Source organism: Peromyscus eremicus, chromosome 4 (genome assembly GCF_949786415.1).
Source record: "Peromyscus eremicus chromosome 4, PerEre_H2_v1, whole genome shotgun sequence".
Lineage (NCBI taxonomy): Eukaryota > Metazoa > Chordata > Mammalia > Rodentia > Cricetidae > Peromyscus > Peromyscus eremicus.
Genome location: NC_081419.1, coordinates 105,397,226 through 105,466,778, shown reverse-complemented (window position 1 = coordinate 105,466,778; position 69,553 = coordinate 105,397,226). Strand labels below are relative to the sequence as shown.

At 48.6% G+C, this 69,553-nt stretch overlaps 1 protein-coding gene across 4 annotated transcripts; it reads right to left on the bottom strand.

Moving 5' to 3' along the window:
- Positions 1-12,686: 12,686 nt before the first annotated feature.
- On the bottom strand, positions 12,687-46,997 carry Smox (spermine oxidase). Of its 4 annotated transcripts, none has more exons than XM_059261466.1 (8): positions 46,856-46,996; positions 26,466-26,699; positions 21,856-22,082; positions 18,001-18,174; positions 17,094-17,853; positions 15,631-15,791; positions 13,541-13,630; positions 12,688-13,145 (listed from the first exon to the last, which is right to left on the bottom strand). In XM_059261466.1, exons 2-8 carry the CDS (start codon positions 26,671-26,673, stop codon positions 13,008-13,010), a joined length of 1,758 nt encoding a protein of 585 aa, XP_059117449.1. In that variant the 5' UTR covers positions 26,674-26,699; positions 46,856-46,996; the 3' UTR covers positions 12,688-13,007. The 4 variants fall into 4 exon arrangements, with proteins under 4 accessions (XP_059117448.1, XP_059117449.1, XP_059117446.1 ...); XM_059261463.1 differs by lacking the exon at positions 13,541-13,630 and adding an exon at positions 14,644-14,687 and having other exon boundaries at positions 12,689-13,145; XM_059261465.1 differs by lacking the exons at positions 13,541-13,630; positions 18,001-18,174 and adding an exon at positions 14,644-14,687 and having other exon boundaries at positions 12,687-13,145; positions 46,856-46,997.
- Between the last annotated feature and the right edge of the window lie 22,556 nt (positions 46,998-69,553).

Here is a 69,553-nt window from a genome sequence, read left to right as displayed (position 1 = left end):
GTCAGTACTGGGCTGGAGAGATGGCTCAGAGGTTAAGAGCACTGACCGCTCTTCTAGACGTCCTGAGTTCAATTCCCAGCAACCACATGGTGGCTCATAACCATCTGTAATGAGATCTGGTGCCCTCTTCTGGCCTACAGGGATACATGCAGGCAGAACATTGTATACACAATAAATAAATCTTTAAAAAAAAAAAAAAAAGAATGTCAGTACTAGGGAGATAATGGAATGCTGTAGATCCAAAAGGCTAGTTACCTTCTTGGGCTAATTCTAGCCCTCTGGAACAGCCATTCTCTGCCCATCTCAGTGTCTGAGCTAACGTCCTGTGACTAACAGATAAAGATCCTTTTAGAAGCTATTAACTTAGCAGATCACTAGCTTGCACCAACCCAAAAGCTAAGAATGTCATCAGAGAGCATCTTGGGACTATAGAAAAGCTCCCCCCATCTTGCTGTACCTGCCTCTCTGATGTACCCATCAATGTATTTTAAATTTGCCTTAATTTATTACTTTCTTTGTTCTGTAAAACTATAAAAAGTTCGTGAAACTGCTTCCACTTTGGAGCATGGAATTTGGGGGTAATCCAGCCATGTTACTCAAAATGGTCCTAGAACAAACTATCTCTTGTTCCCTTTAAGATGAAAGCTATTGTTTTGTGTCAGCATAATAGAAGAAAACAATCTTAAAAAGCAATGATTCTTAAGCTGGCCATGGTGGCTCACAGCTTCAGTTCCAGCACTAAGGAGGCAGAGGCAGGCAAGACCTCTGTGAGGCCAGCCTGGTCTACATAGTGAGTTAGAAGTTTGAAAAAAATTGTTAAGATTCAGGTTGGAGAAGGAGCCTGAGATGTCTGGCTTTCTGGCTGTGGTTCTAAGGACCAGGATATGGGCAGAAAACAAAGAGGAGAATTTACAAGATGTTCTAAGTAACACTCATAAAATACAAGCAAGAATTGAAAGAGAGAGGAGGAAGAGGGGGATGGGGAGGAGGGGAGTCAGCAAGTTTTCTCTACAAAAAGGACGCAGAGGTATAAATTCAGGAGCCTAGAGCCACTACACTTTGAACTTCTACAGCTAAACCTATTCATACCCTGTTACCATCAGTTCTTCCCCTAGATACATACATACATAGAAATACATTTGTATTCATGAGAAGACATATACTAGAATGCTCACGGTCACTCTGGTCAAGCAGTTAAACACTTGAAACAAATCTAATGTCTTGTCCATCACCAGAGTGCATCTATAAATCATACCCATCACACAACAGACTGTGATCTACAGTGAGAACAAATAAATGCTTGCTGCACAGAACCACAAAGACAAATACAGAGATACGATTATAAGCTCAAGTTTATGTTGTCACCTTGACAAAATCTCGAATCACCTGGGAGATGGGCCTCAGAGCACGTTTGTGGGGCCCAACTTGCTTCCATTATTGATGTGGGAAGACCTATCTTAATTGTGGGTGGGTCCTGGGCTGTATAATAGAGAACCAGAGCTGCACTCTGGCATGCAAGCATTAACCCATTGCTCACCTCAAGTTTCTGCTGCCTTGATTTCCCTTCTGAGATGGACTGTGCCCCTGAACTATGAGCCAGAATAAATCCTTTTTCCCCTTAAGTAGCTTTTGTCTGTGTATTTTATTACAGAAACAGGAAAAGAAACTAGGTAGGAAGATGTTAGAAAGAACTGGGGTGTCACTGAAAAGCCTGACTGGGTGGTTCTTTAGCCTTTGCAGCCGTTTTGTGGCGGAACTGTGGAAGAGTTTGGCACGTTTGGTTAGAAAAGCCATTGGATGCGGGAGGTAGGGCTTAATGGCCGCTCTGGTAGGGGCTGGGAAAGGAAGAATGCTGGGAGGAAAGGTGGGAAACGGAGGCCCAATTTATGAGGTTGCAGGGGTGAACAGGGACTCGGCTGGAGCTCGGATAAGGGCCATTGGTGTGATATTTTGGCCAAGAATTGGCTTCTTTTTGTCTTTGTCTTAGGAACCTGAGTAAAGTTGAATTTAAAGATAATGGATTGATTATTTTGTGGGGGAAAGGTGTGAGTAAACTTTGGACATGGGAACACAGTCAACAAGGCAGCTCTGTCCTTTAAGACTGGTGCCTTAACGAGAAGCCCCCTATACTGCACTAAACAACAACTAAAACAACAAGGCGTCCAGAGGGCAAAGCCCCATCTCTTGGGGGCGGGGCTTCATCTTACAAAGATCCAAATTCACTTAAAGAAAGAAAGCCTCAGCTGACAGAGCCCTGCTCCTTTAAAGCTCTGCCTAGGGCAGGGTCGGCACACACAGTTGTCATAGCTTGACGTAGCTGTGGTCCCAGGGGTCCCAGGGATCCCAGATCCACCCTGTGCTAGCCACAGGGCTTGGTGGAGTCATCCATGTGGTGCTGGTTTTGAAGATGTGAGAGAGTGTAATGTTGGGAGGGTCATGGAGAGCAGCCAAAAGCAGCCAGTGTGTGGCAGGGTCAGAGTCCCTCAAGAGAGGCCCTGAGAGGCCACTGTGTGAAACTGTGAAGAGGAATCCCTGGTAAAGAGTCCGGTATTTTGCAGATGCCAGGACCATAGGACATGCACCAAGGAGAGCTTTGGCATGCATGGAGCTGGCTCTGCAAAAAATCTGTCTGCTCAGTGTGTCAGAGCTTGAAGTCTGAGGCTGCGCAAACCTTTCCGAGCCCTGTTGATTACATCACAGTCAGAACCAAATCAGGGGCTAGCAAGATGGCTTGGCAGGTAAAAGCAAACCTAATGACCTAAGGTCAATCTCCAGAACCCACACAGTAAAAGAAACTCAACTTCACAAAGCTGTCCTCTGACCTCCACACACATACTTTCTTTGTAACCACAATATGCAGCCTGCCAACAAAAGAACTGGCCGAGAAAAATACCCTGCTTGCTCACACTCTGTTAATCTATAACAAGTTACTTAGATGTAAATGTATGTGAGTTCTTGGCATGACATTGTTTTAATCATGTAAAGGAAATGAAAAACTTGTTTTTACCTGTATTCATTATAACCATTCACTTGAAAAACAAAATGTAACCACATTGAAATTTTTATATTGCCTGGAAGATTTTGTTGGAATATATAAGCTGTAGAGGAAAAAATAAAGAAAAAAATAAAAGAGAATACAGAAGGAAACCATCAAGAGTGTGAGTGTCTTTTCCTTTACCCCCTTAGATAAAAAAAAAAAATCTTAGTATGCTAACTCTATGGATTCCCTTTGAGCCCTGTGCTGCTGGAGGCTAGCCCTCACGGCAGAGGTAGGACTGTTTACTGTGCACCATTATATGTTGGAAATAAACTGTTTCATATTTTAGGAGCTGACAAGTAAGAGACTTTGGACCTTACAGTGTCAGAACTGTTAGTGACTATGGAAACTTTAAAGTTGGACTAAATGCATTTCATAGTATAAGATGGTTATGAACTCCTTGAGACAAGAGGTAGAAGGTTATAGCTTAAAAGTGATGTTTTTGAGCCCAGTGTGGTGGCGCACACCTTTTAACCCCAGCACCTGGAGGCAGAGGCAGGCAGATCTCTGAGTTTGAGGCCAGCCTGATCTACAGAGTGAGTTCTAGCACAGCCAGTCTACACAGAAAAACTCTGTCTTGGAAAACCAGAAAAAAAAAACTGTTTTGGTGTCAAGCTAAGCAGGGGTAGAGTTCTAAGAGTTTAGGTGTCACGTTGATGAAGTCTGCAGTCACCTGGGCGATGGGCTGCTGAGCATGCGTGTGGGGGACTATCTTCTTATGTTAACTGATGTTGGAAGACCCACTTAATCATGAGTGGGACCAACACTTTTTCCTTAAATTGTTTTCATCAGTGCATTTTATCACAGCAACAGGAAAAGAAATTAAGACAGTGTGTTTACATTAAATTCAGGAATGAGCTGCTCTCAGAGGTTCAGTTCCTAGCACCCACATATAGCCCACAGCCATCTGTAACTCCCTTTCCTGGCCTCTGTGGGCACCAGGCATGCACACAGTGCACAGACATACATGCAGGCAAAAGACCCATACACATAAAATAAAACAAAAAAAAAAATTAATGGATTTTTTTTTAAAGAAATGAGCAAAATTAAAACTAAGATGTCAGGTGTCTTGAGAGTAGCAGCTCTTTGGTCTGATTAGGATCTAAAATGTTCCCCCAAAGTGCAAGGACCCCCATTCCCTCCCTCCCTCCCTCTCTCTCTTTTCCAGATACTTCCTGCCATAATGCTTCACCGCAGGCCTCAAAGCAGTGTGTCCGCAGGGCCCTGGGCAGAAACATCCTAGACTGGGACCCAAACTAAACCTTTCCTCTTTATGAACCAATCATCTCAGATATTTTCTCACAGTAGCGGAAAGCTGATGGACACATCCTTGCTAAGGTTAACGACTGGGAGAGACACAAAGACCACTTTCGTTTCTTGATGTAACACAATGAGGTCTGAATTTTTTAAAGCACAGCACTCATGATCTGTGTATTGTAGTGCAATTTGTAGTGGTTTTGAAGTAGAATAAGGTAGGAAAAAAGCAGTTATTAGATATGGACTTATCTAGTGATTTACTTAAGGTGCTTTTTGTACTGCCTATTTGCCAAGCATGACTTCATTTGCCACCTAAAACAGAATGACCTGGAGGAATAGCTGAAACAATAGGTCATTGTCCTTAACAACCTGCCAACTGCTTCCTATAGGTCCATAAAATCTTGCTTGCTTCCCAGCGCCACCTTGTGGGCTTAGAGTATAAAATGAGACAACAAACCGGACCCTGCATGTAAGCCTTTCAGGAGCTATCCTGGCCTGGGTCCACCAGCGCCATCTCCTCTCTTCCACTCACTGCTGCCAGAGTGCTTACTCCAGAAAGATTCCTGCAACAGTTTGAATGAGAACGCCCCCTACAGGCTCAGGTGTCTGAACACTCGGCCCCCAGTTGGTGGCGCTGTTTGGGGCGATTTCGGAGGTTGGAACGCCTTGGAGGAAGCGTGTCACTGGAGGCAGCTTTGAGAGACTCCAATTCCCTCTCCACTTCTTGCTTCTAGTTGGGGATGTGAGCCTTCAGCTCCAGCATCATGCCTGCCTGCTGCCACCCCACCTCCACCACAACCACCACCCCCCAAGATGGCGATGGACCCATCCCTCTGGAACAACCAATCAAGCCAAACCCTCTTCTGTAAGTCGCCTTTGTCGTGACGTTCTGTCACAGCAACAGAAAAGTAACTAATACACAGCTACATTCCAGTAAATAAGTTTATCCTTTTTAATGAAACCTTATTTTGTCCCCATGATGTAGCCAGATTTAATGGGACACAATAAATACAGTTATACCTAATACTTATTCCTCACACTGGCATCATTTGCACCAACACATACCAGTATTGTGTGTGCACAACTCTGACATTCAGCTTCACTTGAGGAGCAAACTAAAGCAGCACTTCTTACTTATTGATCTAGTAAATGCATTTTTTTCCTCCAGACAGGGTTTCGCTGGCTGTCCTGGAACCTGCTCTGTAGGCCAGGCTGGCCTCGAACCCAGAGATGTGCCTGCCTCTGCCTCCCAAGTGCTGGGATTAAAGGCATACATCACCACTGCTCAGTTGTAAATTAATTTCTTGAAGCATAATTAAACTTTCTCAGCTCAGAATCTGGCATAGTAAATGAAATAACTAAACATCTACTAATAACTAAACATCTACTCAAACAACAACAACAAATGATTGATTGAACAAATAAAAGAAAATCCCTCGTATTAGGGACCAACGGTGCCTCTTTTTATTGTTAATGAAAAGTCAATGGCAATGTAGGAAGAGATACAATTACAATATTATTATCTGTTCATTATTAATTAAAGGGCGGTCCCGTGACGACTTGTTTGGGTCATTCTTTTGAATTCAGAAAGGCTCAGAGAATCCCTCTCAATGCAGCAAGCGCCGTGTTCCCATATGGCCAGGAGGTGGTGCCAGAGGTCACGGCTTGTTCCATGGCTTGACCTTTCTTCCAGAGAACAGGCCTATTAACGTCCGCCCCTCCGGGCCTGCCTTGTGAGAAAGGGAGCCAGTCTGCCTTGTGTCTCCTTGCAAATGGAAGATGCCTACCACCAGCTGCTGGTGTGAGCGCAGTGGGGTGGAGGAAGCACCGGCGTAGACAATGGTATGTGAAGCTTGCCTGTGGAGAGGAGGAAAGGACAATCAGAGCACAGGGACACAGGTGATTGGAAACTCGGGACAAAGTCCCTGCATTAGAGCCTGGGGTACAGGGGTGGAGGGTCACCATAGCAGAGGCAGGGGCCAACCATCCCTCTCATTCTGTCATGAGGGAATTCCCCCAGGAGACTGGAGAGCTTGCAGTCTGGGTGAGGAAGTGACTTCTAGTCAGCGTTTATTGGTCTATGAGGCAGAAGGGCCTATGAGACAGTAAAGAGAACAGAGTTGTGGGAACGAGGGGAGTCTCCGAAATCTAAGCTGACAAGGGAGGCCCCAGAGGACTGTCACCAGCACTGGGGAGTGGGTCTCCAAGGTTGACGTCATTTTTGCATGGCATCCTCCTTCCCTTCCCAGCTCTGTGAACTTTTTATGTTCAGCTGCTCTTCCATCAGGCACTGTTTTAGATGCACTGGGTACACCGCAGTGAACCTGGAGCTTCCACAGGAGTGCGAGGATGGACAGGAACTTCATAAATAAGCAGACACCAAATAACAAAAGAGGGGAAGAGGAGCCGTGAAGAGTGGCCAAGGAAGGGAACAGAGTAGGAACCATGGGAAACGGAAGCTCAGGGGAGTGTCCCCAAAAAGTGTCTGAGTGGAAATCTTAAAGCAGCAAGGTGGGATGGGGGGGGGGGGGGGGGGGGAGAGTTCCAGACAGAGAGCAGCCAGGACTGAGGGGAGGAGGAGGTAGCAAGTGGATCTGGGGACATCTCACAGGGTGTCTGCAAGCAGCACCTTGGTTCTCCAGTGTGAGGGTGGCCACCGGAAACCAGGGAGGCTGGACTGGCCATCCTTGCTGTGTGGTCAACAGGCTGAAGGAGGAGGTTACAGAGGAACTGTTAGTTTTTCGGCTGCGTGTGTTCTTACCCTGCAAGGAAATGCCATGAAACACGACAGAATCCGCTAACAAGAGTTTTATTAAAGGTAAAGGGACAGAGAGTGAACAAGCCTGCAGGAAACACGTGTGTGGAGAAGAAGAAGGAACCGGGAACATGGCGCCAGATTTTAAAGGCTGGGCGTGGACAGATCAGCGTCACTACTACACGCAAGCGTGTAGATCACATGGCCACGTTGAGCACTTACGTGGCTAGTGGAACGTCACGGATCTTGGTCACACGAGACGCCCTGACCCAGAAATGGCTATCCTGACCTGGACCTGGCTAGGCGGAAGTGTCCGCCAGGCATATACGAACACGCCTGACCATGGGAGCTTGTTGTGTAAACCTTTTAAGAACACCATCTAGCAGGCTGTTGCAGCCTTTCAAAGCAGAAACGCAGGAACAGTGGGGGGTTTGAAAGGATTAGAGTCCAGATGTGTAAGGAGAGTTGATGAGACTCACCTATGGCAGTTCAGGTGATGAGGCGTGGATAGTGACCTGGGTGTTCTCCTGAAGCCAAAGGATGGCAGTAGCACTCACTCAGATGAGGAAGAGTGTGGCGGGATTACACTGTGGAGGGACGGGAGGGGGAGTTCTGCTTTGGCCCAGCTATGTCTGTGGAGAGATGGTGTAGGCGGCACTGTATGGCCTGTGTCGTTTGGTCCTCTGCTTTACTCTGGTCAGTGGGCGCAGCCCTCCTCCTCCAGGAGAGCCTGCTGGTATGGCTTGGTCCACGACTGAACCATGCTGACTGGCTTCAGGAGAAGAGCCCAGGTGAAGCAATAGACAAAGGTAAAAGCCCAACCCCCGTTTACAACTAGTCAGGACACACACACACACACACACACACACACACACACACACACACACACACGAGACGCCCAACCCAAACTCATAAGCAAAGGACCGCTCCCTGCCTGTGCAGCTAGAGAGGACACTGAAGTCCCTCACAAATGAGAAGACAGTGTGGTGACATGGCCCTGAGCTGGGGTGTCTAGATGGCTGTGTGACCCCATGTGGCACCACATACTGAGATAGGGGTAGTAGTAGATGCAAGACAAAAAGTAGAGGGTGGGATGAAGGGTGAACCCCGAAACCAACAGGCCCAAGTCACATGTGCCCCAAATCTGTAAAATAAGATGCCCAACACTCCGCATCCTTGAGAGTAGGTGTGGGGTGTTCTTTACTATCAGCAACAACAACCACTAGAATAGAGGGACATGATCATGGCTTTATCCACCTACCTCCACTTCAGCTGTATGGGACAGGCAGTGACCAAGCCCTTTGTCTAGTAGTAAATATCTAGCATGAGGTTAGGTGTCATGGTCACCTTAGCAGGACACTTCCTGCCTGCTCCCCTATACACATGGGAAATGGGCTCAATACACTGGCTGACCCAGAGAGAAGTCCAGCCTCCTGCCACTGTCTGCAGCCTAGCCAGCAGCCTGCCTCATACGACACCTCGGAGCTTCCCTATTTCCCATCCCGACGAGCCCAAGCAAAATGCAGTTACTGCTACCGTCTGGATCTAGACTGTCCTCCAAAGGCCAATGGGTTAAGACTTGGTCTGTGGCACTACTGAGACATGATGGAACCTTTAAGAGACAGGGCCTTCCGGGGTTGGGAGAGGGGGGTTTACCCAAGTCATTTTAGGCATGCCCTTGAAGGGCACATTAGGACCCTGGCCCCTTCCTTTGTTTCCCAGTCACCGTAGACAGGCAGTCCTCCACCACACGCTCTTATCATGACCTACTAGTCAAACACAACAGAGCCAACCAACCACAGGCTGAAACCATGAGCCAAGACAAACGGCTCCTTATTTTAAGTTGATAACCTCAAGCAGTTTGTCTCAGCAATGAGAGCAGACTAACGCAGAGACTTCAATCCGAGATGCCTCACTCCTACCCTAGGCTCTCGGCAGCTGCCATCACGTGAAAAGTAACCGTCATTCATAAGCGACACAATGGCAATGGTAGAGACAATGACTGCCCAGTACCCCTGTGGGATGTGTCTGAGACGCCCACCAAGTGACAGCTGAAAACCTTAACTCTGGAGTCCCCAGTGCCTACGACACAAGACTCCAGGATACACACTTTTCTTTGCAAGCGAACTTCCAGGCCATGGAAATGACATGGCAGCCCTGGTGTGTGTTCACAGAAGTGTCACACACTTGACAGAGCCCAGACAACACACTTGCTTTCAGAAACTTCGTCAGCATGAAGGAAGCATGTTAGAGGTAGTGTCTCCTTCTGAAGGGCTTTTTTTTTCCTTGTCCATCTGCCTCGAATCTGTTTGGGGGACTGTGTCATGCACACTACTCACAGGACACAGCTATTTGATGGAAGGCAACATCCTGGAGACATCCTAGAGGGCTGACCACTTCGGCAGACTCTCCAGAGCCACTGTCCTGCATCTGTCCCCATCTGCATCTCCCAAGGGTCCCTTGGCTTCCTCCTTTGGTTGATCCCTCCCTCCATAAGACAGCATGTTCCCTAAGCTGTGTGGCCCAGGAGAGCCCCAAAGAAGTCCTTCTGAGAACTTTGGTTTCCTCTGCTATGAAACCCTCACACAGTTGCAGATACAAAGGATGAGGAATCCCAGGCAACAGACCTAATACAATAATAACCTATTGTATGAACTCAAGGTCAGTCCTTATCACCAAGCCACTGATGGGCTATAAGATAGTTTGAATAAGAAATATCGCTGGGCAGTGGTGGCACACGCCTTTAATCCCAGCACTCTGGGAGGCTGAGGCAGGCAGATCTCAGTGAGTTCGAGGCCAGCCTGGTCTACAAAGTGAGTTCCAGGACAGTCAGGGCTACTACAGAGAAAAACCCTGTCTCGAAAAACCAAAAAAAAAAAAAAAAAGGAAAAGAAGAGAGAGAGAGAGAGAGAGAGAGAGAGAGAGAGAGAGAGAGAGAGGAAAGGAAAGAAGGAAGAAAGGAAGACCCCCTACAGACTCAAGCATTTAGTTCCTGTTGGGTTATCTGGGGAAGCTTGGGAGGTGTGGCCTTGCTGGGGAAGTCTGTCACTGGGGTCCAACTTTGAGGTTTCTTTTCTTTTAATTATTTTATGTGTGGGTGTTTTGCCTGCATGTATGTCCATATACCATGTGCATGCAGTGCCTGCAGAGGCCAGAAGAGGGTGTTGGATCCCCTGGAACTGCAGTAGTTACAGATGGTTGTGAGCCACCATGTAGACACTGGAAACTGAACTGAGTCGTCTGGAAGAGCAGCCAGTACTCTTAACCGCTGACCATCTCTCTAGCCACCCAAAACCCAGGCTTTGAAGTTTGGAAGCTATTCACCACCCCCAGTTCACTCTCTCTGCTTCAAGCTTGCCGTTTAAGATGGAGCCCTCAGCTTCTGCTCCCCATGCCAGGCCTGACGTCTGCTGCCTCCACTCCACCATCAACCACCCTTTCCCCTCTAGAACTGTTGAACCCTTCCTCCTACAATTTGCTTTGATCATGATGTTTTTGCAGAGTGATGGAAAAGTAACTAATACAGGATGTGAGTCCTTCCTCGCTTTATCTGTCAGCCCTCTCTGCTGCGTGAAAGAAATGAGCTGGGCCAACATGACCATGTTTGCAGTTGGGAGGGCAAAAAAGCCATCTTCAAATACAGCTTGTTTTAAATCGAGGCACACACGAAGTACAGAAATCTTCAGTGCACAGCTTGATGTGTTTTTTTTTTTTACCTACATATAAATCTATCAGCTCCCGACAACTATTGCCACCTCTCACTGCTGATACTGTAGATTCCTTTTGCAGATTCTTGAACTTGTAATAAAAAGAAAGCACCCAGTGCAGGCCTTGTGCCTACATTCTTTCACTAGCTTTGTTGAGACCGACCCACTATGTTGCACACAGCCATCTGCTCTGTTCCACCACTGTACAACACTCTATTATATTTACATAGCACGCACTAGTTCATTCTTTCTTCTGTTGGAGTGCACAGGCTGTTTCCAATTTCTAGCAATTATGAATTCATCGCTTCAGTGGATATCTGTACTTTTATTTCTCTTGGGTAGAAACCAGGAGTAAAATGCTGGCAGGTATGTGGCCAACCTTAGTAGAATCCGCCATATAGACTTCAGGTATGGCTGTGCCTATGTCCACTATCTACAGCAACGGCTTCGGATTATTTTGGTGTAACAGTCTCATGTTCATGTACAACATGAAAGATGGTCTGGACTATGGTGTAGGCAGACTTCACTGCCTACCTGAGAGACAAGCGCACTAACTAACGTTAAAGCTTCACTTACCTGCAGAGATAAACCATCCTTTCCAACCAGGACTGGCATCCATTGTACCAAGAAACTGTGAGCAAGGCTGGAGAGATGGCTTAGAGATTAAAAGCACTACTGTTCTCTTCCAGAGGACTCAGGTTTGGTTCCCAGCACCCACATGGTAGCTCACAACCTTCTGTAACTCCAGTTGCAGAGATCTACACCCTCTTCTGGCCTGTGGGTACCAGGTATGCACAAGGTGCACATACATACATATAGGCAGAATATCTACACACATAGAAGTTTAAAAAACAAGCCCAGTGGTGGTGGCGCACACCTGTAATCCCAGCACTCAGGAGGCAGAGGCAGGTGGATCTCTGAGTTCGAGGCCAGTCTAGTCTACAGAGTGAGTTCCAGGATAGCCAGAGCTTTTACATAGAGAAACCCTGTCTCAAAAAATTAAAAAATAAATAAATAAATAAATAAATAAATAAATAAATAAATAAATAAATAAAGGGAAGAAAGAAAGAAAGAGAAAAGAGGTTTAAAAAACAGAAATGGTGGTTGTGTCTTGGTACCCTGCCAGCACGTGATTGGTGCTGGTGCTGAATGTTCTCTCTCTTCGTGTCTCTCTGTCTGTCTGTCTCTGACTGTCTGTCTGTCTGTCTGTCTCTCTCTCTCTCTCTCTCTCTCTCACACACACACACACACCCCTCTAAAGGTCCCCAATATGCAGTCACCAAAAAAACATTTTGAACCTCCTTCCTCCCCCCGTGGAGTTCTTCCCAACTCTGACACCTGGTAATTAATTACTTCCCTTCTACTTTATGTCTTCTGGCTGCTTTTGTCTAAGCTGCTGCAGCTGGTGAAGAAATCCAGGGACCAAGGAAGCTAGCCAGCCTCTCTCAACACAAGTTCATAGTGAGTAAAGGTGGCTTCCGACAAAGGAACCTGGGCCACAGAGAAGGCAGCCAGCAGTGGCCAAAGGAGGGCCCACATGACATTGTTTAAGTTCTGTTGTGTAAGACATCCAACACATATTGTTAGTTTAACTCAGACTCATTGCCCTGTGGCCAGCAGTGAACTCATCAGACTCCAGCATGGGGCCAAAATTGGGGCATCCGGCCATAGAATCTACCTTCATTCAACACAACCTGTCATCCAACCAAGCTTCAAGAAGGGCAAGTGGTCAGAACCAGGCCCATCCTTAGGGAGTGGGCCCTGGGCAGAGAGAAGTACATATTCCAGGGGAACTCACTGAGCGGGCACAAACAGCAGGGTTTGTAAAGGGATGGCTGGGTAAACTTAAGCACACTCCCTTTGAGGAGTACAGTCACAATTCTTGCACCAACCCCGAGTCAGAGATGTGATTAAACAAATGCACACACAGAGGCTATGAATGGAGAAGGGAAGCCAGGAGCATGGGAAGGGTCACTTCTTTTATTATCCCAAAATGCAAAGTATTGAAGGCACTTGCAATAACATGGAGGGAGCGGGGGAAGCAGGAAGCCAAATCCCACCTGGTCATAACCCAGCCTGGAGAAAAAGAAAAGCTATAGGGCCAGGTCTGAAGCCAGCCCAGTGTCCACTACAAAAGATAAAATTCCATTCTACAGACAATTAGGAAATTACGAGTACATGGGCAAGGGAACGGACCAGCAGTCACGAGTTAGTGGTTCTTTAAGGAACACATTTGGCAGTGAGGACACCCTCAGGGCCCCTGCTGGAAGAGGTCTCGGTACATCTCGATGAGACGAGCGGCCTCGCGCTGGCCAGAGAGCAGAGCACCATGGGTGGTGGAGTAGTACTTGCGGTGCGTGGCCTCCCCGGAGAACAGCACCTGCATGGGCTAAGTGGGAGGAAGTGGAAGTGAGGGTAGAGAAGCCGCGGAGGCAGTGGGCTCCCTGTCTGCCCTGGAACCCGATTCCTAAAGGCAGACACCAGGGAGCGGGATGCAGGTACTCTTCCACCCACCTACCTGACCACCTTCCCATCCCTTCCCTGTACACCACACCTCAGTTCCTTCTGTCCCAAGGTTGTTAGAAGTCCTGGCTTTACGGTCCCAAAGGCTCCATTCACCTCTTAATAATAGTCTAGCCCTCCTTAGCCTTTATTTTCTTATCAGCCGAACAGATTTATACCACCTATTCCTGAGGCCGGCTGTAAAGATTAAGTGAGACTGTGCGTGTGAGCACTGAGAATCTGGAAGAGCGTAAACAACCGTCAGGTGGTGACTTAACAAACCTTTATGGAGCCCCTGCTGGGGTCCAGGGACTGTTCTGGGCACTTGGATGACAAAAGGTGAGCTGGCTGCTGCTTTGTGGGGCTTCCATGCTGGTGGGGAAGCCAGACACGAAACCCAGTTACTAAACAGTGTCCTGTGTGGTGATGGGTGTTTGGGTGAGGTGCTGAAAGCCCAGAAAAGAGGGTCACGTCTGGGAGATCCCACAGGGCTTCCTGGAGGACAGGACCTTGGCACTGCGTCCCAAAGGATGCCGGGGTGAGTAAACAGGCAAAGGAATTCAGCCAGAGGCAAAGTCACCACACTGAAGACAGCGAGATCTCTGACTTAGCCGAGGCTCAACCTCAAGAACGCAGGTGTCTCGGTGAGTCCAAGGACGGTTCGGCTTCCTGCACACCGAACTCAAGCGAGGGCTTTCTCCAAGAATGCAATGTTGACTCCGAGTCTAGACTAAGAGCATGCGTCCCTAACAAGCTCCCAGGTGAGCTGCACCCACCAATAAGGAGCTCGGGGAGGTCGTTAATCAGAAAGAGGGATGGGGCTGTGGCCAGGCACAAGCTGCCCGCTCCCACGCTCACCCACTATTCCCTTCCCTCCTTAGTCAAGCCCTGGCTCTTTTTGTAACCGTTTGTTTTGAGACAGGGTCTCAAAATATGTAGCCTGTCTGGCCTGGAACTCACAGAGATCCTCCTGCCTCGACCTCCTGAGTGCTGGGATTAAAGGTGTGCACCACGACTCCCAGCTCAAGTCCTTCCAAAGTCATTCAAAACATAAATGACACAGCTTGGCCTCTCTGTCGGCAATGTGTAATCATGTGACTAAGTTCTAGATAATAGGCTTCAGGTGTACTGCTGTCTCAGCTCCAAGGAATCCCTTTCTGGTCCGTGTGCTTTTCTTCCTGCTATCAGTACAGAAGAGCCATTGTTCTTACAGCCCTCTTGGACCACACGGTGACTGAGCATGGAAGGCAGGTGTTAACAATATTTGGTCCTCCCACTATCCTGCAGATCGCTGTTGATTATTTCTGCTTTGCTTTGCTTCTGTCACAACCAGGGATCTCCTTTGTAGGAAGACACCCTCTCTGAGTAAAGCTAGACAGACATACCTTAGTTGACAGAAATCTCCTTCATCAGTGACTCCAAAGAATTCCTTTAAATATAATTGTTGCATTTTAACATTTAATGTATGTTCACACTTAGTGGACCAAATTTACTGTTGGGAGCATATTTCTATCAGTTTTTAACACTGTGTGTGTGTGTGTGTGTGTGTGTGTGTGTGTGTGTGTGTGTGACGCGCGCGCGCGCGCGCCACCATGTTAGAATGGAAATCAGCACAACGTGCAGGAATTAATTCTCTCCTTATCTTTTACATGAGCTCTAGGGATTGAACTGAAGTCAGCCATCAGGCTTGGCAGTGAGCTCCCTTACCCAATTTTTACTTTGCTTTAAGACAGGGTCTAGGTATCTCAGGCTCACCTTGAACTATGTAGCCAAGGATAACTTCAAGCTTCTGAGCTTCCCCACTCTGCCTCTGCAGTACTACAGAATTGTAGGGATGCACCACTACACAGGGTTTCTGAGGTGCTGAGGATTGTACCCAGGGCTTCAGGCATGATAGGCAAGTACTCTACCAGCTGAGCTACATCCCCAATTTTGTTCTCTAAACATACTGAGGAAATAATTGTATTGCTGTACAATGGACCATTTGTACTGCATAACCCAATGTGGGAACAATTAGGCACATGAGGCTGTTGAACTTGAAATGTAAGTAGTACAACCAAGGAACTAAAACTTTAATTCATTAATTTAAACTCTATTTAATTGATCCAATCTAACTGTGGCCAAAGGCTTATTGTCCAGCACAGCAGGCAATGATTCATGATGCTTCAGAAGCTCAAGAAAATGTTAAATTTCTATGTGATTCTAATTTCTTCTTCCAGATGTTAAGCATTGTCTTGTTTTCTCTTTCACTATGGGATTCACCCCCATTGCTCTTCACCCTTAGTGAACACTACCCCAAGATTCTCCCCTGGCCCAGACACACACAAAATACCCCCTCCAAGGCCTGTCCTCCCCACTCACAGCCCACTCACCGCTGTCTTGGAACTCTCTGTGTAGGGTAGGGGCTTGGCCAGCTTCTCCACATCTGCCCCACTGGAGCCCACCTGGGTGTACGAATAGGAACCTCGGAAGTATGGGTTGCTGCCCCAGGATGAGCGCAGGATTCGCCGAGGTTTTGGTATATTGGGGTTCCCTGTTGGGAAGTCAGAAGAACCAGGACGAGAGAGCATAAGAAATGGGTACATATGGAAGGCACCCCAAGACAGACAATCTACCTACCTCCTGGGCTCCAGGAGGTTCAGGAAGCCAGGAGGTAGGCATAACAGATTGAAATGAGGGGGACTGGGCTCAAGCTGTATTCCCACTCATCACTCCCTGGTGAACCCCAGAAAACAAACGTTACTTATCTCAAGGCCTTGATTTTCCTACTTTAAAGTATCATTGGAGGTGGGGAGGTGCTTCAGGGATAGATATCATGGTTAGCACTCATGAGGCCGTAGGATTGATTCCCAACAGCATTTAAAACAATTTCAGAGCCGGGCGGTGGTGGCCATGCCTTTAATCCCAGCACTCGGGAGGCAGAGGCCGGCGGATCTCTGTGAGTTCGAGGCCAGCCTGGTCTACAGAGTGAGTTCCAGGAAAGGCGCAAAGCTACACAGAGAAACCCTGTCTCAAAAAACAAACAAACAAAAAAAAAAAAACCAATTTCAGATAATCATGTTTTTCCTTTCTAATATCATGGGCTCCTGGGAAGTTCTCCGCAGTAGTGGGCAGAAAATAACCAACTAAAAAATCAAAGATGCTGGGTATGACAGCCTATGCCTGTAGTCCTGGCACTGGGAAGCTGAGACAAGAGGCTCTTGAGTTCAAAGTCCAACTAGCTGCAGTCCAGTGAGTTCCAGGCCAGCCTGGGCTATACAATGAAACCCTGTCTCAAAAAAAAAAAAAAAACTCTATCGAGTAAAACAAATCTACCTCTGAATAAGATGCCATGCAACGGCAAATGGCCAGCTCATGGTGATGGTGACATTGGAGTCCTTTCTACCATGAAGTCCTTAGTGCAAAGAGCCATCATTTTGAGTCATTCAGACTCCAAAATGTCAGCAACTGAGGTGACGGAGGCTAAACACGGCTCCCTGCAGGGGCCCTCCCGGAAGGACAGCCACCCCCGTGCCACAGTCTAGAAAGGGGAGGACTGTCACAGACCCAGGGGTGAAGAGAGCAGCTAGGCCCCAGGGAGCAGCCAGGCCCCAGGGAGCAGCCAGGCCCCAGGGAGCAGCCAGGCCCCAGGGAGCAGCATGGACCCAGGGAGTAGCCAGGCCCCAGGGAGTAGCCAGGCTCCAGGGAGCAGCCAGGCCCCACGGAGTAGCCAGGCTCCAGGGAGCAGCCAGGCCCCAGGGAGCAGCCAGGCTCCAGGGAGCAGCATGGCCCCAGGGAGCAGCCAGGCCCCAGGGAGCAACATGGACCCAGGGAGCAGCATGGACCCAGGGCCCACCTGTGAACTGCCGCAGCATCTCAGTGCAGATCTCAGCCACGGCTTCATCATCGCACCTCTCCATGACGAGAGCCTCCTCCCCACAGATCCAGCCACTCAGCACGTGGCCATAGCGCTCTGGTGGGTACAGGACATCGAAGCCACAGATCTTGCGGTACCAGAGCTCAGGTGGGTAGGTGAGGGTACAGCTCTCCGCCTCGTCTTCCCACACAAACTGCAGGCTGTTGCACTCAGGGCCCCAAAAGGGCTCCTCGAATTCAAGGAAGATCTTGTCGGTGGTACCAATGCCCAGGCGGTGGATGGCAGCCACCTTCTCCGTGGGCAGGCATGGCCTAAAGAAACTGGTGTACTGCCTCTTAAGCACTCCCAGCGAAACGGTCACGATCACGTGGTCCGCTGGGATCACCTCACAATCCTCGCACTCCACGACTACCGGCCACTGCTCATCCTCGTCCCACCTCCCCTGCTGGGGACTCTCTCCACTCTGGCCACCCTCCCCAGTGTCGTGATTGTGGTCACCCTCACCACATGGCTCAATCTCAGGACCCCGGGGGCGGGCCAAGGCCTGGTCCCAGTGGATGCAACGGACGGGTTTCCCCAGCTGGATGACATGTGGGGGAATGCCCTCAGCCAGCAGCTCCACAACGCGCATGAAGCCCGAGGGGATGATGTGGTGGGCGCCAGGGATCTCCGTCCATTCTCCGAAGGCGCTCAGGGACACCTCGTCTATGCTGTGAGAACTGCTCTCGCAGCTCTCCACCTGTGGGAAGACCCAGAGAGAAGGCAGGTGACGGCAGGGCTGGGCCAGAGAGGGAACAGCAGCTTGGAGCAGCACGGCCCTTAGGACCCAGACTCCCCCAGAACTGGTCTTTATTACTCTGGCATCTACACTCCACAGCAAAGATACCTTCAGGTACTGCTGGATCATGGCGAGCTTCAGGCGCTTGGTGGCCTCTGTGTCGTCAGGGTCATCCCTGATGCGATTGCGCACCTTCTCCCGGGTGAACACCCCGACGCTGTTCTGACTCTCAGCATTGACTGGTTTACCATGCCGGAAGAACTCCTGGGTCAAGTTATAGACCTGCCAGAGAAACCCCTGGAGACTGAGCGCTCAAATCGCCCTCCACAGCAAACAGAGGGCCCAGCTAGAAAGCCACCTGCTCCCAGGTATCCCTGGTGCAACTGTGACTTCTGCATGAAATTGAGCAGGGCACCTGCCCTGGTCAGCCAGCTCCTCACCTCCGAGACTGTAAGAGAGGTGCAATGGACCTAAAGCTCTCTTAGGGACAACTTCCTAGAGCAAACCGCAAACATCTCCAACCTGTAGAGCCTAGGAGAAGGAGCTGCCTCTTTGTGGGCTCTGTACATGTCTGCAAGGGCCCCACATTTCCCTGGAGAATTTGGTCTGCACACATTCACCTTTCCTAAGACCCAACGGTAGGAAGCTCACCCCCTGTAGACACCCTCCTTGCACTACTCCGATCCCTAAGAGCCCTGTCATTTGGTCTGAAGTTCACGGAAGGAAGAGGGAAGAGCACACAGAAGGGGGCGTCTCTGGGAGGCCCCAGCAGGCCGAGAAACGGAGACCACTTAGCAGACATCTTCAGCTATCACATCCACCCACTCCTTATCCACAGTGACCATCAGTCCCTTGAACAAGGTCCTTCGGCCTTCCTTCCCTGACAGCCTGTCCCATAACTCCCCCACTCCCACCCCCCTCAAACACTGAGCATGGCTACCCCTAGACAGGCCCCAGCATTCACTCAGCATGCATTTGTGGGCTCCACACCCAAGATGTAATGACACTGTGATAGCAAAGAACCCAGGGGTGGTGAGGTTAACCCGGGGAAGCCGGACTCACTAGGAGACACAACACTGGCGCTAAGAGGAGATGGTTACAGAGGAACTGCACAAAGATGGAGGGCGAGGCCGTCAAGAAACCTGCAGTGGGTTAGTTTGGTGGAGAGGCAACAAGGAGAACATGGTAAGAAATAAATGGCCTTGGAAAGGGAGGTAGATGCCAAGGCAGAAAAGCAGACACCATGCCAAGGCCCTGGGTCCCTGAAGCGCTGTAAGAAAGAGAGCAGCATGATTCCCACCCACCGCTGGCATTTCTGGGGCTATAGCAAATGCAGGCTTCTCAGCTGTGACTCCTGTGGCCAGGCTGATTAGTGGTTATCTTCCTCCTTGAAGAGCATCTGGATTTGGCCAGAATGCACTCATGGGAAAGACATCTGCTCTATACACTGCAGCCCCCGCATAAGCTGTGGGGCCGGAGTGGAGGGGGGCAGCGGCGTACCCTCCAATAACTACCGTTCCATGGGAGGAAGCCTCCACACGAGACAGGCGCATAAGGATGCCTCTACAGCATAAATTACAGGGAAGAGTACGAGTGAGCGTTCACTTGTCCTGCCTACAATCACACGACACTGGGTGGCCAGCAGAAGCTGGAGCCTCAGCAAATTCCTTCTGCAGGATCACTGCCAAGAACTCAAGCTGGGGACTCTCCTTCTCCTCCCTCAGTTTTCCCCTAAAAGATAAGCAACATGGTAACTACTATGCAGCTCACGGTCACTGGAGACCATAACGTCCAGCTGAGGACTAACAAATGTAGCCATTACCAACTAGGCCATAGGTCTATTATGTGGGTACACCATCCTCCCACACATGAAAGGAGGGTATGGGGGACAGCCCTGTGACCACTACACCAATTCTTCTTAAATCCTCTTCATTGGGATTACAGTCCCTGTAACGTTGGGAAGGAGGTACAACATTTTACAGGTGAGAAAGTTGGGGGTCTGAGAGGTCCACAGTCTACATCTAAGGCTGGGGATGGAGCTCAGTGGGACAGGACTTGCCTATCACAGACAAGACCCTCAATCCCAACACTGAGGGAGGAAAAAAAAAAAAAAAAAAAAAAAACAAACCAGGGCTAGGGAGATGGCTCCGTGAGTAAAGTGCTTACTGTTTAAGCATGAGGAACCGAGTTCAAATCCCCAGCATGCATCTGCAAACCTAGCCCTGACAGGTTAGGGTCGGGCAGATCCCGGAGCTTCACCCGCCAGCTGTTCCAGCTGTTCCAGGGAGCTTCAAGTTCACGGAGGGACTGTCTCAGAATGTAAGGTGGAGAGCAGTAGAGGAAGACACCCAACAACATTGACCTCTGACCTACACACACACACAAACACACACACACACACACTCACATACACACACACACACTCACATATACACACACATACACACACAACACACACACACATACACCCAACACACACACAACACACACACATACACACGACACACACACACATACACACACATACAACACACACACACACTCACACACGATTTAAATGTACCCATAAGAATGGTCCTTCAGAGTCATCATTGTTGGAAACACTTACTATAAAGCTGCCCTCAGGCACAGAGTCACATGCTTTGTTCAGAAAGGTCGCCAGCATTGACTAAAAGTCACACAAGGAAATCCTGACCTATACCTCTTCCTTCAGACCTAAGCAGCACTGCAGTTTGATAACCACCGTATCCATTTTATCTTCCACAGCCCCATTCTTGGCTTTCAAAAGTGACCAACAGGAAGGAGAACAAGTCATGACCCCTGAGGGTCATTCTCAGGAGGTATCCCATAGCCAGGCATGGTGGCACACATCTGTAACCCCAGTACTTGGAAGGTGGGAGAAAAAGAATCAGGACCCCAAAGCCAGCCTTAGCTGCATAGCAAGTTTAAGGCCAGGCTAAGCTGTATGAGATCTATCTAAGAAAATATAAAAACGTAAGTAATCATGCTTAAAGCACTTAGAATTCCAAGAATCAGTGTGTGGGCCAGCAAAGGCTATTTTGAAGAACAGCGGTTACTATCTCATCATTAGTAAGACTACACTTTGTATGTGAGTGAAAATAAACTAGGGAGCTGCACTCACACACACACACAAAACAGAGAGTGCACATCCTCCACAGACCAGGGCCTCCACAGAGCAAGAGCCTGGCAAGTGTACACTAAGTGCTTGGTGGTCCATGTGCTGACCTGGAGTGCGCTCGTGACATTACAATAAGAAAATAATCATGTATTTACCTCATTTGTTCAGTGCAGTTTAGAGCACGGCCGAGAGACGCCAAGAACAATGATGGTGTTTTAAAGCTTGGGTGCTTCAATAATAATGTACAGGATTGCTACTTCTAATACGGGATTGCGATACTAACCATTGTCATGAGAATAGGAAATACTCTGAGGCTGGACTCTTGATATAGTAACCACTAGATACCTGTAGCAATTTGGAATTTAATATTTTAATTCCTGCATAGTTTCATTCAGCGACATTTCAACTACTTAAAAGCCACAAGTAGCTAGAAACTACCGCACTCGGTAGTGCAGGTCTAAAACATTTTCATCTGCGCAAAAAGTTCTCCTGAATAATGCTGGTTACATATAATTCCAAAAATATTATTAGAATACTAATGACTATACTAATAGATATGTTATTTGAATTAAAATAGTAACCATCAGGGAATTGAGATCAAGGCACAAAAATCAGTTCTACTGCTATATATCTGGAACAACTAACTAGAAAATGCTTTTAAAAAATGCTGAGATCCATAAAAAACCACAGTGACAATTGCTACCACCCAAACACCTAGTAAAGTTAAACAAATGACATTCAAGGGCTTTTTGAGAAAAATCTATCAGTATCTTGCCTAGCTCACACTTCTGTTGTATCCCCAAACATCCCGATGTTCCTCTTACTTCGTTGTATAAATCGCTGAATTCCTCAACCACGTCCTTCGGGATCCGGCGGCCACGGTTGGTAAGGTAGCAGGCCACGCCATTCTTGGAGTAGTGGCTGATGCGGCCCACACTGCGCTCCCCGTCTGTTGTCTCTTCCAAAAGGCCATTAGCTTCTGCTAGATGGTAGACAGGATTCCCATGGGACCCATGGATCCAGGTGGCTCCCAGCTCAAACGTGGCGTGTCCTGGTGGGGACAACAGACCCTTAGAGTGAAGGTTTCTCAAAAGAGGTACAGGACTGCTTCCCTTCCTTCCCCTAAGAGGACCCCCACCCACAAACACTCAACAGGGCAGGAAGGGATTTGGGAGCTCGCTCTGAGAAACAGCTAAAGCCTATAGAGGAACATGACCTGATAGCAGATAAGGTGATCAGCAGGGAGAAGCACTGCCCAGAGTGACTCTTGGGTGTGCCCCAATGTTACCTCATGCCATCTGTTAGAAGCTTCTCCTAATCTCACCTTCTCAATACTACATGCCAGACCCCTGGACCCCGCCCACTCAAGAGGAATACTGTGGGTATCGCCCAACATTATTCTAGCTCCTTACTACCCCATGGCTCTGGAGTCTAAGCCCTTCTCTCAGATGGAAGACGCCCCCTTCCAAAACTTTTAGGACAGAAAAGAGAGGACAACTCCAATTGAGAACATTTTCCCAGGGCTGAGGAATACGAACCAGAGCTCCAAAGAACGTTAAGCCCTGAAATCATCTCACACAGGGGGACAGATCCTGAGAGTCTGTCGAGGAGGGTTGAGGAGCACTCCTGGATCCAAGACATAAGAGGCCTAGGAACCCATCCTACCTCCTCATCCCCAGCCAAAACAGCAGATCTAAGGTGAGCTGCCTGTCCTGAGCCTCACATCAGATGTCTCAAAGCCATGAGGTCCCGTTCCCTGCCTAGCTCCCCGAGAGGTTAAAATGGTGCAGAGGGCACAGAGAAACAACTTGTGGTGCTTGTTCCTACAGGCCAGGCTCGAGATCTGTGTGGTCAACTTCCTGTCAAGATAACAGTAATTTCTCCCACCCTTGTGTGCGCCCCCCCCCCTTAACAAAATGACTGTGCATGCCTTCCCATCCCACTCCCTAGAGGCAGGCAGGGTCTACCTCTTGAATTTGGGTTAGACTTGTGACATGCTCTGATTAGCAGAATGTGGTTTAAAAAAAAAAAAGAATTTCAGGGCCAAGGCCTCAAGGGGCCTGTCTTAGTTAGCCTTTCCATTGCTGTCATACAACACCATTACCAAACGCAACCCAGGCAGCAAAGGGTTGTTTCAGCCTACACTTCCACCTCACAGTTCATCACTGAGGGAAGTCAGGGCAGGAACTCAAACTGGGCAGGAACTCAAACTGGGCAGGAACTTGGAGGCAGGAGCTGATGCAGAGGCCATGGAGGGCGCTGCTCCTCACGCTTGCTCAGCCTGCTTTCTATGGAACCCAGGACCACCTGCTTGGGTTGGCACCACCTACAGAAACCTGGGCCCTTCCACATCAATCATCAATCAAGAAGACGCATCATAGGTCAATTTGGTGGGGTGGGGGTAGTTTCAAAATTGAGGTTCCCTCTTCCAAAATGACTCCAGCTTGTGTCAATTGACATAAAACTAGGCAGCACAGGCTTCTACCTTCAACCTCTAAAAGTTACAACTATGGGAAAAAACACGGGCTCACCTTGCTAGGAACGTAAGCCCAGCCCAAAGCCTACAACCCCCTACCAGACAAGAGTGTGAGGCCATCTTAGAGATCCTAACCAACTGACTGCGGACATGCAGGAATCAAGGCAAAGCCAGGAAAAGACCCACCTGCCTGAGTCCTGCCCACACTTCCAACCCACAGATTGTGAGTAAATAAAAAGGCGTGTTAAGCTGTTTCATCTGAGGTCGCTTGTTCTGGTACAGTCTAAAGATGGCAGCACTGTCCCTCACCCCAAGAACTGGGCATGCGCTCCTTATTTGCATGCCTTCCCTTTCTTGGGATGTTTCTAATTAAACCATCAGTTACTAAAAATAGCCCTCTAACATGAATGTGCCTAAAACAAGAAAAAGCACAACCCCATGCTGCAGCTAGCAGGGTGAGAACAGTCTGGTGTCTCTGAAACAGGCAGGCATGCACCAGCCCCCTGGTGTAGGAAAGTAGGCAGACTGAAGGCCACCAAAAACTCAGAGTCCAGGATCTTGCCTATAGAAGCTGCCTGGTGGCCACTGAGGGCACCTCAAGAGCCTCAGGCTTTGGGGCCCCCAAAGTGTCTGTTCCAGTTTGAGCTCCCAAAAGGAGCAGCGGGAGAACAGTGATATTATTGTTATCAGTATTATTAACAATTAAATGTGTTTTTAGACCATTCTGCACATGTACACAATGCAGTACCAACCACTCTCCCCTCCCCACAAACTCCTCTCTCACATTCATGACTGCTCATTTTGTTTTGTGACCCACTGAGACTAACCAAGACTCTGTTGTGTGACCATAGCTTCAGAGCCTGCTGGAGCCTGGCGGGCTTGGCAGTGGAAATGACTGGACACGGCAGTCTCCCTTTCCCAGAGACTTCATAGCCAGCAGTTCAGAGCAGGGAAAACAGCAACCAAAGGAGGAACTGAACCCCCCTCACCCCCCCCACACACACACAGTAGGGAGCTCCAAACCACACAGAGACTGGGCAAGTCAGAAGCAAGGAGATGCCTTTCCCGTCTCTAGAGGTTCATCAAACGTGAAAAGAGGTGAGGAGCAGGGTCAGGTCAGGGCTTGCCAGGAGCTGGGAGGACCAGAATAAGGCCGCCCCTAAGGATGCCCCTCCTACTTATACTGTATCTCTGCCACATCCGTACTTCCAAAGGGCACCCGGTGCCATCCCATGCCTACTCACCTCGTAGCATGTGGTGCCCTCAGAGCCTCTGGCTCTAGACCCCTGTACTCACTACTGACAGGTACACGGCCACTATGCCATGGTGCAGCATGTCAATCTACACACTGGGCTCTCGGGCCTGCCTCCCTGCACACAACACAGACACCCTGAGCAGCATGCTCTCCCCTATCTGCTTCACATTCCTCATTCCACACCACCTGTGCCTCCTTCCATCTCTGCCCAGCAAACCCTCCCATCTAGCCTTCTGCCGGCCCAGGCCTTCCCTGTGTGGCTTCCGCTGTCAGCTGCCTCCGGGACTGGGCCACCTATCTCCCCATCTTCTGTTTCTATATCAGACTCTGAACACACCCCAAGAATCATAAATGGGACTGCCCTGAGGCTGCCAGCCAGCCAATCAACAGTGAGCAAAGAACACTGAGGCTCCCTGGCTGCCCCAGCTTTATGGGCGCTTGGATGGCACTTTCATTCTTACTGCCAAGAGACAACACAGTTTGTGCATGAAAAGGGGAAACAAACCTCATATACGCCTTCCAGGAATGGCTCTAGGGGAAAACTAACGTGCTCCATAGCCCTACAAGAGGAGAAAAGGCCCGAGGGTGTCCCTGATGTCCCTTGAGTCCCAGCCTGACCACCCATCTAAACAAGTAAGACCATAGGCTCTGTGTGGCGAACACAAACCCCTCCAGCGGTGCGACTGTGGTGGTCACACCTCTTACTTCAGTACTTGGGAGACAGGGAACTGGAGAATGAAACCCCATCTCGACACAGAAGACAAAGCCGGAGAGAGGTCTCGGTTAGTAAAGGGCTTGCCACAAAAACATGAGGACCTCAGTTAGATCCCCCAAATCCATGTCAAAACTCCAGGCAAGGTGGTGCACACCTGGGATTGGCAGAAACAGGAGGACCCTGAGGGCATACTGGCCAGCCAGCCTAGCAGAATAGTTGAGTTCCAGGTTCAGTGAGAAACAGAGACCCTATCTGTTCAGAAAACAATTGAGGGAGACACCCAATGTCAGCCTCTAGCCTCTACACACACACACACACACACACACACACACACACACACACACACTAATCTAGAGTGTCCACGTCACTCACATACTCCAGGTCACTGCATGTGGTCTCACTGGGTCATCATCACGGTCTCAACCCACTCAACCCGTCACTGGCCAAAACACCCCACACAGGCTGTGGCTGTGGAAGCCCTGACTAGCAGCCCATTTCAGGAACTATTCCTACTCTCTAGAACCCTGGCAAAGTCTCCCTACCCCAGGAGCATGTCTCTTATCTGGCTGCTTTCTCCAGGGTCCTCATTATTTGCAACCTGGATCGAGACAACCCCAAGGCCACACAAGGAAGCCTAAACCCCGTTTCCCCTCTACCAACCTGTTGCCTGGACCTCAATCATGATACATTAATTCATACTAAAAGCTAATGACTAATCAGAAATTAGACAATCTCCCCTCCTGTGACATTAGAAATGAGTCCCCACAGTTCTCAGACAGTTTGACTCTGGGTATGTCCACCCCAAGCCAGCATTCTCCATAAATGGAATGTCAGTGCAAGGGACAAAGGAAGCTTCCGGAAAACACCCACACAGGTTGCATGATCAAACATGTATCCCAAGACCAAATTAGGAAGACTTCAGGCAGGACCAGGGGAGTGGGGGACAGAGGGTGGCCTAGAGAGGTGCCTAGGCCTGAGTGATGCTTACCAAGTCTCACACTCTGCACACGGCCCCCGATGTGTCTGGAAGCCTCAAGCACAGTGACATCGGTGAAGCCCTGCTCGAGAAGTGCTCTAGCTGCAGCCAGGCCAGCCAAGCCTGCACCGATCACCACCACACGAGGCTGTCCCCTTCTCCGTAGACCGCGACTGAGAGGGTCATCCGCACTGTCGCCACTGGGTTCACAACTTTGCATACCGTCCGTACTCACCTTCTAGGAGCCTGTGACGAGAGGGGGTGGGGGAGGGGTCAGCTCACCTGACCCAAGGGACAGTCACAGCTGCACCCCCTTCCCCAAAAACCTGATCGAGAAGAGACACCTCCCAAAAACACAAAAAGGGCAAAGAGAGATGAGAGCCAGGGAGGGAGATGTGTCTTAGGCCCCACCAACAGGCCAGAGGTAGAATCCATCAACCCCACCCTCAAATCTCTTAAGCTCTGCCTGTTCCCTGTCCACAGGTCCTGAAGTGGAGACAAGAGGTGACCTGAGGAGAGAGGACCAAAGAGGCCAAAGTCGGGACACTGACGGTTTGTTCAACTCAACATGGCTGCTCTCTGTGCCCACCCCAGGCTGCCCACACAGATATCGGGGCACTCATACCTACGAGGGACCCTTGCACCGTCCTCATACTGCCCACACCAGCCCAGAACACATGCACACACAGCACCGGGCTCTTCCCTAGGACTCTATCCCCTTATACCTTTCGCCTCCTTGCCTTTCTGTTGGCCTTCTGAGTCCTGGTGAGGTGGCGATGTGGTGGGAGAGACAGTCTTCACCTCCCCACTCCTCTAGAAAGCGCTGGTGTCCAACAAGCCTTGCTATTCTGGGTAGGTCCTTTTCCCCCTCCACCCAGCCCCCCAGTCACCACAAAAGAGCAATGAACCCAGGAAACACTGAACTGTGATGACCCACAGCACCAGAGGCCAGACATCAAATTGACAGTTATGCCCTGCCAGCTTACTTAAAGACGCCAGACTTCGGGCAGCTGGTAACACAGGGAAGGAAGGAGGTGCCCACGGGTGGAATACACGAGTCCTCTATTCCCAGAATGAGCGGGGTGGTTTGGAGGTATCTGAGGACCACCATGTAGGAGACACTCAGCTCATTTCCCATCTCTTACATTCCCTGACTCGAGCGACCTAAAGAGTCCCGTTGTCTGGGTTAAGGTTTGAGTCACAGATGTTGCAGAATTTAATAGTACCAAGACCCAGCAAGAAATAAATGCAGGTGGATGAAAGCTACTGGGCAACAACCAAGAAGCAAATAAAACCCTGCCACCCACACCCATGAAGCAAACATGACCTTTCCCAGACACAGTAATCCACTTTTAAGAATCCACCAGAGATGCAGGGCACATCCCACCACACAGACATGTCAAAGAAATTTATAGCTTTATCCCACTGACCAAATCCAGAAAGAACTCAAAGGCAATGGGAACGGATGCATGAGCTACGCACTGCCCTCGTCCCATTCCATACTCAGCAACTACAGAACCAAGCTGCTGTGCCCTCCACAGACATGAGACTGAGCCAGAGGCCAGAAGACATCAGACTGAGCCAGAGGCCAGATACCCAGCAGCAGCACATACTGTACAGGTCCATTTATATAAAGTTCAGGGAGAGGCAAGCAATCTGATGAGGACGGGGATTAAGGGAGAGGGGGAGGGAGAAAGAAGGGCAGGAGTGGGCTTCCTGCAGGGAGGGAACAGATCTACCTTGATCTGAATGGAGGTTACACAGCATGTCAAGACATGCCAACTTCCAGCTAAGGTTTCCATTTTTCTCGGGACACTGTTCTCTAACACTTGGAGGTTCAGCAAAGTAAGTATTGTTTGGTGTTTTGTTTTGTTTTTCCTAAATATGCTCAGGCTAAGAGGCTGCTTCTCCCCAACTTATTCCATATGATGCCTGGGCCCAGAAAGAAATGCTCCCTCCCCTGTGGTACCTCCTACCCCACTCCCAGACTCAGACTGGCCAAGTCAGGTAGACCAGGTTTCCTAGGCTGCAGCCAGGTGGCGCTCGAGGCCCAGACTCCCTCCCAGGCAATCCTAGCTTTGCCAGAGGATGAGGTGGGCGCAGGCCTTTCCTGCCTCCTCCTCCTCCCCTACCCTCTTCCCCTTCTCCTCGGTCCCCACCCTCCAGGGAACATGCCAAGCAGGGCTGGCTGGACTCTCTCCCTCCCTTCCCCTCTGCTCTCGCCCAGGTTCCTGAGCACTAAATTTAGAGGTGAGGATGTGGCAGATTGCACGCGCTGGCAGGGTCAGCTGCGATGCCACCGGAAGTCTGCCAGCCGCCGCCGCCGCCGTGACAAACTAGTAAATACACGGAGCGCTGCGGAGGGCCTGCGTCAGCTGTAATGACAGCAGGGTGTTCCGGCATCGGGTGAGACGTGACACTGCTCCGTGCCCCAACCTCCTCTCCAACAAGAGTGGGGATTCCCCTTTCCGGCACCCCTGCCCCAGGGGCACCCCAAGGGTGGGAAGGCGGCAGTGTTTGTAAAGCTTACTGGTGGAGCCACATCTTGAAATGCTACTGTGTTGAGCAGGTGTAACAGGGATTAAACTGGAGTTCCCACACTGACTATGGCCACACACACCTGTAATTCTAGTACCGCGAAGGCTAAGGCAGGAAGACCATGAGGTTCAAGCTAGCCTGGGCTATAAGGCAAAACATTACCAAAAAAAGAAAAAACAAAAACGGGAGTGTGTCCTGCTTATCGCTAAGGCACCATCTCAAAAAACCAGAGAAGTCCAGCTGACCTTTCTTCTCCTAGGCTTGGCTGGTCAGCATTTAAGGACCCCACACTGAAGGATCAGGTGCTATAGGTACATTATGAAAGGATTCTGGAATGGACCACAGGCCGTCTTAAAGATGACTACAGAAATAGTCCTCAGCCCCCAACACCAAATCTCAGAGACCTTGAGCATGGGCATCATCAGGTGGAAATGGCGCAGGAAAGCCAAGCCCCTGTGGGTCCCGAGCACCACTAACTGACCTTCACAGCTAACCCCACAGTCGTGGTTTTCCAGAAGTCTTGTCCCAGGTCAGTTCATCCACCCTTGTCACCCACAAGGAGCCAGAGGCACCACACACATAGCCACAGAAAGCAGAGTAACGTCGTCTACCACGGCCCCCTTGACACCCTGTGTCCATCCCCCAAGGTCTGGCTAAAAGCTACGAGACGGGACGGCATGTCCAGACAGCCTGCTGTGGCGGCCCAACGGAACAGGCTGCGGCTGTTGACTTGTTTCCTGTTAGTTCCTATCATTTTTCCCTCTGGGATTTTGGGGGGTTTTGTAGTTTTGAGAAAGAGAGAGACAGACAGAGAGACAGAGACAGACACCATCTTATTGGGGAAGAATCATTGAAATGGCCCTTGGTGCGTGCCTGCTGACCTCTCTCGCCTTGCTCTGTATGCACAGGAGAACAGAACGCCCTGTACTTGCCCACAGATAAAGGAATGAAGAAAAAGTGCTAGCTCAGCCAGGCGGTGAAGGAGGAGGAGGGAGCTGAGGGAGACACAGAACAATAGACACTTGCCTTCTTGCTCTGGCCTCCAAGTGGGGTGGGGGTCTAGGGCTTCCTGCCCAGCATCCATGTCCCCAAGCAGGCCAAGCCCCAAAGCTTCAAGAAATCAAGTCAGCCAGAGCATAAGTGCCCCCCTTCAAAACACCCCATGGCCTCCTGACACCACTTCCCTGGCCACAGGCCACAGCTTCCCACTGCTGCCCAGTGCCAGCACCACCTCCACACCATCCTGCTGAGCCCTCCCAGAAATGCCCAGAACTCAACGAAAGCAGCACACATCTTCCTGGACTCATCCCTCAACAGCCCAGGGTCAGAGCTGTAGGTGTCCTTGGAAGAAGACCCCCTTTATCCATTGTGTCAAGCCATGATCACTCCTACAACCCAAACACTATGGCCTCTACCCGCAACGTTCTCAGGGACCCTCCGGCTTCCTCCCTCTTGAGTCTCACCTGTACCCAGTCTCAATCTCTAAATCACCCTCTAAATCAGCGGTTCTCGACCTCCCTAATGCTGTGACCCTTTAATACAGTTCCTCACGTTGTAGTGACCCCCAATCATAAAATTATTTTCGTTGCTAATTCATAACTGTAATTTTACTACTGTTATGAATTGTAATGTAAATATCTGTATTTTCTGACAGTCTTAGGTGACCCCTGTGAAAGAGTCATTTGGCAACCCTGGGGTCACAACCCACAGGTTGAGAACCACTGCTTTAAAGGATAACTGGCTAGACCTCAGTAATATGATTAGAGAATACAATGAAGCAACTCATTTTGAGTGTCTACTCCACACCAAACACAGAAAGCCCTGTATCCGGCCCTGCTGGCCTCAGTTCTCCAAGATACTCCCCTCCACACACAACATAAATCCCAAACTACAAAGCCTTGGGCTTCCCCAGCCCACCTAATGGCCCAAGGGAAACTTTTTCCTTGCCAAACATCAGAACAGCTGCCTCTGGTTCTAACCCGCACAGTCCTCATTGGGACTTAGGAGCTGTGCCATCATTTCTCAAAGCGACTGTGAACTGCAGGCCCCACATACCGGCTCTTAAATACAACAGCCATCAAATGGCTCCCAGAGCACAAGTGTCTCACTAGGGACCTCTTACTGCCTGGTATCTCAGGACTGAGGCTGCAGCCTCCCTGTGGCTGAGCAAGGCCAGATTCCAGGCTGGACTGGTAGTTCTCCACCAAGTGAGCATGGTCAGCAGCCCAGCCAGTGTAGACACCCCTTGCTCCTCAACACGGGGCCAACTCTGCCTCTCACACTCATCCACAGGCCACTGCTCCCCAGCTGTAGTTACTGCTGAAAATACGATTCCACCAGCGATCACCTCCCAACCTTTCAAAGACACAAAAAAACACTCTACCCATCCTGAACCCTCTGAACACAAGTTACTCCCTAGGGTGCCTGGGATGCTGTTCTTCCCTCAGGTCACCTCAGTCTGGATTTCTTCATCTGCTGCCTGCAGAAGAGTAAGACTCCAAGGTCACCAGTCTCCTCCTCACTTCATCTCCTTTAGAGTCTAGGACCACACCAGCTGAAGCCCTCCAAACTAGGTCATTGCTTCTAACCAGCATTCCTCCTACCCAGGACTCAGGCTACCTTCCCTCAACTGCAGGAGACAGAGTACCCGGCCCCTCCTCAACCAGCCCTGGGGACCTCATGACTCTCTCCCAACAGGTAGGACTAGTGGCCTGGGGCAGTAACAGCTTCATCTTCCCTATAGGGATACTCTTTCCAAGCTTCTCTAGCAGGAAAAAAGGGAGAAGGAAGGAAGGGGGGGGCGGGGGGAGACAGACTGGTCCAGGAGAACATCTTTAGGCTGTCCCGCAGGTCTGCAGAGGGATTTGGAGTCTTGAGACCCCCTAGACAATGCAATTATTCTTCTAAGGTAAAAAAAGAAAGAAAGGGGGAAAAAAAAAAACCTCCCAGAAATCCCACACCAGCTGCCTTGCTGTGCAGGCAAACAAAGGGCTCTGTGTCTGTGCGAGCCTCCTCCCACCCTCCAGTCGGGGGCAGGCTGCCCCAGCCTCCCAGCCAGACCCTTCCCAGCCTTCTTGCCCAGGCCACAATGAGTACACTGCACAGCACCACCAAACCAGAAGGGCCAGGCCAATGGACAGAAATAGCAGGAACAGAGGTGTGAACATGGGCAGAACAGGGCAGTCCAACTCTGCAGCCTGCTTGCTTGCTAAGTAATCGCTAGGCTAGGGGCCCTGCCTTTCTCTAGGCCCCACTTGGCCAACACTTCTGAACTCACCCCAAGAGCATCACATACGCTCCCACCTCCTGGGGTCACGTGCGTGGCTCAGCCCTATGGGACACCTGCCCGTCTTCAAGCTTCTCTGTTGGGAATTGGGGGGGTGGGGGTCTACCTGCCTGTGGACTGCTGGGAGAAGGGCACAAGCACAGGAGAGACGTGTGGCCACCTGTAAGTGCTACCTCACAAGAAAGGTCAAGGGAGGAAGGTCCCCAAAGGACTGTTAGAGAGGGTGGAGTCACCCTCCAAGATCCCAAAGCTCCATTGCATGTAAAGGAACCCAAAGCTTTGTCTTAGCTCAGAGCCCAGCATCAGCCGTGACCCCAACCCAACAGAACCCTGACCCTGGTGTCAATCAAATGCCTACAACTTGACTCCCAGCCCAATCTCAACTGGGTCTGAGCCCCTCAACTCTGACTCTGCCTGACCACCCTTCCCCGATTCCATGGTCATTAGGCAACTCCAAGTCCACAACAGGGAAACTGTAGAGGTACCTCACTTCCCAGACCAGCAGCAGCCCTGATGACAACCACCACGGCCCTAGCTTCCTCCTGGTGCCCGGCTTCTCTCCAAGCACTGTGCCTTTGTTGTGTACCTCTCTTCCCTCAAAATGTAGTTCTGAAAAGGACAACTTCAAAAAGCTTCTTGTGACCCTGTTTCAGAATAGAGGGGAGTCAGCACTCTTGGCAGCCCCTGACTGGCGACACACACACACACACACACACACACACACACACACACACACACTGACACACCTCTCTCATGGAAGGAGTGGGTAGGAGTGGGCGGTACACTGGGAGGGGTGAGCACCCTGGGCTAGACTCAATTTCCTGCTACACTGCAAAGCAGAACAGACATAAGGTACTTTATAGCGCCCTGAACGGGCAGACCCAATAAGAAGCCTAGTTGGGGGATCGCCAAGCAAAGAGCTCTCTCTCTCACTTACAAGCACAAATAGTCCCCTCCTACAGGACAACTTTAGCACCACAGTCTTCACGGATGTCCTGAGATGTGATCACCAACTTCTCAACGTCAGTAATTTGAATTTCCACCACTTACTGGGTGGGTGACAGGTTAGTTGGCTTTTGGATTTTTGTTAACTTGACACAAGCTAGAGTTATCTGTGAAGAGGAACCTTGCCTATAGGCAAGTCTGTAAGGCATTTTCTTGATTAAGGATGTGGGAGGGGAGGGCCCAGCCCATTGTGGTCCTATCCCTAGACAAGTGGACCTGGTTCGATAAGAAAGCAGGCTGAGCAAGCATGAGAAGCAAGCCAGTAAGCGGCATCCCTCCATGGCCTCTGCATCAGCTCCTGCCTACAGTTCCTGCCTTGGCTTTCTTCCATGGACTGTAACTCAGAACATGTAAGCCAAATAAATCCTTTCTTCCTCAGGTTAATTTTTGGTCAGTGTTTTATCACACCAACAGAAGCCTAAGACAGGGGACCTCATCAGTAAAATGGGTTGTGTGACAATGCACACAGAGGCCTAGAGCCGAGCACACACAGCAGCAATATTTCTTTATTCTCCCACAGGCCCCCACCTGTACATAGTGGGAGTCACCAAAGAGAAGACTGAACCAGGTGAAAAGATATAGGTGGAGCTTGGAGGAAGAAGTCCACCCAGGAAGGGTCACCGGCCTTTTAAGTAATCTCACATTAAGTAATTTCAAAGCAGGAATGTAAAGCCTGGCAGAGCTACCCACCCCATGGAGACATTCCCATTGTCTTGTGGTAAGACAGAGAACATGTTAGCAGAGAAAGGTCAGCCCGTATCCCACCTGTTGCTGGTGCTTGGACCTACCAGGCCAGAATGCATGAGCGCTGCCTCCCAAGAGCCCCTTCCGGTACCCACACCCTAGCATAGCCCTCTCCGCTTCACCTGACCTTTGCAGCTAAGAGGATATTGCAGAACAGCTCAACTGCATCCCCATTCCTGACTCACAGATGAGCTACAAGTGATGATTTCACTATTGTAAAACTACTAGCGTTGAAGTAATTTATTGCCCAGAAATAGATAATGAATAATCTTCAGTTTCCTATCCAGGAAGCCTTGACGGGGAGGGAGATCCCCGGGTAACACTTCCGTCACTCAGGAGCTCCATCCCCTCCTTTCTGAAAAGCAGAACTAGAAACCAGGCCCACTGACAGGTACATCACATTTCCCAGGAGACGTCTACAAACACCCACACTCACACCACCTCATTTAAGTCAGACTCTATGGAATGGAGCCCAAGCATTAGACTCCTCTGTGAAGCTATTTCAGGTGCAGGCTCCAGCTGCAGAGACTGCAGGGAACTGATGCTGTATCGGAGGAGGAGGCTGACGAAGCTGAGGCCAGATCGTGGCCAAAGTCCCCCTTTATGTTGTCACTGGCTTCCAAAGTCCTCTGCAGTCCAGGTCTGAATACACCTCAAGCCGTGCGTGTCCTTACCATCATACTCACCCACATCTTCTTCCCCTTCCTCTGCAGCCTCTGCAGAAACTCTTCCCCTTGCAGGAGAGACCCCAGGACACAGGGCTGGGGTCTAACTGAACAAGCTTGAAAAGACTTTTCTCGACCCTGAAGTGGGAACAGCCATCACATGTGCCCTGGTCTGGGTCCTATGCTCCCCGTCAGAAATACTCAGTGAGATCTATGTTTGCATGTTTTGTCTCCTACAAGATGCAGCCTTGCCTGGTACTGCATTTGACCCTGTTGAGGACAGAGCATCAAATTATAGAGACAGGACAGCCCTGAGGCTCACAGCTGGGTAACTCAAAGGTACAACAGGGAGCTAAGATCCCGATTGTGAAACCTAATACAGTCTGGGAAGGAGTCAGTTCCGGTCCCAGACAGTAGTGCTTAGAGGCACAGCTGATGAGAATAACATGCCACATGAGATCAAGGTGCTCCCACCCCACCCCACCTATGCTCTGTCCTCCCTACCAAAGGTCTCCTGCTGAGCCCTGAAGTCCCAAGTCCCAGAGGCATTCACCTCACCTTCCTGCCATGCCCAATGAGTTGGGAATAGACATCTCAGCAGGAGCAGGGAGGATGCATCCCATCTTCTCCTCCAAAGGGAAGGAGTCACACAACCAACAGCATACAGGCATCCCAGTCTCCACAGGCCATGCATGTCCCAGTGGCTGTGGAGTCTGGGTGAGCACAGGGCATGTGGGTAGGATGTGAGTTTCTTACTAAATCACAGAGGCATTCTAGGCCTGGGCTGGGCAGATCTGAAGAGACCAGACAGCATACACAAATCATGAGAGAAATCCAGAGCCAGGTGGTAGGGACAAACCTTTTATTCATTGAGCAGGTTTTAATGAGTGCTACTCTGTGGCAGCCCTGGGCACCAGGAATACAGAAAAGCCAGAGCTGCCCCCTTAAGAACCTGATAGGTCAGAGCTCACAAGAGCCACAAAGAAAGAAGTTGGGGTCGGGGACAGGGAAGGCACTGGCTCAGAGGAAGTGAGAATGCTGTGTGGACCTCCCGGAACTTACAAAGAGGCAGGATGTGGAGCCAAGGCAAGGCTCAAGTCACAAGCGTGACTTCAGTGGCCAGTCATGACACAGCTGGGAGAAACCCAGACTAGTTCTTTGTCATCTAGCTGACCCTTTTACCCCTCATGGTAAGTCTAGGGTGTGGGAAAGATCAAAACCTACCCAAGACCAAATACCATGATGCAGGCCCCAGGGGTTGAGGGGTGAAGCCTGGGCTCTGTTCTCCTGCCAGGGTCATCACCAGAGGTGAACAGGCTTCTGCAGGTCACAGCCCCTAGCACACCCCCCAGACACAGTAAAACCGCACTGGGCATCACCTGCACTGACGAGGCACCACCTACATCAAGAGGCAAATGCCCCCAGCATCACCTGCAGACACAGGCCAATCCACCCCGGATGTGAGTCATCATGCCCGGGGCCAGATGCAACAGAGATCTACCCTCGGTGAATACTGAAAGATGGGCACCTAGGAGGTGTCAGCTGGCAGACGAAGGAGTGGCTTCCCCATGGGCTTCTTTCCTCTCCCTTCCCACACACTGGCCACAGCTCTAGGCAAAGCAGAGCAGCACAGTCAGCACTTTTGGCCGACTCTTTCAAAACCACTTGCAAGAGCTGAGGCTGTGAACACAGCCCAGCCACTCAGCTCCGCTCCCCCCCCCACGCCCCACCCCCACCATCCCTCAGTGGCCCTCGTGACTCTGCACAAAGCCCAACTGTGCCTGACAGTAGACCCGGTGGGGGGTGGGGGTCCTCCAGCAAGCCTGTCCTCTCTCCTGGGTCACAGAGCCTCCACTTCACCCAGCAGGAGACTTGTGCTCCTTGCATGCAAAGGAACCCTTCAGCCCCACAAGGGCAGAGATGTCTAAGGTCTGCTGGATCTGGGGAGCTTTTGCAAGGAGGGAGTCCTTGTCTTCAATAAACTCCTTTCTAGCAAAACTACCACTCAAAGGTCCCCCCATTACAGCACAAATAACAAAGCCGAGGTACACGATCTCAAAAAGCATTTGCATTAACAAAAGAACCCCCCAGTCCAACAACAGAAGAACACCAGAGCAGACAGACAGACTGCTGTTTGATTTTCCTATTCTGTCCCAAGCTCTGGGCTGGGCTTTCCATTCACTACATCCTTCATGCTCCCAAGCATCCTGCCCACCCGCTGTACAGATGAGGGAACAGGCAAAGAGGGCTGAAGAGAGCAGATGGAGGTCGCAGCAGGGTCAGCCTCCGCTCAGTCTTTACTCGGCACCCCCACTAGGGCAGCAGTCCCAAGGGTTGCCCCGGGCTTGGGGGCACTTCTCTTGTCCTACCCTGCTCCACAGTAGACTGACACTGTACACATTATGCCAGACACCTGGGGCTGGGAAGAGTCACCTCATCAAAGCCTGGCAGCTCACCCCAGTTGCACAGCCAAAACCTGGGGCTGGCACTGGGAGGCCACCTGCCTCTTGGCCTGGGTGCTTGGCGGGGGAGGCTACAGACCCCTCTAGTCTCCCCGCCCCAGGTGCTAGCTTAGGCTTGCCAAGCAAACACTGTCAGACTCAACCCTTCACACTGGCTCCTCCTGCCCTAACGGGGTACAGGATACGACAATGTTGCTTTGCCAGGCCAAATGGAACCGCCAAGAGGGACAATCCATGAGCCCCACTAGACGGTCAGTCACTCCTCTGGCTAGCCCAAGACTTCCCCCTCCTGGTGACTTTAGGGTGCTAACAAGTGCAGGAGGCCAGCCACTGAAGGGCTCTTCACACTATCCACGCAGGAAGCACAACCCATACCCAAGCGAGCAGTCTACAAAGCCAATGGTGTTCCCAGCATAGGCCATAGCTGGGTCTAGGGCCTGTGACGTAGCCCATAAAACACCTGGGGAGCTAAGACACTGAGTTTATACACCAGACATACCTCAGAGGCTTCTTGTGAAGTTCAAAGAGACTCGGTAACTCCCTGCTTTTGAAGTCAAAGGTCTCTCAAAGCATTCTGCCATTGTCACTATTTTTTATGGAGCAAGTTTGAAGGCACAGAGTGCAGCGCTAAACACCTTCCTGAGGAAGGCCTAGTCCTCACAGCCATGCTTCCATATTACAGAAGTGAGCACCGAGGCTCAAAGGTCATGAAAGCCATTCTGTGAGACACTAAGCCATTCTGTGAGCGCACTCTTTAATTTCGATCAGGGTCACATTCGATGTCCATCCCAAAGTGACTCTCTGAACGCCAAACGCTTTCCAGTCTAACTCACAAAGTTCTGCATTATGTATGGTTTTATGTTAATTTACCAAAGTTAAGGAGAGTCCTGAGTACTGAATAATGAAAACTCTTTTTACACATTCTTCAGAGTGCTTGCCTGCAGGCCATCCTCGGTGTCTCCTGACAGCATTATCCTAAACTCTATTTGACTTGGAGTCTAGGATTTCACTAGCCTTCCAGGGACAGCACCCTCAGCCCCCGCATCAAGACAGCAAGCAGACAGGCCGAGTGGGGGTGGGCACAGTTGAAGGTTTGGGTACAAGTTCTGAAGGGGCTACCGGATGAGGAGAGAGTATCAAGGCAGATGGTGCAGAACCTGGGTTTGACCAGTGTCCCCTTTCTGTGAAACGTGACAGTAGCCGGGGTCTCAGCATGGGGGCGGGGGCAGGAACTTGCTCATAGCTGGCAGGGGTGACTAGGCTCTTTGCTTTGTTTTCTAATAAATCCCAACTCACTTCCAAGTGAGGCTTCTCCTGTTCTTAACCATACTGGCCTTAACACCCTTCCCTACGAAGGCAGAGGACTGAACGGCTGGGGTGTTAGACCCCACACCAGGCCACCCAGCTATACCTACATGAGAGGCTTTTCTTCAACCTCCAACCTTGGTCCTCTAACCCAAGACTTACAGAGAACCCAGGGCTCCAGCCTGTTCAAGAGCAAGGGCAAAGGACACAATATGCCACAGGACTGGGCTGAGGCTGGTGAGAGGCCCCACGGATCATCCTCTTCCCAGATTCCCCAGTGGGCCCACGGCAGAGGCACCAGCTTGTCAGCACCTCTAGGTCTGGCCCCTCCTCTAGGACTGCTGGGAGGCCACACCCTGTCTCCCCACCTGAGCTGCTGAACAAAGAGTCTTCACACTGCAGATGTACAGGGGAAGGGTGGGGAGCTCAGACTGTCCCCACCAGTCACAGGAAGGTGGGGGGCAGGCACCCCAGAACACCACCTCCTCCCCGTCCTGTGCTGACCACACCCACTCTGAGAAGGTCCTAATATTTTGCAGAATGATAGACTCTGAGGCTAAGAGTCAAATAAGCAACCTAACCACTCCCCACGCTTTGAGCCATGAAGGGGCACAGATACTGGGGTCCTGTACCCCACCTCTTCACTGTGTACACCGCCATGTTTCTCGCTAATCACTGTCCTGATCACTTGGCTCCTCGGGGCCTAAGTAATTAAGACAGGTTCCTACTCGTCTCTTACTTTTTCTTGTTTATTTTTGTTGCTATTTTTTGTTTGCTTTGGTTTAAGTTTTGAGATAGGGTCTCACTATATAACCCATCCTGAAACTCTTGGGTGCTTCCTACTACTGGGATTACATGCAGTTAACACCATGTCCTGCGTGGCCACTGTTCTCTCACAGGGCTCCTCTGACCCCCAGGACCAAGCCTGTGATGTCTTACCCCTCCCCTACTTCCTCACCCCACCGGGCGCTACTCCTGAAGCCAGTTCCCGCTGCCCTAACCCCCCACTCTTCCTTTTCCTAAGCACGGCACTAGTCCAGCAGGACTCCACCCCAGCCCTGGGGGTGTCTCTGCTGGCCTCTATGCCTCTCTTATCCAGGGTAGGCCCTTCCCTGGCTCCTTCCTGGAGACATTGCTTCCATCCATTTGTTAATCACACGAGTGAAAACTTCAAACTGGTGCTCCACGTCATACAGCCCCTGTGGCTGTATATATTATCCCCATGGCATAAATAAGAAACTGAGTCACAGGGAGGGTCAGCTTCTTGCCCAGAGATCATATCCTTCTCAGGTAACTCCTGAATGAGAGGGTAAGAGAAGCATACATCAAGGAAGTGGCAAGACAGTGTGACACTGGCTGAAGTCCCTCCCAGAATCAGAAGGTCCGAGACTGCGACTGTGAAGTCCTGGGCATCAGATTAGACCTTCTGGGTCTGTCAATCACTCACCCAATGAAGAGAGCAGAGATCACCAGAGCCCAAGACTAACTCTGGGCTTGGGATCCATCTAGCCTATCCCTCCCTCTGCAAAGCCCTTTGTGTCCACAACTGTCTTAAGTGTGCTTGTCCCATCAAGCCTACCTCTCTCAGGAAACTAGCCCTCAACCCTTCCATCCCTCCCGAGTGCTTCTGAGCCCATCCACCATCCATGTTTGCGGTTCCCAGTGAACAGCATTCTTCCACAACAGCCATTCCCAAGGGCTATTTTCCTGCTCAGAAAGATAGTAGGAAATCTTTAAAAACACATTATTTCCTTAGCAAAATAAGCTTGAGAAACATAAGATCGTCTTTCTTTCCTATATAACTTGTCTGGACCTCCAATTTTCATAAACACAGCTTGACCCTCCCAACAGGACAGCAGAGCAGACCTACCAATTTCTTCTCTCATTTGTTTCCTAGTCTCTAGGGAGGCTTACAGCAGTCCTTGAGAATAGTACCCCCTCACCCCTCAGGACGACTTGGCAAAATGGGGAGACAGGCTTGCCTGCACCCTCCTCTGAAGAGTTGGTAGAACTCAAGCTAAAAGCAGACCAACCCCAGCCCTGCCAGCCCCTCTGGCACAGGGTGGCGTCCACCTTCACTGTCTGTCTTCCCACCTTCTGCCCGAGAGTGGTGAGTGCATGCTTGGTGCCAGCATCTAATGGGACCTCAACTGACTCTAAGCTATGCTAAGCCAGGAGAGCAAGGAGCCTTGGGAGAGTCCTAGACAAGCCAGACAGTTTCCACACCAATTACTCACTCTACTGCATCATGAGCACACAACTTTTAATGGTAAACCAGAAGTTAGGTATATTAAGCTCCTACTCTGGAAATACACAGAGCCCCACCCAACAAACTCTGTGACATCACTCCATAGGGGAACAGAACCTCTCTGTTCACAGACAAGGAAACTGAGGTGGCAAAAGGGAGCGGACACTTGCCTGTAGTGGTTCAGCCCAGGCCCTGACTCCCAAATACACTGGGGAGGCGACCAGGGCAGCCACAGCCTCGTTCATGTGACCATCAACAGCAGCAGCAGGGACTCCCCCAGGGCCAGAAGGAAGGAGAGGGCACGCTCCAGGAAGACAGAGGGCTTGTCAGAAGTGTCACCGCTGTGCTGGAGCTGAAGCCAGCTGCAGCCCCAATCTCTCGCTCCGCCCTGGCTAGAGGAAGGGTGCTCACCCCAGATTGGCGCCCCCACCAGACTGGGCTGCAGGCAGAGATAAGGTGTCCTGCCTGTCATCTACACGTCACCCTGCGTAAGGCCCAGTCACCCCAGACACCCCGTTGTGGTCTTGGAGCTCCAAGAAATCAGGCCTGTGATGCCAGCATCTGAGACTCAAGCACCCATAGGTCGGTCCCTCATCTAGCCCCACTTCCGAGCAGGCCACCCACAAGCATCCTCTCCTACTATCTTACTGAATCCTTTCTACACTCCCCACCCCACCGGCTCCTTTGCCCACAGAGGTTGTTCCCTGAACTCTGCCAAAACAACCCACTAGGGACTGAGAGTACCTGTTATAGGTCCCATCTAAACTGAGCCTGTCACATAAAACACGGGTCTAAACTCACTGCGTAGACAGTGGCCAGTGGAGTAGCAATTCTGCAAGGCCTGTGCTCTTAAAAATGCAGCCTCAACCAGGCATGGTGCATACCTTTAATCCCAGCACCCTGGAGGCAGAGGCAGGAGGGTCTTTGTGAGTTGGAGGCCAGCCTGGTCTACCTAGGGAGTTCCAGAACAGCTACATAGTGAGAAACTGTCAGAAAAAAAAAAAAGAAAAAAAGAAAGAAAAGAAAGAAAGAAAAAAGAAAAGAAAAGAAAAGAAAAGAAAAGAAAAACCAGACAGAAAAGGAAAGGAAAGGGGGGAAATGCGGATTCCCAGGCCTCACTCTGGACCCACTGAGTCAGACGAGACAGACCTGCATTTTAGTTAGCCGAACAGGTGAGATGTCTGTGCTCAAGTTTGAGAAGCATTTTTAAAACCACAGCTCTAATCATATTGTGACAGCCATGACCTATAACCTTCAGTGGTTCCCTGGGGCCTGGTATAAGTCCAGATTCTGCAGCTGGGCAATCAAGCTTTTTCCCAGCCTGGCTTCACCCCACTTCCCCAGGCTTGACCTCCTTTTCCACGCTGGGAATGCCACCCGTCCTCTGAGGGCTTCAGGACACTCTCAACGGCACAACTGCCTCCGGGAAGCCTCTCTGAAGTGCACCTGGCATTGCTGGCTCTCTTTGATTTCCTGAAGAGTGAGGACCACACCCTTTGTCCCAGCTGCCTCTGAACACCAGGCTGGGTGCAGGAGATTCCAGGTACCAATGACATCTAAGGAGACCTAAGGTCCAGCTCAGGCTCTGCACTAGCCTCCAACTCAACTCAGCAAACTAGGATGCAGGCATAGACAGGCCTCCTCCATGAACCTCCTGACAACTACAGCAATGTGCTTGCTGTGTGCCTCAGTTTCCCCAAATGCAGAAGAGAATGTCCAATGATCCTACTTTCTCTTCTTGGGAGGAGATGGAGGAGCTGCCCAAGTGGAAGAACAGATCCCCTAAGCTCTGGGGCTCAGAATTTATAATAAACAGTACCCCTGTGTGGTCAGCAGCCCCTCCTCAGCCAGCCAGGGCCCTAGAGGTGGTCACGTGTCTGGAGGTGTCCCTGGAAAAGGCTCACAGGCACAGCTGCCCTGGCCTGGGTCTCAGGCACCTCTTAGAAAGACCCTCATAAGAATGTAGCCCCCACAGAACTGCCAACCTCTACCACCTCCGGGGGGCAAAGAAAAAGTCTCTCTCATCCCATTTTACAGAAAGGCAGAGAGAGGCCAATGCACCTCCAGTCCCTCTTCTCTATCCCTGGGCTCTGTACTCACATCCTATCCAGCCTACCTCAGAGCCCAGCTGGGCCCCCAAGAGTCAAGCTTGAAGCACCGCCTCACTGTTCTAGGCAAGATCACGAAGAGGCTAGCTTGTCTGTGGACCCCCATTGAGCTTTGTCCTCTCCAGGGAGGGGAAATTCACAGAAGCAGTGACAGGGACATAAACCACGAGGTGACATTCCAATTAGTGCTTAGACTCGAAGCACAACCCCGCCCCCAGCAGAACCCTGATATCAGTGTGCATGAACCCCAATTCATCCCAGAAGAGACAGTGAGGCCAGAAGCGGAGAATCTTGGCAGCCCACCTTGGCAAGGGCCCCAGCATTAAAGGGAATTGGGCACCCGTGCAAGGCAGGAAAGGCCCTTGTGTGTTAAGAAGCCCTCCACTGGCCCAAATCTAAGAGGCAAGGGGGAAGTGGCCTGGCTTCCAGAGTCAGATGGTTTGGGTTCAGGCCTCACGCTGCCACTATTGGTTGTGTACTGGACCTCCAGCCTGCCCTCGATAAAAATGGAAGAAATGGCAACCATGTAAGGTGCTGAGAGCAGTAAAGGAATCCATCGGCTGAGTCCTTAAAACAACACCTAGTGCCCACTGAGCACACTAGGACCTATTCTTACCACTTGCCCTTGGCCAGATTTCCTCTACTCAGGATGTTCTCTTTGCTCCCACCTATGCCAGTCCATGGCATTTCCTAGCCATGCCAGCCTCACCCCAGATACGAACTGGTAGTTCCTAACTCCAGCACTTGACTCACAGTATGACATTTGGGTCTATCCTAGATTCCCCTGTCAAGATCCCAGCTCTCCGCCCTTCCATATCAGAGGTCCCTGGCTCTCCCCCTCTACTCTGAAATACTAGCCCCATGATTCAACACTCCACTGACTGTTCTGTACAAACCGGAAAGCTGTGGATAGCAAGATGAGGCTTCATAAAAAGACACACCCCCAACTCCAGCTTATTCTTTCTCTCAACTGCCTGGCCCCCTGGGTTGGGACATGCAAAAGCCACCCAAGGGAGTAGGCTGAACTAAATCCCAGGCTGTCTCCATGTCCTGAATTAGAGACCCTGCTTCCTACATTCTGCACAGCCACAGTCTAAACACACGTACACCTTGATTTCTAGCCAAGAAAGCAAAGGAAATCATTTAGCTGCAACCGACCGACAGTGATCCCCACATGCCTGGTCTCCCCTTGTTAGACAGGACTGACCTCAAGGTACCCCTGTCTTCTCAGCTTCCCCTTTTCACATCCTACTTGCTGGCTCACATTCTTGCAGCAATTTGCACAACTGCTTTTGTGGAAACAAAACTCTTCAGGATCACTTAAGGCTACAGGAGTCTCCCGTGCTGACTGTAATACCCAAGTCTTTCTGCCTAGCCGAACCTCACCTTTACGGCTCGAGATTTCCCGAGTGTTACCTAGAGGGCACCAAGCAAGATGCTTCAGATACAGCAATGGGTCAACTTGTCAAGGGGCAGAGCTTTTAGGAGACCTGCAACGGGCCCACCAGTCAAGGTTGTAGCCCTTAAGAAGGCGAACGATGTCTAGACAACGGTAACAAGGGGTTATGAACTCTTAAACATAAAATGAAGAAAGTAAAGCAAGTTCTATGGTGAATCACACGTAGAGGAGGGGCCCTCAACACAGGCTAGGATGGTATCTGGGGAAGGAATACTTAAATTTAGAACTAAAAAAAAAAAATGTAAGCAAAGCATGTCCAGTAAAAAGCACTGGAAAGTCATCTTCAAGTCAAGGAAGGCATCACAAGCAAAGTCTCTGGGCCAGGGAAAGGCTGGGGGTGTTGAAAGGACAGAGGTGACTCAATGTGTCTGCCAGGGAGACTAGAACGGTGACAAGAGTCAAATAAGGCTGGGAGGTCATCGGTGGCCACGTGACAGAGGGCCAGCTGGGCCATGGGAAGGTTTTGAGATTTCATTCAAGTGTAATAAGCCATCAAGGAACAAAATGATCTGATCAGAATGTTCTATGTTATTCTTGCCGCTCTGTTTAATAAAAAGATGCAAAGAAGATAAGTGGAGGCACCGGGAGAGGCTGCTGTAGTATCTGGGAAGACTCGAAGGGCGGCTTGGCATGGGGCAGGAGCCTGAGGTGAGAGCAACAGATTCAGAGCATGGAGAACAGACCCTAGATGGGCTCTGTGGAAAAAGAGCCAAGTGTTCTGGGACTGGCTGTGAGGGGTGGGTAGAAAGGAGTCCATGCTGCCTATCCTAAAAGATGGGTAGATTACCAACCATTTTCAGAAGGCAGGACCTGAGAGGCTCCTGTCCCCAGTGCTCAGGATCCTGCTTCATCCACATTAGTCTTCTGTCAAGCAGGACAGGACAAGCAATCAGGAGGGTGATGAGACCCAGCTGGGGCCAGAGACAAAATCTGCCATTCAAAATGATGAGCATGAAACACTCAAGGTCTTTGTGTTCAGGGCTGGAGAGGCAGCTCAGTGGTTAAGAGCACTGGCTGATCTTCCAGAGGACCCGGGTTCAGTTCCCAGCACCCACATGGCAGCTTTAAACTGTCTGAACTCCAGTTCCATGGGATCAGACACCCTCACATGCAAGCAAAATACCAATGCACATAAAATAAATCAAGAAAGAGATCTTTGTGTTCATAAATTGTTTTTGTTGTTGTTAATCATAAGAAGGAATGAAGCTGGGCGGTGGTGGCACATGCATTTAATCCCAGCACTTGGGAGGCAGAGGCAGGTGGATCTCTGTGAGTTCAAGGCCAGCCTGGTCTACAGAGCAAGTTCCAGGATAGGCTCCAAAGCTACACAGAGAAACCCTGTCTCGAAAAACCAAAAAGAAAAAGAAAAAAAAGGGATGAAAACTGGGGTAGAAAGTGAACAGGGGATGATGTCTCATTAGAAGGGAGTCAGGAAAGGAGGTGCTGAGAACAGAGCCCTGGAGCCCTCCAACATTTAAGAGCGAAGTGAAGTGGTTCCAAGAAAGCAGGGCTAAGGCAGACAGGCAAGAGGGAGGAACTGGAGGGCCCGGAGAAGGATACCACTCTGGGACAGAGCTTTTAGGAGATCTGCAAGGTGGGCAAAGCCTGCTAGAGTGGCCAGTCACTAGAGACCCTGGGTGCCTCTTACGGACGCTGCTAAGGACAGAACTTCCGAGGAAGATACACTGTAATGGGAATTGGGTCTCTGCCTTCAAGGGGGTGAGATTCAAGGTTAATAAGGGAGACTGTGGAAGGAGAGGGAGGACGTAAGCCTGTTCTCATAACCTGTGGGTAAGAAACCCCGGGGACGCATATGGGAATGGTCACAGGGCCCAGGAGCCTATGAGGAAGCATGGCCCTTCAGGCACTGTAATATCCCTTCCTCTGTAAGAGGTCGCAGAACGCAAATAAGAGGGTCATTTACACACCTTCTTGACCCTCCATTTACCCCCAGCCCCGCTGACCTCCACTCAGCACCTGCTGTTTCCCCCCCAAGCTCGGCCAAGCGGACCCCAGGCGGGGCCATGCTGTGCCACTACCAGTCGGTTCCTCGAACAACCTGTGGGCACGTGCCTGCTCCTGGTGCAAGATCCGAGAGGTCCGCGCGACCGCTGCTCACCTGCTCCACAGGCGCGCCACCCCCAGGCCGACAGCCGGCCTCCGCACCCCTTCCCGGCGAAGCGACAGCTCCAACTCGCCCTACCCTTCGTGAGCCTGGCTCCCGCCAAGCCTGGGGCAGACTGCGAGCCCCAGGACGGCCCTCGGGAAGAGCTGCTCCCCATTCCTCTCGCTGTCCCAAAGAGACCGGCGGACTCCGGGCCCCCGCCGCCGCCGCCGCCGCCGCCGCGGCAAGCTGCGCTCCCTCGGCTCCCCAGCGCGCACCCTCCGGGCCGCCCGAGTGTCTAGCCGGCTTTGTCTGCGCCGCCGTGCGGGGCGCCCGGGGGATGCGGCCCAGACCCCGGGGTCGCAGCCGTCCGGGGCAGCTGCCTCTGCCCACCGCCCGCCGCCGGCCTCCGTCGGGAGCCCCTCGCCTGCGCGGCACCGTGGCTGCCCGCGCCCGAGCCGGGGAGGCCGCGCCGTACCTTTCCCTGCGGAGCCGGGGAGCGTCTTCGCGAGCGGCCTCGGCCTCTCCGCCTCCCCTCCTCCGCAGCCGCCGGGCTTCCTCCTGCAGCCGCCGCCGGGACCGTAGGGCCGAGCCAGCCGCCGCGGCCTGTGCGGGGGCCCCGCTCCGCCTCGCGTCCCCGGCCCACCCCGCCTGTGCGCTCCGCCCCGGACCCGCCCACCGGGGGCGGGGAGCCCGAGGCCACCCGGCCTGGAGCCGCCGGCGACACAGCCACCTGCGCGCTCCCCTATCTCGCAAATGGGACGCGTCACCCACCCATCTGCCTAGGAACAGAGCCAGCCCTGCGCTGCCCCGCCCTGCGAAGCCGACGAGGTCTTCCGGCACTGTAAGAGCGCGCCCGCCTCAGTTTACCCACACCCAGGAGCCGCCCTTTCGAAAGGGAAGAGAGCCCCTCTCCTCCTGCGCTGCCTCCAGTCACTCAGGTCTCGGTTGGGTGTCCACGTCAACCCGGAACCTAAGGAGAAAGGGAAAGAACACTCACATCCCAACCAGTCCCTCACTGCCAGGGCCATGGTCTGAAGTGGCCCTTTTAGAAAGTGTATTTCCCTGTAAAAAAAAAAAAAAAAAAAAAAAAAAAACCCAAACTTTTAATAAAAGCTAAAGTCAATATTAAGTGGCACTTTTTTCTTTTAAAAAAAATTGTAATTGCTTAGAAATTATTTGTTAGCGGGGCAGTGGTAGCATATGCCTTTAATCCAGTTGTTCTCAACCTTCCTAATGCTGCAACCCTTTAATACAGTTCCTAACGTTGTGTTGACCCCAACCATAAAATTATTTCGTTGTTACTTCATAACTGTAATTTTGCTACTGTTATGAATCATGATGTAAATATTTGATATGCAGTATCTGATATGCGACCCCAAAGGGGTCACAACCCACAGGTTGAGAACACTGCTTAATCCCTGTACCCGGGAAGTAGAAGCAGGCGAATCTCTAAATTCAAGGCCAGCTTAGACTACAGAGTAAGTTCCAGGACAGCCAGGGCTACACAGAGAAACCCTGTCTTGAACAACCCCCCCCAAAAAAGAGAAAGAAAATCGTGTGTCCATCTCTGCACTCCAATTCAGTTTTTCATGTTTTTTTGGTAATACACCAGGTCAGCACTGGATCCAAGGGAATACAAGCCCCTGATGGCAGCAAAGCCCCTACTTTGGGCTGTGTCCCAGGAGGACACCCTCCCCTGATTTCAACCTGGAACAGGCCAAGGCTGAGCACAGATCACTATAGGTTCAGCCAGGAGAGAAACAGGATGTGGTGACAAATATGTGTGACCCCAGCCTCAGGAGGCCAAGTCAGGAGGGTTACAAAGTTCAAGGCTAGCCTTGGCTACACACCAACTTCAAGGCCAGGCGGAGCTACACAAGCCTGCCTCAAAGGAACAAGAAGTAGGGGTGTAGCTCAGCAGAACACTGTTCAACGTATCCAAGGCTCTGGGTCCAATCTCTAAAAGAGGCCCAGAGAGCAGATGTGGCCCTGCAGGAATGGTCCTGCAGGAATGAGCTCTTACGTTCCCTGACAGAGGGGACCACTTAGGACCTAACTTCAATGGGGGCAAGTCCATTTCACATGGAGTTTCTTCTCACTCAGAAAGGTCTTGTCATTGACCAAGCTCAAAGTCCCTCTTCCCACTCTCCTAAACGCCAGCTCCTCCTGGGGTTAAACTCAGGTAGACATCATCCTCTCCTCCGTGACCCCTTCACCCTCCACCAAAGAGCAGAATGGTTATGGGTGGCTTTAAGGACTCAAGCCCTTGAGTGAATTCTGCCTCTGGGTAGTTACTTGGTCTTGGGCAAGTTATCTTGTTTCAGTTCCCTCAGCTGTCAAATGGGCTTAACACATAGTACCTGCTCCAAAGAGTGGGGGTAAATAAAAATATGAATCTGGTCTCATCGGGTAGGAAACTACTCAAATGGCTTTTGAGCAAATAAAGGGGGGATTTATTTACTTGTGTAACGGAAAAGCCCAGCAGTATGCAAAGACCCAAATAAATAAATAAAGACCCAGACTTGGTCTTCCTCTCCCTACCTGCTCCTTACAGTGAGAACCTGTTGTCAGCAGCTCTAGGCTCCTTCCTCACAGGCCACACCCTCTTTTCTTTCAGTAAAACAGTTGGTTCCCATGTCATCCCAAGGCAGTCACTGAGGTGATGCCTGGAGTCAATCCATCTACTCTAAGCCATATGGATAGAGTGAAGAAGAAGAATTGTAGGGCCCTGTTTACTAGCAGAAGGTGAACAGGCCCAGAGCTGTGTATGCCAAGCACGCGGCAAGTTCCCCTCCAAAAGTCATTAAAGATACATGTTCCAAATGAGACAGATAAGAAAAATCCACCTGTTCCTGGGCAGGTATTAAGCATTGTTAAAATTCTGTTTTTAAATTGCTATTACTAGCTGGGTATGGTGGCACATGCCTTTAATCCCAGCACTCAGGAGGCAGAGGCAAGCAGATAGCTGAGTTCAAGGCCTGCCTGGTCTACAGAGCAAGTTCCAAGACAACTAGGGCTACACAGAGAACTCTGTCTTGAAAAACAAAATCACTATTAGTGATAAGTTTTTAAGTCCTTATTGAAGTTCTACTGGTGTTTATGTTCTTGTCGTTAAGCAAAAGTGTTTGGGAATGTGGAGATTTTGCTCCCTAAATAGGAGCTATTGGATTCTATCTTTATTGGATTCTTGATTTCTTTGAGCAAAAGCCTGCCAGTCAGACATCCAACTGGACTACCCTTGGGCCAGTTACAGCTGTTTGGAACTCTCCATGGATACAAAGACTGCCCTGGTTCTTCTGGCTCCTGAAGGCACAAAGCCAGGCAAGACTGTTTCAGTTTGCAGCAGACTCCTTGCTCTCTGAAGCCCAAATGAACTCAGATGATCCCACAATCATCTCCACCCAGGACAGAGGGAGCACACTTCCCCTAGTGGCCTAGCAGAGGGACTGCCACGACCTATACTAGACCTGTAAACACAAATGTCCGTTTCTGTATGTTAGGTGTATCGTTGGTACAAACACAAACCATCGTTTGTACATGAGACATGCTGTGATTGGTCCAAATGCTCCTTTCCTACCTAGACAGATTTAGTTCTTGATGCATCAGCTGAGAGACACCCTCCTGGGCCGCCTCCACCCCTGTTGCAACATTAAACTCAGTAAGAGGCTTCTCTCGAGTGGCTTTGTCTGCTTTCAGTGGGGCTAAAAGAAGCAGTAGAGACCGTAAGAGGCAGAAACTCTGGAGTAGTGGCAGCAACAGCTCAGCAATCAGCAGGCCAGGCTGCAGAGTGATCAAGCAGTTAGCTGCTTGACAGCTGAAGAAGAGGTACATTAGCAGCTTTAGAGAAGGGCCAGAGCAGGAATACGGGGTGTGATCAGAGTAGACAGAATGGAAACCTGAGGCTGAAGCATAGAAGGCTGTAAGGAGCATGGGAAGAGAAACTGCAAACCTGGTCACCGAAGACTGCTGGAGGACCATCTGGCCTTTAAGACACCTGCCGCTCAGAAACTGTAACACTGGCTGCTGTCAAGGACTAGGCAGTCCCAACTTCTAATCCTACCCAAGAGCTATATACTTGTATTAGTTGGGTTTTTCTAGAGTAACAGAACTTAGAGAATCAATTCTCTCTCTCTCTTTCTCTCTCTCTCTCTCTCTCTCTCTCTCTCTCTCTCTCTCATATAGATATAGATATATAGATATATATGGTATTTATTAGAATGACTTACAGGCTGCAGTCCAGCTAATCCAATAATGGCTGGCTATGAACAGAAAAACCAAGAAACCAGTAGTTGCTCAGTCCATAAGACTGGATGTCTCAGCTGGTCTTCTAGATATGCTGGAATCCAGAAGAAGCAGGCTCCAATGCCAGTGAAGGAATGGACTTGCCAGTAAGGCAAGGACAAGCAGGCAAAGAGCAAGAGCTTCCTTCTTCCATGTCCTTATATAGGCTTCTGGCAGAAGGTGTGGCCTACATTAGATCTGAATTAAAGATCTGGGTTAAAGATGTGTCTCCCCACCTCAAACATCCAGATTAGAAGTAGATCGTCTTACTTCATGCTCACAGGTGTGCCCTCTATTTTGGGGTTAATTTTAGTTAATTCCAGATGTAGTCAAGTTGATAAACAAGAATAACCATCACAATACTTGCAAAGCAGAAGGTCCCCAATGCCCTGGGCTGGCGAGAGCATTGTAACACTATAGAGCACCACCTACTGTGGCTCCTACCTTGGCTTTACCTATTGTTGTCAAACTGGGGGATACAAAAGCTGCCAAAGATCACAGGTGGGGAAGCCCTTACCCATGATTTCTATCTGGGTAAAACAAAAGGACCCCAGCCAGAGGATGAAGGCATAAGGTGCCGGTACTTTTGGAATATTTGTCTATGTTTGAGGAACTTCCCAAGCCACAAATCCTTCTCCACATCCCTACTTCAAAGCCAGAACCTCTCTTTCCCAGGCTCCTTTGAAAATAGGATGTATTGGCCGGGCGGTGGTGGCGCACGCCTTTATGCAGGCAGAGCCAGGCGGATCTCTGTGAGTTCGAGGCCAGCCTGGGCTACCAAGTGAGTCCTAGGAAAGGCACAAAGCTACACAGAGAAACCCTGTCTCCAAAAACAAAAAAACAAAAAAAGAAAATAAGATGTATTGTAGGATATTTATACACTTTGTGAAAATGGATTGCTGTGATTGGTGTAATAAAAAGCTGAGCAGCCAATAGCTAGAAAGAGGCTAAACAGGACTTCCAGAGACAGAGAGGACTCTGGGAAGAAGAGCAGAGATGCCAGGAGATACAGAGAGGAAACAGGAGATGGAAGATGGAAGAGAGGTAATGCCACGTGATAGAATGTAGATTAATGTAAATGGGTTAATTTAAGTTATAAGAGCTAGTTAAAAACAAGCCTAATCTAAAACCAAGCTTTCATAATTAATAAGTCTCCATGTCGGTTTTTTGTGAGCTGGTAGCCCAAAGAAAAATCCATCTACAAATGGCATCCAATGTGGAGGCTCGAACATTCAAACATAGGGTCTGAGAAAACTAAAAAAAGTTCTGGACAAGGAGCCAGATGTGGCTTCCTAGTCCTGCAGTCTCCCAAGCAGGCTGGTGCTCAGCATACAGAGGCACAGCTGCCAGCCGCTGCCTGCCATCTGGAGCCAGCCACCAGTGCCATGCGCCAGCACCATGCTAAGCCGAGTCACTTGGTGGCTGGCATGGCAGTTTAAGATTTGTCTCTCCAGCTGACCTGAGCTAGTGGGAGCTCACAGACTCTGGATTGACGGCTGGAGAACCTGCATGGGACTGAACTAGGCCCTCTAAATATGAGTGTGTTATCCCCACATCTCGGGGACCCCCAAAAGACCACCATGGAGACCAAGACAGAATCCCATATGTAAAACCAGAGAGCCTTTATTTTCAAGCTCAGAGCTTGGGCTCTCTGTCCAACGCAGCAATGAGAGCAGAGAGCCCAGAGTCCAGGCAGGGTGGGATTTTAATCATAGTAGAGGTTGAGGTTAGGGGATTTCCAGGGTTTGGGACCCTGATTGGCTGACATTTGTCTAGGGGTATAGGGAATGTTTGGAATGTCAGGTATTTCCTCTTAGATGCAGGCCCCACTGTGTGGGGTCAGCTTATGGCTTTTCCTAGGTCTAGGTGTTGCCTACCAGAAGCTGTGTCTGAGCCTCTAAGCCTGTCATGGCAACTGTGTGGTCAGGCTGTTTTGGGACCCACTCCTCACAGGTGACAGTTGTGTGACTTGGGCAGTTTGTAGGGCCCCTGGCAGCAGGACCAGGATTTATCCCTAGTGCATGAACTAACTTTTTGGAGCCCATTCCCTATAGAGGGATAACTTGCTCAGCCTGGATGCAGGGAGAGCGGCTTGGTCCTGCCTCAACTTGAAATGACAGACTGTTTTGACTCCCTATGGAAGGCCTTACCCTCTTTGAGGAGTGGATGAGGAGGGTGGGGTGGGGGAGGTGGGGGGAGAGCTCGAGGAGGGGAGGGAGGGGGAACTGTGGTTGGTATGTAAAATGAAAAAAAAAAACTTTCAAATTAAAAAAAAGTCTGTGGCTGCAGAATTAAAGAAAAAAAAAAAAAGATTTGTCTCTCGAAGTCAGAGAATGCAACAGGCGCTTAGTAAAGCCAGGTCCAGACACAGAACACCTCTAAAAAGGTACAAGATGTTTATAAACGTGCTTAGCTACTAAAGAAAGAAAGGAAATGATTATAGACAGTCAGAGAAAAAAACTAAATGATTTAAAAATAATAAAGTCTCTAAGGAAAAAAAGTAATATAAAAAGAATAAACCACGTAAAGATAGGAAATACAAGGGATATCTGGATCCTGTATGGTCCTTTGTTGACTTTGAATTTTTTTAGTGCTAATGTACAAAAAACAGTAGCTGCTAAGAGACATTGGATTATGGAAACTGCTAAACTAAGCCAGCCTATAAGACATTTTTTAAATGTCTTAACTTCAAAATGGAAATCAGACAATATGTTGCATTGGGGGAGAGGTTATGCCTGTCCTTCCTCAGGAAACAAAAAGTTAGGGTTCTCTTCAAAGGTAATGCAGGTAAGATAAATGAGATTTGATTGAGGGAGACCTCCTCAAAATCTTGGCTACAGACCTAAAAAAGAAACCAAGAAAGACTACAGGACAGGTGGCACATATGCTGAGCCCTCCTCATGGGAACAGCTCTGAGACTGGATGAGACAGGACACATCTTGTTGGTTATATTGTCCTCATGACTTACAATTGCATGTCATCCTTCCGTATGGCATGGATAAAGGTTTGGTTATACAATCCAAACAAACTTGTGAAGTTAACAGATGCCTTTTACCTGCTCAAACATAAAACAAAAAATCATCTTTAACTGACTTGTGCACACTGCACATTCCATACTTGTGTTAATACAGATATATATGTTACCTTTAAAAGTTTATGTGTTTTCAGAAAAAAAAAAGACCAGAAGCCAATAAAGACAAGTAGTCCAGATGATCCAGCCTCTCATATGCCTCTGTTGCAGTTTCCTCAAAATTCTGCATCCAGAACAACTTCAGAGATGTTAGCTGAGATGGTCCAGCCTTACAGACTATCCAGGCAAGACTTCAGATAAGCTCTGCACTTTTCCATCACACAGAGACTAAGCAAAAAATAATACAGCTAGCTCTCACAGGACTTGACCACTATCCCAATTTTCTCAGGGTACCCTAAAGATGTCATTACCCCCAGACAACAGGAAGCAGTCTAGAGAACATGACACCCACATTCCCAACAGGTGGGGTGGGTGGGTTTTGGTCATTAAATGGATTATGGATGTTTCTCATTGTTTACAGGGTTGGTTACAAGTTGTTGTTGGTCATGGTCGGGGGGGGGGGGAAGCTGAACAAAAGAGATTAGATTCTGTAATCTCTTTCTGAAGGGAAAAAGAGGGGATATAGAATGATGGGATAAAAGGGTGAAGTGTTGAGTCTACTTTTGAATAACCACTATTCTCAAATATTTTCCATTGGTATATTTTTATATGTTGAAACAAATTTAAGGTTATTTTTGTTATACTGTATGTGTTTCTACTCTTGTTTAAGGTATTGTACCTAAGCAGCTCATTTTAAAATGTAATGTAGTTCTAGTCCTTAAAAGCTATTATTATAAACCACTTAGGACAATTCAGAAACACAGGTTAGTAGTTAGTCATCTATAAAAATCAAACTTATAGCCATGTTAGGTATATTTTCAAGGTCATACAGAAATATATTTTAGATAGATAGGTGAGCTTCAAACACTTCAAAGACCTACAGACTATGGCATTTTAAATGTTATAATAACATAAGGCTTTTCATGACAGTGAGACATGTCTGTTCCTGGCAGCACCAATTTATTTCAAAAAAGAATGATGGGCCAGGTGGTGGTAGTGTACACCTTTAATCCCAGCACTTGGGAGGCAGAGTCAGACAGAGCTCTGTGAGTTCAAGGCTAGCCTGATCTACAGATTGAGATCCAGGACAGGCACCAAAACCACACAGAGAAATCCTGTCTGGAAAAAAAAAAAAAAGAATGATGGGCATTGAAGAACCTCCATATGGAGTTTGCTTTTATTGTGGCAAAGTTATCCACTGGGCAAGAAACTGCCCTTGCTCTGACTTCTGACAGTATGCTGTCCAAACTGGACAAACAAGACACAAAAGAAGTCAGCTGCCAAACTTTGCCAAGACAAGGTAGGACAGTCCTTCACAGAAAAGATGGATGCCCCAATGTTGCAGAGGAACCTTGGGTGACTGACTGTCCAGCCAGCCAGCTGTCTATGTCATTTCTATAGTTTAGGAAGTTGTTCGCTCTACACTTCCTGGTACTCAATATTATGTCCTTCTCAGGTCTTTGATGGGGTTAAAGACTAGGAAGTTATAGTTTTACACTTTTCCTTGTTACCAAATTTCAAAAAAAAAACTTACATAAGAGATATAAAGTTTATAAGGTTGAGAAATGTAAAAGCTTAAGTTGTTTATCTAAGAAGATGTTTTTAGATCTAAAAAGATATTTTTAGAATGATAGTACAAGTTATGACAGAAAATGGTTTAGGTATAAAACTTTGGACTCATTAAGATACAGATAGATAATAATTTCTCCAAATTTGACAAATACAAATGGACTGGACATTGTGATTGTAATTCTTACTTGATAATTATTCTTATTATAATATAATTTTACTGTATTAGAGTTAAAACCTTTCCTTTTTATTTAGACAAAAAGTGGGAAATGTTGTGGGATATTTGTACACTGTGTGAAAATGGATTGCTGTGATTTGTGTAATAAAGAGCTGAGCAACCAATAGCTAGAAAGAGGGTAGGTGAGACTTCCAGAGGCAGAGAGGACTCTGGGAAGAAGAGCAGAGATGCCAGGAGACACAGAGAGGAAACAGGAGATGGAAGATGGAAGAGAGGTAATGCCACGTGAGAGAACGTAGATTACCATAAATGGGTTAATTTAAGTTACAAGAGCTAGTTAAAAACAAGCCTAATGTAAGGCCAAGCTTTCATGATTGATAAGTCTCCATGTCGGTTTTTTGTGAGCTGGCAGCCCAAAGAAAAAAATCCGTCTACAAAGATGATCACACAGTACAGGCCCTGCCAATGAGAGAAATCACTAAAAGTTTGTATGTAAAAGGAAGTAATATGGAGAGCCAGAAAACTCAGAATCTATTCAGAAGAAGGCTAGCAAGGTGGACCTGGAGGTTTTAGGGGATACAGTGGGAGGGTAATGGAGAGTTTGCCACAATAAAGGAAAATGCACTTTCAGGTGTCTATTACTACATGACTCCCCCAAAACCTAGTAGCTTATCAGAAATTCTTATTTCACACAGTTCTTTGGGTTAACTGGACAGTTCTGCTGCCATATGGTATCAATTAGACACAGCAAATGGAAATCCAGCTGCAGCCACACAGGACATCCCCAGCCGAACAGTCTAGACTTCCTTACGACATGGCTCAGGTTTCTCAGATGAGAACAGAAGCTGCCAAGCATCTTAAGACTCCGGCCCAGGTCTGGCAAGTAATCATGTCCACCACACTCTATGCCAAAAGTCAGAAAGCCAGCCAGGACTCAAAAGAAAGGTAATGGAAGGGTAAGAAGGGAGAAATGATGTAATTATATTATAATCTCAAAAAGAAAAGAAAAAATAAGAAATAGGAGAAAAAAAAAAGGTAAGCCTACTCCACCACTTGTAGTAGAGCTGAGAATTCTCTAGGGTGCTCCATTATGAAACAGCAGGGATTAAATGGCTTAACTAACAGAACTCCCCGTCTTAGAGGTGTAGTAGGTAGAAGTCCACAATCAGGATGCAGCAAGATTGGCACCTCTAGGAAGGAGAATCCATTCCACACTACTCTCGCAGCTTCTGGAAGGGGCAGGCAGTCTTTGACATTTCGAGACTTCTAGATGTATTACCTTGGCCTTGGCTATCATCTATAAATGGTCATAATAACTTCATTTTATTACATTTGATTACATCTGTAATGAATAGGGCAGAGTGGTGCATACCTTTAATCCCAGGGAGGGAGACAGAGGCAGGTGCATCTCTGTGGGTTCAAGGCCAGCCTAGTCATTATAGAGAGTTCCAGGATAGCCAGGGCTGTGTAGAAAGACCCTGTCTCAAAATAATAATAAATAATAATAATAACAATAATAAATTTCCAATTAATGCCAAACAATGTCAGACTTGGAGGTACTGGAGAATAAGACTCCAACATATCATTTTGGGGAAACACAAGCCATCACGTAACAAATATGCACACAGAAGTAGCGGGACACCTTGGCAGCCATCTTTGCAGGTAATAAACAAGAGAAGAACATTCTCTTTTATCATCAGGAACAGATTCCTGGGGCAGGCAGGGTCTTTAAGGCCTGGAACTTTAACCAGTCCTTGCAAGCAATACCAGCGGCGGCTGAAGCAGCCATGGGTCTAGACTGTTTCTTCTCCCCTACCAAGGGAAACAGGAGAGAAACGGAGAGTGGATTCTCCCTCCTAGAAGGAAGTCAGAACTGTTTGACATTTTCCCTTCATACTTGATATGCAACCAGGCCAGAAGACCAGCTGCCTGGAAACCTCTGGATGGCTGGAAATCCCAGACCTCCCTCAGAGTATTCAAAACCCCTCACCCAGATTATTCATTTACATGAGTGTTGTTTGTTCCCTGGCTTTTGTGTCACAAGCTTTGTGTGTTTAGACCCTTGGACTCAGAGTTTAGGAATTTGGTCTGAGGCAAGAATCACGCCTCCTTGTAAATACCCATCACCACCACCATCTAACCTCCCATGGGCATGCCCACTTCCTGCCATTAACCCCGAAATTTTCATCCACATACAGCCTAAACAGTGACCATTACTCAGGATTTAGGGGAATTAAAAAGGAAAAAAAAAAAAACCTAGGGCAGGTACCTCACAAATCACGGGGCATTAAAGAGAGACTGAGTCAAGAGAGGCAGACAGAGAGGGGATGTGGGAAAGACACACTGGTCCAGCAGGCTCCTTCACTGCTATGTACCTAACTACCTCATGAGAAACAGACACTGGGATGAGGTACCTTTCAGCATTCCCACACCATGCACAGCCCTTCTCACTGCTGAGACGTCCCCCACTTTCTGAAGAGCTGGGCAATGTGCCCCCACTCCCAAGGTCTGTTCTGAGTCCTGAGCCATGCCCAGGATGCTGGGTGGGTCATTGACGTGAGCAGCTCAGCTGACTGTCCCAGACATGGGTGCAGAGAGAACACTGAACCTCCTTGGCTCCAGGGAAACAAACAAATCTGGCCAGTGTGTGTCAGCATCCTGGTCCTTCCCACACTGGGGGGCCCGTGATAGAGAGGTTTGCTGACCACAACCTATGTGTCAGCAAGGAGTAAACAGGATGGACTCTATAGGCAGATGCCACATGCCAACTAAACAGGAAAGGAAGCACTTAGCCCACGCAAGGCCTGCCTTCAATGCTCCATAATGTAGAAAGGAGAGGGGAGGGGAGAGGACAGGGGGACATGCAGGGGCAGGTGGGGGTGGGGTGGGGAGTAGTAGCACGGAGAACAAAGACAGTGAAGACAGAGATACTTGGGTGGGGTCCCAGAACCAAATTCTCGGGATGCTCTGACTGTACTTGCCAAGCTCCGATCTCTCTCTCGCTGGTCACTCAAGACCCCACCGCTGAGTCCCTAAATCTGATCTCCTCCTATCCTGTCCCTGTTCCTTGTCTCCTAGAGACCCCCATAGGTTCTTCTTTTACCATTTACCAGGCCTTGCTCAAGCTATAGATTATCCTGGAAATCCTCAGTGATTAGATCACCCCAGGACCTCTCTCTCCCTTTGGTACCAGAAAGTATCTAGAGTCAGGATGATTCCCAGAGTCCTGGGTTTACCTTTGCCTCTTTGGGATGGCTCTTGAATCCGCTAATATTTTAGGTTACACAACATCCCCATTTTCATATAAGAGCACTGAACCCTTTGTCAGTCTGCCCAAGGCCACCAGCAAATCGGGAACAAATTTCACCTCCTAAACTTAAGCTTCAACTCTCATCTGTTTTCTTGAACCCACATCTAGCTCATCCTTTTTGGCTCACGTCCCTGGTCTTGGTGGTAATTTTGCCTTGACAGGAGCACCACAGGGCTCGTGACTCAGGTAGGAGGATAGGGCTGTCAACTTCCTGGGAGAAGCACTTACCCATAAACAGACCATCGTGTGAGTCACTAGCAGGACTGGGAGACTCTGAGTCATCCTCGCTTCCATCTCAGCAGAGAAGAAAAGCGTTTCTCTGGGGTAACAGCCTGTACATTGCTTTTTTCCCCCAACAGCATTAGAAGCTGGAATTGAACCGTATGGAGAGGTAGGCCAGCCTCCTAGTGCCTCTCCTGGAAGGAGAAACCTGGGAAGGCCTGTCCGGAGGCCTTTCAGAGCACAGTGGGCAAGGGCAAAGAGCAGGACACAAAGGTCAATGTTCAAATTCAGACTCAAGAGACAACAGAGATGGATGAATTTGAAAAAAGGTTACTTGTCTTCAACATACTTCCTTAGAAAGATTTGAGAGTTCCTTTACATGGCACTCCATTCCCCGTGTAGATTTGTAGATCAGTGAGAGGGAAGATTCCCCAGAGTTCAGAGCGCTGGGAACTCCTTCCTAGGAGGACAGCCATCCGCTTGCCTGGACTCGCTCGTGCATACGTCCTTGGCTCCTTTCCCCACCCCCCTATTCAGTGCTTCTAAGCTTTCAGAAACACTGGAGGGCTTGTGAGAAACTGAGCAAACCAGGCCTCACCCCCACAGTTTCTGCTCCAGTGGGCGGGGGTGGGGCCTGTGGTCTGCCTCTCTGAGTTCCCAGGTTGTTGCTGATGCTGCTGGACCATGAACTCATTTTGAGAGCCATAAGTGTAGGTGGCTTCAGCCTGGCTTCTCTTCCCATCCTCAAAGGACTGGTGTGGTGGTATTGTGTTCCCCAAAATATTGTGTACCTTAATAAACTTATCGGGGGTCAGAGAACAGAAAAGCCACAAGATACTTAGGCTAGAAAATGTTAGCACACGCCTTTAATCCTAGCATTCCAGAGACAGAAATCCCTTTGGATCTCTGTGAGTTCAAGGCCGTATTGGAAACAACCAGGCATGGTGACTCACGCCTTTAATCCCAGAAAGCAGCCTTTAATCCCAGGGAGTGGTGGTAGAAAGGTTTATAAGGCGTGAGGACCAGAAACTAGAGGCATTTGCCTGGTTAAGCATTTTGGCTAGTTAAGCTTTCAGGCTTTGGAGCAACACAGTTCAGCTGAGATTCATTCTGGATGAGGACTCAGAGGCTTCCAGTCTTAGGAAACAGGACCAGCTGAGGAATTGGCAAGGTGAGATAGCTGTGACTTGTTCTGTCTCTCTGATCTACCAGCATTGACCCCAATAACTGGCCTCAGGTTTGATTTTATTAATAAGAACTTTTAAGATTCATGCTACAGACTGGGAAGCTTGCTGTATATTCAGGCCCCAGGCTTCCTAGAGCACTGCCCTGCTGGCCACTGCTCTTGTCCTGGGAGTTGTCTTTCTCAGTCCCCACTGTGACTTCTTTTTACTTTCTTAAGTGTTCTCAAGCCCCTTACCCCGCCCTAACCAGCCCATCTGGTGACCCAGCTTCACACCTCACTGAGAAAACAGAAGCCCCTTGCTAGTGTTTCTACTGCAGTGCTAAATACCGTGACCAAAAGCAACTTGGGGGAAAAGAGGGTTTATTTCATCTTATAACTCTCAGGTCACAATCACTGAGGAAGTCAGGAACTCAAAGCAGGAACCTAGAGGCAGAAACAGAAGCAGAGACCATGGAGGAACACTACTGACTGGATCACTCCCCCATGGCATGCTCAACCTGCTTTCTTATACAAGTCAGTGCCCATGTGCCTAGGGGAGGCATTATCTCCATGAGCCAGACCTTCCCACATGAATCATTAATCAAGAAAAGGTCCCAAAGGCTTGCCTGTAGCCAATCTGATGGAGGCATGTTCTCAACTGAGGTTACATCTTCTCAGATGAGTCTTGGTTTGTGTCAAGTTGACAAAAATCAACCAGCACAGCCATCCTTTGTCACCACATCTCCAACCTCACTCACATCAGGACCACAGTCCCTTCTGGAAGGCACAGGGGATGTCCTGCTTCCACCAAAGGTCCTTACACCACTCACGATCCTCCTTCAAGTCTCTCGCCTCTCTCCTGTTACTCCATCATTTCTTCCCCAGGAAGTCACTCCACATGGGCAAAGTCATCCCGAGCATGCACAGGGAGTGCAAATCAATAAAACCACTACCTGAGACCACCCTCAACCTCCTCGTCAGCCGCTAGCTGCCACACCACTCTCAGTGCAGAGAAGAACTTCTTCAAAGGGTTGTGAGGGGTTCCTATCACCCATTCCTTCCTTCCCAACCCACTTCAACCTGGCTTTCATCAGAAGCACTCTGCTGAAACACCAAACACTTTCACATGGCCACATCTGGTAGTTATCTCTCTCAGTCCCCAAAGATCTTCAGTACACTAACTGCCGCCTCCCACAAGGTAGGCTTTCTGCTTGACCCTGTACTCTCTTGTATTCTCTTACTTCCCTGGACACTGCTCCACTCTACCAGTGTAGCCTGACCACCACTTCCTCTTCCCTACATTCTCTCTGGCTTCGTGGTTCCAATACGGCACCTGCTCAATCTCTATTGACAGCTTGGGTCCCTACCTGATCCAACTGCCTGATCATCTTAATCTTAGCATGTCTCAAATCAAACTTTATTCCCTTTCCGTACACATATTACGATATATATATTATACTAGGGCAGGTGAGATGGATCAGCTGTGAAAGCCTGAGGGCCTGCGTTACAACCCCAGGACCCATGTAAAAGTAAAAGAGAACCAAGTGAACAAAGTTGTCTGACAGATAAACACACACACCATGGTATTAACACCCCCACAATTATAATACTTAATGAAGTTTTATATATATATATATATATATATATATATATATATATATATATATATACACACCACATTAAAGATAACGTTTCAAGTGTATCGTTCAATAGCATTGGATATACTCACAGTTTGGATAACTATTATCTCTACCCACATCAAGAACTTCCATTGTCCTAAACTAAAATCCTGTATCCATTAAATGCTAACCCCCGTCTTGCCTAACCCCCAGTCTTTGGTGATGGCAATTCTGCTTTTTGTCTCATTAAACCTCACTACTGTAGGCAGCTCGTAAAACTGGAACTATGTGGGTTTTGTTTCTGTGTCAGCCGCCTGACTTTAAGTACCTCAAGTACCACCATCCCCCAACTGCCCAACAACATTTCCCCAGACAAGAAAATTAGCTTCTCTAAGAAAGTTTCTGGGCTGTTATTCAAATTTGTTTCATTAGTTTCTATGTCATTGTTTTAAATCTTTAAATAGAAAGGGGTGGAGGGTGGCTAGAGAGATGGCTCAGTAGTTAGAACTCCTGTAGGAGACCAGGGCTCTGTTCCCAGACCCCACAGCTGGCAACACATAACCACTTGTAACCCCAGCTCTAGGGGATCTGATGCTCTCTCCTGGCCTCCATGAACACATGCACATACCCACATACAGAAACACACACAATCATAGACAGACCACACACACACACACACACACACACACACACACACACACACACACACACAAATAATTAAAATTTTTTAATGAAAACAGAAAGAAAAGAATTCCCAAGAAAGACATAATACCCACTTGTCAGATTTGATCATTGCTGAATTTTATATCATTTGCCCTGTTGGCTTTTAAGAATTTTTTTTTTTTTTCTGAGAGTTGGGGGTGAGGAGGTCAGGATCTACCGACAGAGTGGAGCCACCAGTGTCCAGGAAGTTAAGAGAGAAGACAAGAGAGAATAGGGTCAAATTAGCCACACGCAAAAAGCCTGCCCTGTGGGAGGCAGTGGTCAGTGTACTGTTCAAGGGACTGAAAGAGGCAACAACTGCTAGATTTGGCCATGGAAGAGTGTTTGGTGTTGTATCAGAGTGCTTCCACCAGAAGCAGGTTGTCGCAGGTTGGGAAGGAAGATTGGGTGTGCGAACCCCCTGGTCCATTTCCTGTGTGCATGTGGTTTGGGAGCTGACACCAAATGCAAGCGGAGACAGCAAGAACGTGTGGGAGTTCTGGGGATCAAACTCAAGTCACCAGGCTTGATGGCAAGTGCATCTACCACCTCACTAGCCCCGCCTAGTCATGTTTGACCACAAGAAGTAGAACATTTGAAGTCAAATTACGATCCCTTCGGATTACTGTTGCTGTAGTTTGATGTTTAATCTCACCAACTTGATTGGTTGGAAACTACCAAGGATTTTAACGAAGCACACCTCTGGGTATGTAGGAGGGCACTGACCTAATAATACGTTAATCCTTCTTGATTCAAAATTTAAATAGACTATTTGCGAGTAAGAGAGCTGTGGAAAGTAGGCCTGGGTCACAAAAAGAAGGTCAGTAGGGCATGTCCCTGGGGACTGCATTTCGCCCCAGACTTCCTACTCTGCTTCCTATGCGCTGTGCTGTCAGCTTCTCCACCACGCTCTCCCACCCTGAAGGACGGAAACCACATGCATGAGAAGTCTTCCCTTACATTGTTTATGCTCTGTATTCTGCCACGGTGATGCAAAGTCACACACAGGCAATAACCCATCAAGTCCACATTCGCTCATTCTATTTTATGATTTAAATTTATACCCCACTTCATCTAACCTGATTGGTTTTATGATACAAGACTTGCCATTATTTTGAGGCCTGTTGAAAAGAAATCTAGTGGGCCAATAAGTTGGCTCAATGAGTAACATGTGAACACACACACACACACACACACATATACATAATTTTTGACATAAAAATTTAAATATGTAACAATAATTTTTTAAATGTCAGTGAAACCATGATACTACGCTGTCTTTACCTATTTATTTCGAGCATGTGGGGGTGTATGCATGTACATGGGTGACACGGGACTTATGTGCAACTTAGGGGAGTCAACTCCCTCATATTGGCCCTGGGGACAGAACTCAGGCTGTCAGACTTGGCAGCAAGCGTCCTAAGCTGTGGAGCTCACAGCTCCATGACATGACCCTTGCTAAGTTTACATTTTTATCTCACTGCAAGAACTTTTTTATACTTACTTAAACAACTGTACCTCAAAGGATAGTGTGTCAAATCTAAAATGCCTTCCAGTGTAACTTGTGGCCTCATTTCAGAGATTTTTAAAACTAGTAGACTTTTGTTGTTGTTGTTGTTTTAGAAGTTTTAGGTTAAAGTGAATAGAAAGTAGAGCTTTCATGTATGTTCTCTGACACACACACCCAGTTCTTGCTATTTTTAACATTCTTGCAATGGGATGATGCATTTGTTAAAGCCAATGAGCCCAAGTTGATGATGAAGTCCAGTTTCTATGAGAGCTCGTTCTTTATATTGTTTACTTTATGAGTTTTGACAAACATGAATAACAGACATCCAGTATGCTGGCTACCCTCATGTCAACTTGACACAAGCTAGAGTTTCTGACAGGAAGGAATCTCAATTGAGAAAATGCCTTCATAGGATCCAGCTGTAAGGAATTTTCTTAATTAGTGATTGATGGGGGCAGGCCCAGCCCATTGTGGATGCTGCTATCCCTGGGCTGGTGGTCCTGGGTTCTGTAAGAAGGCAGGCTGAGCAAGCCATGAGGAACAAGCCAGTAAGCAGCACCCCTCCATGACCTCTGCATCAGCTCCTGCCTCTAGGTTCCTGCCCTGCTTGAGTTCCTGTCCTGGTTTCTTTGATGATAAACAGCAATATGGAAATGTAAGCAGAATAAACTCTTTCCTTCCCAACTTGCTTTTTGGTCGTGGTGTTTCATTACGGCAATAGATATCTGTCACTGTAGTTCTTACTGAATAACAGTTTTGCTCCTAAAATTCTGCTGTGATCCACCCAGCATGTCTCCCTCCTTTAGGGCCCCTGGCCACCACAGACCATTTCACCGTCTCTATAGTTTCACATTTTTCAGAATGTCACATAGTTTGAGTCATGCCTTGTCCACCTGGCTTCTTGCATTTAGCCTCAAAATGGCTACATAGTCCTACGCAGTCCTGAAATGTCCTGATGTGCTGTGTCCGCTCATCCTACCAAGTCATGGTGCGTTTGGTAAACTTACTGTACTTTGTGATAGTATTTGAAGTTATTTTCCACACTGGAACGCAAACTTCCTGAGCTATTCGGGGTTATCTTGTATCCGAGTATTCAGGAGGAAGTTTAAGATGGGGGAGAGGAGGGTTAAATGTGTTCATCCGATCCAGTACTTAGCCAAGCAGGTGGAGAACTCATCAACTACCAGGAGAACAGGACTGAAAGGAACAGTCCTGGGAATCCCACTCGATAGCCACAAACGTATCCAGTGTGGAGTGAAGGTGTTCGGGGGCAGGGAGGGGATCATAAAATAAACTGAGCAAATGTGGAATTGATGTATTGCTGTCCGTGTGTGACTTGGCATCTCTGCAACAGAATATATCTGCTTCTGTATCAGAGACTGGGGCTGCATGAGACGGAAGACTCCTTCTTTTTGGGTTTTTTTTTTTTCCTCTTCTTTTGTTAAGGAATCATTTATATCTAGTGACTCACCCTTTCAATACAGAGTTCCACAGCCCTCAGCACATCACACAGTTGTATTATTACCAATGTAAGCAATATACAAAAGTTTCATCACCCCAAAAGATTCCCCTTTGTCCCTCTGTAAATACCCCACAGCCTGGAGATCACAGAGTATAAATGGTGCTATGCAGCGGGATGTCTTTGGAACCTTGTCTTTTTCACCTAGAAAAGTATTTGAGATTCACCCATGCTGATGTGCCTGTTGGGAGTTCTCAGAGTACACTATCACTGAGTTACATCTCCAGCCTGTTAACAGACTTAGAGTGTGAAGTAGCGTGCAATTATCCAGATACACTGCAATTCACTCTCTGAGTTGAACATTTGTTTTTGTTTTTGTTTTCAGAAGATTATGAGTCAAATCACTAAATAATTAGATATAGATTACGTGAGGATAGCAAGGGATTTTTGTTATTGTTGTTGTTACTGGTTTTTGTTGTTTTGGGACTTGGGGAGGGGATTCTCATCTAACCCAGGCTGGTCTGGAACTAGCTGGCCTTGAACTCCTGATCTTCCTGCTTCCACATCCCAAATGCCAGGATTACAGCCAGGTGCACTCATGGTTAGTTTTTATTTCACTTGGATGAATTCTGAGAGCTGATCTTACAGTTGTTTTAGGAAAATATAAACTATTTCTCAAACATTCATTAATACTCTTGAGAACATTAGGTCAGCTTTAATGTAGTAAATTTCAAACTATTTTGGCAATGACTCATGTCAAGAAATACTTTTTATAACATAACCCAGTTCCACATGCAATCACATATATAACCACAGTAAACATTCCATCAAACAGCATGAACAATAAATTCTAATATTTTCCTGTGTTACAATTTTTTTTAATCTTAGACAATGTCTGAATTTAAACTGAATTTAAACAATGTCTAGACTGATTTAAAGATTCACTAAGGGGTCACAAGTCTCTACCTATAAACCTCCAGCTGGACGTATCTTCTTCCATTAGTTGGATTTGCTGTGGCAGTTCCACACGTGTGGTTAATGCTGTCCTCTCACTCTCCCGAGCCTGTCCTACCTCCTGCCCTGTCGACCCCTTCTCTCCCTCACTGTTTTCCTCCTTTGGAATCCCAGAGTGGCCAGGGACCCTGGGCACCCAGGCACGTCCTCGCTGTCCTTCTACGTCTTCACCAGTGAATTGCTATTAAAACTTTTTATCCATTTTGAGGGTGGAGTGACTTCTTATCATTGAATTTTGATCATTCTTTTTCATGTCTCAGGGTTTTTAAACGGAAGAGCCATGAAATGAGTCCATCATTGAGTTCCTTTAGGCATACATTTCTGACTTTGGTTTCTGTCACAGATTTCAAAACAGTCTTTCTGATGACAACAAAGGTTCTGGCCTTGAAAGTGCTTTTATCTCGGAGTGTGCGGTAGCAGTGGCTTCATTGTGCTCTGCAGAAACGCCCGAGAGTTGGTCAAGTAGCAAATGTATGGGGGGAGCAGGGGTACGTTTGGCACTAAGAGATAAACAAATGGCAAACACATCTGGAGCTCTTCCTACACACCACTTGGCACCTCAGCCCCTTATATGATCACTTTGCTTTTAAAGGTTCTTTGGATAAACATTTGTAGGACTTCATTTCATCTTCCTTCGAAGATGCTTCATCGAGGTATAAAGTACTTCAGACTCCCCCCAGACACACTGAAAACACAATTTTCACTCTCTTCTTCCTTCCACTACTAATCTAATTAAAATGTCTCTGTCTCCCCAACACAAACCAGCTGTTCTTAAGAACTGGTCAAATAGGACCAGTGAGATACCTCAACAGGTAAAGGCACTTGCTGTGAAGCCTGAGGACCTGAGTTTGATCCCCAGGACTCTCATGGGAGGAGAGAACAGATTTCCCTAAGCTGTGACACACACACACACACACACACACACACACACACAAATTAATAAATGTAATTTAATTTTTTTAAAGAATTGATAAAATAAGCCAGGCAGTGGTGGTGCACACCTTTAATCCCAACACTTGGGAGGCAGAGGCAGGCAGATCTCTGTGAGTTCAAGGCCAGCTTGGTCTACAGAGGGAGTTCTAGGACAATCAGGGCTATACAGAGAAGCCCTGTTTGGAAAAAAAATTGATACAATATATAAAACAAAATTGACAACAAGAAAACAAATTCATGATTTCTCTAAGAATAAAATTTTAACAAATGATTTTAATAATCAAGAATGTAGATTAAGTATGTTTAAGGAATATAGGTTATTTGAACAATTCAGTTAGTTCACTTAAACTGAAGGACAGATGTGTAGATGTAACCAACCTTCTTATTAAATAAGAAACACAGAACCAATGCAAAGAAGAAAGCCAAGAGGTCAGAGCTAAGAGCTAAAACCTTACCCTTCCTCCTGCAGTGGTCCTACCTCTCCGAACTAGCTACCCCTGTGTTAAAGTCTTTATATAATGTTCCTGTTCTGCCTTCTCATTGGTTGTAAACCCAACCACATGACCGCCTCGTCACGGTCTGTCTGTATAGGCCTCCAGGTTTTCCTTGCTTGGTATTGAGATTAAAGGCATGTGTGTCCAATAATAGCTGTATACCTGAACACACAGAGACTTACCCAGCTCTGCCTACCAAGTGCTGGGATTACAAGTGTACGCCACCACTGCCCTGCTTTCCTATGGCTTGCTAATAGCTCTGACCCCCGGGCAACTTTATTTATTAACATACAAATAACATTTTAATACAAATAAAATATCACCATATTTCCCCTTTTCTATTTTAATAAAAAGGAAAAAAGAAAAAGCTTATAACTAACATAAGAAAAACTATATACAAAAGTACAATAACTATATACAATATATACAAGTAATAAATACCTAAACAATGTCTAGTTCATTTGTATTTGACAAATTCAGAGAAAATAATTCCATTATCTATTCTATTGTATCTAATTCACTTTCTATCCTAATTAATCGTCAACTATAACTAACTAATCTTCAACTCCCTCAGAGACCCAAGAAGGAAATAGTATTAGCTAACAAAAAAATAAAATTGGAAGTATATGCAAGCAACTTCCAAAAAATTGTGAGTTGACAGAAACAGCCAGCTGCCTGGACAATCATCTGAGGTTTCTCCATAGTGTTGGGGCATCATCTTCAGCCTATAGGCTTAGCATATCTGACAGACTCATTTGTGAAGTAGAATGTACACAAGGTCAACAGTTCAACCTCACATTGGGTGAGAGCAGTCTATATACCAGAAATACCTGAATTCCACTAGTGTCATGTCATGATTCAGGATTTTAAATTCTGGAAATTGTTGATGTTTTTTGAATTCAGCTGTCCATTCTTCTTGTCTATGTGTGTATGTGGCTTCAATTCAGCTGTCCATTCTTCTTGTCTATGTGTGTATGTGGCTTCATTTCAGCATCCCATTCTTCTCCACATCCCTCTATTAAATGCCATTCTTCTGTTGAGAGGTGTGAGCTTAATTACTCTTCAAGAATAACTGTTTCAGCTACCTCCCCATTGCACATCAGAAGCTATCGGCCCACTGCCTGTTCAGCTGCCTTCGAAGAAAAGGGCACTGTACCTTTCCCGGATTACGAAGGCCACTTCAGGGATGGTGCCATATTGTCCTGGCCTCAGAAGATGCCTTTTGATAAAGCCATAACCACACTTGTTTTGACAAGAATCAGTAGTCCTTTGTTTCGTGTCCTGTCTGTCCTGTTTGTCAGCAGTTGATTCGAGGATACTTTGTTGTCCAGTGGCTAACTTTTGCTACAATGAAAGTTAACTCCAATTACAGTTTTTTCAATGCCCATATTTTTTCTGAAGTAGATTGGTACTGTCAGGAGCCGACATGTCTCATAGTCATAACAAAAAAGAAAAATTTTCTAAGTTATTAAAACATTTTAAATGCCATATTCTGTAGATCTCTGAAGGGTTTGAAGATAACCTGTCTATCTAAAATATATCTACTCAATCTTGAAAACATACCTAATATAACTACAAGTTCTATTA

Bases quoted from the DNA above. Each gene is read 5' to 3' on its own strand.
- Smox (XM_059261466.1), bottom strand. From the start codon at position 26,673: ATGCAAAGTTGTGAACCCAGTGGCGACAGTGCGGATGACCCTCTCAGT. The intron at 18,175-21,855 runs GTAAGAGGAACA...TTTCTCTGGCAG, and splicing joins TCAGCGATTTATACAACGAA to GTCTATAACTTGACCCAGGA. The intron at 17,854-18,000 runs GTATCTTTGCTG...GTCTTCCCACAG, and splicing joins TGATCCAGCAGTACCTGAAG to GTGGAGAGCTGCGAGAGCAG.